This window comes from Melospiza georgiana, chromosome 8 (genome assembly GCF_028018845.1).
Source record: "Melospiza georgiana isolate bMelGeo1 chromosome 8, bMelGeo1.pri, whole genome shotgun sequence".
Lineage (NCBI taxonomy): Eukaryota > Metazoa > Chordata > Aves > Passeriformes > Passerellidae > Melospiza > Melospiza georgiana.
In genome coordinates, this window is record NC_080437.1 from 1130861 (window position 1) to 1201040 (window position 70180).

General features: G+C 45.6%; 4 protein-coding genes across 5 annotated transcripts; all 4 read right to left on the reverse strand.

The window, feature by feature from the left end:
• Positions 1–9501: 9501 nt before the first annotated feature.
• KIFBP (kinesin family binding protein) lies at positions 9502–23552 on the reverse strand. 2 transcript variants are annotated; one of them, XM_058029573.1, is made up of 7 exons: positions 23197–23552; positions 21325–21423; positions 17317–17396; positions 16621–16804; positions 13480–13564; positions 11692–11801; positions 9502–10921 (listed from the first exon to the last, which is right to left on the reverse strand). In XM_058029573.1, exons 1-7 carry the CDS (start codon positions 23542–23544, stop codon positions 10043–10045), a joined length of 1785 nt encoding a protein of 594 aa, XP_057885556.1. In that variant the 5' UTR covers positions 23545–23552; the 3' UTR covers positions 9502–10042. The 2 variants fall into 2 exon arrangements, with proteins under 2 accessions (XP_057885556.1, XP_057885555.1); XM_058029572.1 differs by having other exon boundaries at positions 11692–11804.
• A 346-nt stretch (positions 23553–23898) lies between these two features.
• Positions 23899–35964, reverse strand: LOC131086172 (nucleolar RNA helicase 2-like). The gene is made up of 15 exons (XM_058029006.1): positions 35584–35964; positions 35183–35449; positions 34061–34136; positions 32951–33129; positions 31549–31666; positions 30708–30893; positions 29911–30056; positions 29522–29671; positions 28491–28652; positions 27830–27949; positions 27282–27355; positions 26397–26556; positions 25678–25812; positions 24860–24904; positions 23899–24207 (listed from the first exon to the last, which is right to left on the reverse strand). The coding sequence occupies exons 1-15, from the start codon at positions 35962–35964 to the stop codon at positions 24040–24042; spliced, it is 2367 nt and encodes a 788-aa protein (XP_057884989.1). The 3' UTR covers positions 23899–24039.
• A 1305-nt stretch (positions 35965–37269) lies between these two features.
• Positions 37270–48513, reverse strand: LOC131086513 (nucleolar RNA helicase 2-like). The gene is made up of 15 exons (XM_058029563.1): positions 48370–48513; positions 47600–47866; positions 46840–46915; positions 45948–46126; positions 44391–44508; positions 43361–43546; positions 42730–42875; positions 41895–42044; positions 41221–41382; positions 40383–40502; positions 39573–39646; positions 39224–39383; positions 38783–38917; positions 38357–38401; positions 37270–37855 (listed from the first exon to the last, which is right to left on the reverse strand). Exons 1-15 carry the CDS (start codon positions 48472–48474, stop codon positions 37640–37642), a joined length of 2139 nt encoding a protein of 712 aa, XP_057885546.1. The 5' UTR covers positions 48475–48513; the 3' UTR covers positions 37270–37639.
• A 2648-nt stretch (positions 48514–51161) lies between these two features.
• STOX1 (storkhead box 1) lies at positions 51162–67036 on the reverse strand. The gene is made up of 3 exons (XM_058029243.1): positions 66595–67036; positions 54852–55004; positions 51162–53383 (listed from the first exon to the last, which is right to left on the reverse strand). Exons 2-3 carry the CDS (start codon positions 54982–54984, stop codon positions 51162–51164), a joined length of 2355 nt encoding a protein of 784 aa, XP_057885226.1. The 5' UTR covers positions 54985–55004; positions 66595–67036.
• Positions 67037–70180: the final 3144 nt, after the last annotated feature.

The following is a 70180-nucleotide window of genomic DNA, read 5'->3' on the forward strand; positions in this document are numbered from 1 at the left end:
CTTTTGGCTGTGATTAGAGCAGGCTGGAGCTCCCTTCAGAGGAAATGACAACAAGGAGGTTATCACAGCCCTGGAGGTTTTCTCCCTCGCACAGAGAGCTGCTGGATTAACTGGGGCACTCGCTGGCTGCAGCACAGCCTCGGCAGCCCCGGGGCTGAGGGTGCAACTTGTCTGTGGTAAATCTATTTTTGAGTGCTGGAAAGTCCACGGAGGCCCCAGCGGGGCTCAGGGCTCAGCAGTGCCTTTCCCCAGGGCACGGTGTTCCCCCACAGCCCAGAGAGCAGCACAGCAGACTCCAGCAGCTCCTGCCCTCTCCGGCTGGGATGCTGGGGTTCAGCCCCGGCTGAGGGACGGAGCTGTGCTCGGCTCTGAGCCTCTGCTCACGGGCTGTGCTCTGGCACGGCACAGACGGGAGCCTCAAGGCAGGCAGGTGCACACAGGGACTGGGGTGCGGCGGCTTTTGTTAGCACCCTCATTTCCACTTGGTATTTTTAGCGTCTGCTTCTTTTCTTTTCTTTTCTTTTCTTTTCTTTTCTTTTCTTTTCTTTTCTTTTCTTTTCTTTTCTTTTATTTTCTTTTCTTTTCTTTTCTTTTTCTTCTCTTTTCTTTTCTTTCCTTTTCTTTTCCTTTTATTTTCTTTTCTCCTTCTTTTCTTTTCTTTTCTTTTCTTTTCTTTTCTTTTCTTTTCTTTTCTTTTCTTTTCTTTTCTTTTCTTTTCTTTTCTTTTCTTTCCCCTTTTCCTTTCCTTTTATTTTCTTTTCCCTTTTCTTTTCTTTTTCCTTTCCTTTCCTTTCCTTTCCTTTCCTTTCCTTTCCTTTCCTTTCCTTTCCTTTCCTTTCCTTTCCTTTCCTTTCCTTTCCTTTCCTTTCCTTTCCTTTCCTTTCCTTTCCTTTCCTTTCCTTTCCTTTCCTTTCCTTTCCTTTCCTTTCCTTTCCTTTCCTTCCTTTCCTTTCCTTTCCTTCTCTCCTCTCCCTCTCATCTCTCTCTCCTCTCATCTCTCTCTCCTCTCCTCTCCTCTCCTCTCCTCTCCTCTCCTCTCCTCTCCTCTCCTCTCCTCTCCTCTCCTCTCCTCTCCTCTCCTCTCCTCTCCTCTCCTCTCCTCTCCTCTCCTCTCCTCTCCTCTCCTCTCCTCTCCTCTCCTCTCCTCTCCTCTCCTCTCCTCTCCTCTCCTCTCCTCTCCTCTCCTCTCCTCTCCTCTCCTCTCCTCTCCTCTCCTCTATCAACAGGGAGCTGTGCAAGCCCAGGAGGGAGGTGATGAGTGCTGAGCCCCCCTTGCTGTGCTGCAGAAACCAGCCCTGCCCAGCACCTCTCCCTTTCCACTGATCACGGGTACCCCTGACCTGTTCCTCACCCTCCCCTGTGCACGACACCCCTCGTGTGAGAACACAAAACCCCGGTGGCCTTTCTGCCCTGCCCACAGCCCTTTCCACCATGCAGGCCCCGGTGGCTGCGGTAGGGGAGCTGCAAAGCCCCGTGTCTGGAGGAGATGTGCAGTTACCTGCCTTGTGCCATCCGCTGCTGGGGGAGCTGGCAGCACTGGCACTTGTGCCACACGGCGTGGTTGGGCTTTTCTGTGTGTACAGCACGCCTCAGGAGATGAGGTTGCTGAGCAATTGCCAGCTGGGGGAAGTCCCAAGCAAATGTTTCAGCCTGGCTCACGTTCATCTGGGTAACAGGGCCTGAGGCTGTGCCCATCTCCTGCCCTGAGGCTGTGCCCATCTCCTGCCCTGAGTGCCATGCCCATCTCCTGCCCTGAGGCTGTGCCCATCTCCTGCCCTGCTGATGCCCACACCCCGCTGTGCCTGGCAAGTGAAGAGTTTTCCACCTTCCTACAAACAGGGAGGGGATTGGAGGCCTGGATCTGAGCCAGGCTGGGATGTGCAGGAGTTAAATAAAGCATTCCCTTTCTGGAGTGCCATGGGATGCCCAAGGAGCGCTGTCTGGAACCCACTCAAGGCATAGAATGAAAATACACACCTCTAATTTTAAAAAATCTCATCTTGGGCTAGAGGCCACAAACTGCTGAAAGTTAACAAACTTTCTTTTTTTAAACAGAGAGCAGCACATGAGCTAAACTATATTGGAACACTACCCTTGAAACGTGCCATGGCATGACTATCAGAGTTCAAGAGAAACAGGATTTTAAGTTAAATATTTTAAATCCACAGAGGAGAGCTCAGTCACCACACCAAGGTCAGCTACTTCAAATTTGCCTTCTATAAACTGTGAGAAAGATTCATAGGATAATGTTTTTCCTGCCTGGATCCTGTGGATGCAAACTGAAAGATTAAATATCCCAACAGAACTACAATATACCCCAACAGGCCTACAGAAAGAAGCAAATAAATGAGGAGCAGGTATTTGAGAGCACAGTTTGCTCCTGGAGCCTTGCTTACAGCCCCTGCACTGAAGTGCTGCCATTATTTTTATGCAAAGCAGATTTCTTACCCTGCAAAGCTCTTGCTTTGCATTTTTGTAAGGCAGTAATTTGGGGAGAGGGGAGAAGGCTGCCTTGACACCTGAGAAAAAAAACCTGCCTGAAAAATCTGGGAGTAGCCTTAAACTACAGCAAACTCTGCAGTGTGGAGCTGCTGCCCAGCAGTAACTTTCAGGGCTGTGGTGTCTCCCAGCTTGCTCAGGAGCAATCACTCATTTATAACATCACCAAATGGGGATCACCCTGCAGGAGGGCACAGGGCCCTCATCTCTGCTGGCCAGGGCAGGAGGAGATCCCAGAGGGGCTCCACAGGGGTGTTCCAGCCAATCCCTTGGACAAAGCCCTTCTCTGCTCAGGGAGCAGCCTGCTGCAGAGGAGCAGCGTGGCACAGCAGGGTCAGGGCACTGCTCAGCAGGCAGCACAGGTTTGCTTTGCAGCCTGTGCTCCTGACAGAGGGACAGATGGACTCCCACGGGTGCAGGGGCACCCCCAGGCCTGGTGCTTATCAGGGAGGCTCACAGGCACTATCTGTGCAGGCAGGGCCCTGATAAGGAACTGTCTGATAGACAAGTGCTCAGGAATCAGATAAAGCCCAGCTGCTGTGGGGTCGCTGTGCTCTCAGGGTCAGCTTTCCCTGCCTCGGCTCACAGGAGCTCAGCCCTGGCTCCGTGGGGATCCAAGCTGAGCCCTGCTCCCCTCAGACCTCATCCCATGGAGCAGCTGGGGGCTCCTGAAGCACCGGGCCCTGCCTGTGACGCTCAGCTCTGGATTTGCTCTGCTGAGAAAATAGAAATACATATTTTCTACAGGTCAGTGCTCTGGGAGCAGCCAGTGCAGAAAAGGCTACAATCTGTTACAAGCAGGGCTGGAAACAAGAGTGAAGAGAGAATGATGGCAACAGAAGAAACAACAGGGATAGAGCACAGGGGAGAGTGTCTGAATGGCAGCTGGGTCCAACACAAGGAGCATTTGCTTTGCCCATCTTGCATTTTGGGAAGGCAGAACAGTTTTCTTCCCCCACACTCACTGCTGAAGTGGGATGGGATTCATGAGACCTGGATATCCTGGATATCCAGCAGGCTCTGAGCACATTGGTCCCTCTCAGGGAGTAGCCATGAGCTGCCCTGTTAAATGCCCAAAATCCCCTTGATGCCCTTCAGAAGTGAGCTCCCCTCCAGGCAGGCAGCCCAGCTGAATTTAGGGATGCCTTTTGCCACCAGCTCACGTTCAACCAACCAACCTTTGGGGACTGAAACCAAAAATCTCTCCTTTTCTAAACAGCAAAGAGCTGGCAGCCCAGAGAGGGAGGTTTGGGTCCAGCTGGGGGGATTTCTAAATCCAGCCATGAGGAAAAATTGATTCTTAACCTGGGTGACATCTGAGCTCAGCACTGTGCCCAGGCCAGCAGCACCAGGCACCCCCAGCCCCTCGTGCCACCCCCTCTGCTCTGAGGGCAGCACCAGCGCCTGGGCCCTGCAGATAAGATGTGGATCCTGTAAGAAAGCACTGAGGAAATCTATCACCCAGAAATCAGGCACTCCTGCCATCGAGATCTCACAGCACAACAACCCCTCCTTTCTTCCCATGGTGAAGGTCAGCAAGTGCAGGGGGAGATCTCTGCTGGGAAGCCACAGCTGCACCAAACTGGGCACAACGAAGCTGCCCACGACCTTTCCCCACCAGCAACGTCCCCTGTGGCCCAGAAACATTAACCAAGCACCAGGCCTGGCCTTCAGGTGGGAAAAGCAGCTTTCCCTGCTGCTGGGACTGCTGATGCTTTCTGCTTCCACCTGCTGGAGCACGAGGCTTGGCTGGCAATTCCAGGACTACGGCTCAAAAGCAGCAGCTTGTTAAGGCATGGCACTGCAGCCAGGCTCTGGTTACTGACTGGGGAGGTGATTTCAGCAGCTGAGTGTCCTTTGAAGATCCATCCAGAGCAGCAGCAGCCCCACAGTGCGAGCAGGGCCTGCACAGTGGAGCAAGGGGTCGCACAGGAGCAGCTGGGGAAAAGCCCCTAAACCCAGAAGGAATTAACAAGGCAGACAAGGATGGTGGCACAAAGATGTTTCCAAAGCAAAGCCTGGTGCCCTGCTCCTGCACTGCTTCTCAGGGAATGTGTTTCACTCTGAACCAGTTGGTGTTGCTGGTTCAAGCCCAGCTACCCAGGAATTGGCCACAGCTGCTTTTCCATCAGATGGTTTCTCCAGCACAGGACAGCCTCACATGAGTGAGCTACTCACAGCTTTTAGATGCTTTTTGTCAGCCCACAGATGCACCCCAAGCAGCTCACCTTGCCTGCACTGCCTGCACAAAAGTGCAAGCTCATTTCTGTGCACAAGCACCACTGGTGACACAGACAAACTTCACACCATGGGTGGGGAGAAAGGGCCTCAGCAAACCTGGGAAGGTGAAGAGGAGCTGGAAGCAGTGATTCTCCTGTGGGGGTCTCCCCATGAAGCAGAGCTGTGTGTAAAGTGGAGCAGAGCTGGTGTTTGGGCTTACTTCATTTCAGAATCAACTTTGCTAGCAGGGGATTGTGTTGGGGTTTTCGTGCCCTCCTTGTCTGCAGACCATGTGCTGGCACAATGCAGCCTCTCAATTTCTGTCTCCTTGTCTGCACTAAAATCACTGCTAATGATTCATCCCTGCCTCTGTTATTGAAAAACTCCTGGAACCGAGGTGGGAGGAGGCTCTGGGCCCACCTGGCTGCATTCTCTGATGGGCTGCTGTGAGAATCCTCAGGTGTTACCTGAACCCACTGCCAACCCAGAGAAGGCTCAGAGCGCTTTGAGACCCTGCCTGGGAACTCCTTGCTCTTGCTCCATTCCAAGACACTTAAGTATGCAGAAAATCATCTTGCTCATTCCTTTTTGTTTGAAAAAAAAATGCATTTCACCCACAGATCTCAGAATAACTCTGACACAAGCACGTTGTACTCCTCTTACAGTATTCACAGACTAGCACCAGCTCACTCATCACATGCCTGTCCCAGTCTTTCACTGATAACTCATCCAATTCCTCTTTTTTTTCTGCAGAAAATTGCATTAAAAACTCAGATAGAGGAATCCTTGTATCCTGGTCCAATGCCAACCAGCAAATCACTTTCACAGCAGCAATGAGTGTGTAAAAACACTGTGCTGTATTTTGTGCACACCAGATGCCAAAAACTCAAGCACTAGATATTTAAAACATTGCTATAAACACCTAAATCATTAAAACTTTTGGTGTTAAGGGGCCACTTTATCAGTCACTTTTCCCAAACAAACAGTACCACAGACATTTTCTCTTTTGAATGGAAGCAACATGTTTTCCAAAGGTGCTGTGCTTCAGATCCCAACATTCTGCCTGGCCCTTCAGCTGCAGAGGCACAGCCAAACAATGGTTTGGGAAAACAGGCAGCCAGGCCAACAGCTCTCATCAGGAAACCACTGCTTTTGCACCTACCCGTGACAAGGAGGAGTTAAAACCACCAAACTGCAAAATGGAACAGCCCGAGGAGGCTCTTGGGACAGAGTTCCCAGGAAACACGTAAAAGCACTTTTCAAACTAAAAATTAATCATCTGTAGCCAGCTCTAAAATAGCCACAGATGTTGCAATAGAAGAGGAAAGAAAGTTGACAAATGCTTCCCACCACAGCTCGACGCGCTTGGCTTTCTCGTAACAGCCTCTAGTTCTGTAATTCTGGGACTGAGAAGGGTTTGCCTGACCAGCTACACTCTGCTTTGCAGGAGCACATCTGGGCATCCTGCAGCGGGCAGTTCCTCAGGAATCACCCAGGAAACACCAGCCATCTCAGTCCTTGTGGACAAACAAAGTCTCCTTTGCTCCCTCCGTGCTGAGTGAAGAGGAAACCCCAAACAAAAGTGAGCTGGGGAAAGGCACGTGTTGAGTAAAACTCAGCTGGTGTTTCTAATTGCTAGCCATGCTCACACAGCATTTCTGCAGGTGAAAGCACCATCACACTGACACATCTGATGTGCTCACAGAGCAGGAAACCATCCACACCCAGCCTGTGAAAACCTCCTGTGAAAAGTGTGTGTTTATGATTGGCTTTTTGCAAATATTCAAATGAATATTGTATGTGTTGTGTTAGAAAGTTATGCTGTACTAATTTTCTTAAGTAGTGTGTTAAATATACTTTGCTTTGCAGCCTGTGCTGCAAAGTTTTAGGTTATAACATAATGTTAAAATAGAAACTAAGCTATGTAAGATACTTGTTTTAAAGAAAGGCCTCACAGCAAGATAGCAGCCACAGGGCACCTAAATCTCTCAGAGAAAGAGAATTTATTGCTCCATTATCAGGAGGAATGAACTTCTTCCCGCCTCATTCAGCCATGAAGACTCAGTCAGGATTCAGAGGAAGGAGCTGACACTGCCCAGAAAGAATCCTGGGTTTGAATGGAATTTATGCACCATGGATGAGGTGTAGGAATATGCAACAGGCTGTTGCTTTTAAGGGTTAATCCTCTGTAAACGTGGGGCATTTTCTGGGCTTATTTTGCTCAGAAAGAGGTACCTGGACTGTCTGTAACTCTTTGTTTCTATTGTCTCATATTGTCCAAATTATTATCACTCTAATTATATTACCATTTTTATAACCATTTTATTACTATTAAACCTTTAAAATTCCAAAAACAGGTGACTGGCATTTTTCACAACAACCATGCCCTTCACTCCATTTTATGACACCTGCCACATCTCTAGCCAGCATAAGAATTTAGCACTTCAATTAAACCCAAAATGGTTTTAATCAAACCAAATCACTTCTCATGAGTGTTGCATGCCATTTGAAGAAGTACACTGAGGTTATGTCTCTGATCTCACACTTGACAGGAATTCTGCAGAAACTGGGGCTTCTTGTAAATCTCGCTGCTTTGTGCTGGCTAAGGAGAAAAAACAAGTGGAACAACAAAAAGGAGGTTTCAGTTGTGAGACGTTTCTGCTGTACAGAAAGGAATAGAAATGCAGGTTAAACAGAGTTCACAGGAACCTAATCTTCAATTAATCTTTGAAATAAATGCCTGACCTCACACATACTTTACAGTTAAAACTCAACATTCCTGAAGGGAGCTTTGCTGCCTAATCCAACAAGCTCCCCACCTCCTTTTTTTTTTAACTAAATACAGAACCTTACATAAGTTCATTCTCTCAAATCATTGAACAAACAGGAATTACTCAAAGGGCCTTTTAAAAAGGGATGCCTTAAAAGCACAGCATAGCACTTTGTGCTGAGCATCTGGCAGATGCAGTCTCCAGTAATAAAACAGAATTAACTGGCAGAGCCTTGAACATTTAGTCTAGGAGATGAACTGGCATAATTGCTTTCTGTAACTCCATATGCATTTATATGAAATATATTTTTTTTTTTAATTGGAAAGCCAAAGTGTTCTGGGTATGTCCAGAGGAGAGAGGAGAGCTCTCCAGTCACACTGATTGTGCTGGAAAAGCTCTGATCCTTCTTCCATCAGGCCTTCTTACCTCTGGAGCTACTCCAGCCTGTCTGCTGAGCTCTCTCTGTGGTTTTGGTGGATTCAGGGTGTTTCTCTGCACACCTGATGATGGTTAAAACGGATATATCAAATTAGTAAAAGGGATACATCTGATGGTTAAAAAGGATCCATCACCCTGCACTTCATTCAGCTTTGCAGCTTCCTGCAGGTCATTTTTCACACTTACTTCAGACCAGTATTTGAAGGGAAAAAAAAAAGATTTTTTATGCTAGGATAGCCCACAAACTATCCTTCTCCAAATTACAAGAAAGCTAATGATGATGCTCTACAAAATTTGCTCAAAGGCAAAAGTATAGAAGGAAAAAGCCCCAAACAATACTCCAAACATGTATTGCTGCCTTCTACTTGAATATGAAACTAAAAGTCAGTAGAAAACATTTTAATCTTTTTGTTTGTGGTAAAAGTGCACACTAGCTTTAACTGAAATCAGACAAATCAATGTGCAACAGAGCCTGCTGAGAAATGTTTCACTGAGAAACTAGGGCTGTCTTACTTCAGGCCACAGGAAAATCTGAATTAAAGATCTGACTGCGGAAATGAAACTCCTAGAGGCTGACTAGACAGCAATTTAGTAAAACAGAAAAAACACACCCAGGCACGTGCACTCACTCTCTCCCTGACTCCACAGGCACACAAGCAGCTGCTCTAGTTTTGGCTTTTGCTGCTGCTCATTTCCAGCACCCATTTTTGTTGGCCTGTTTGTTTGTGGTTAGCAGTCTAGCCTGCAGAAGGGATTTCTACCATTCAGATGTGCCTGCTTTCCCCTCACACCCTTTAAGCAAATGTGGTGTCTCCTCCCTTCCATCTCCAGAAGAATCCAGCTGTTGGACCCTTCTTCTCCTTCAGTGCCCTCTGGTGCTGTGAACACGTTCCCACCCTGCCAGCACTGCTGGTGCCCTGCTGGAGGGGGACAGAATACAAGAAAATAAAGACTGTGTAGGAAGGAATCTCACCCCTAAGGAGTTGCAGCTGGGAGAATTATCCAAGATTAGGACAGGCCTGACTTTGCCAGGCCACAGCTGTAAACAATGAGAAGAAAAGTCTATAAAAGAGTGGGGTGGTGTTGAGAAGGGAACTGGGGCCAGCTGGCTGCTTTGAGAAGAGTCAGTGCTCTGAGAGCTGCCCATGAGGAACACCAAGCTGGTGTGAAACTTTTGTGATAAGGAGACAAGAAGATGACAACCCCCTACTGCACAAAGTGCCACTGTCCCTGGAGGCTCTGCCCATCACCTCCTGCTCTGCCTGTGTTTCATCTCCAACAATTCAGAGCTCCCTGCTAAAAGAACTCCCTGAGCAGCACCAAGAGAAGCCTCCCATGGCATCAGGCTCTATCAGGCAAATGTCTGGAGCAGCAGAGCCCAGGGCCTGTGACCTGTGAATATTCCATGGTGTGTTAAGAGCAGAGCATTGTCTCCCACCACAAAGAAATCTGTCTCCTTACTCTGGCTTCTGGCACTACAATTGCTCATGTGTTTTTACTGAAGATGGTCAAAATGAAAATATATATTGTATCTTAGTAAGACACAGGAAACAGAACTCCAAGGACTCTGAAGAAACATTTAGCCAAGCTAGTCCATTTATTGAGTCTATATCAACTGGGTTTTGATTAGCAAGGGAAAAGAACAACAAGCAACATACAAAATAAATACTGAAAACAAGTTCCCTTCACATTGATAAAGTTTTCTGGGGACAAACCTTAGAAGAGATAAAATGCATTCTAGTTGGAAGAACGTGCCTCAGGTTTATAAGAAAAAAATTTCTTAGAGAAGAAGATTCTCTTAAAAGAAACTATTTTCATACAGCACTACACTTAAGAACTGAACCATACACCAAAGAAAAAGCTGTGAGGGAGAAAAGGTTCATATTTACATATAGGACACACAGTACAAAGCATGAGCTGGACTTGTACTTTACATTTAGAGCTGATACCATTAGTGTGGGTGAGCTACGGACCAGGAGAGCTGTTCACAGGGTTACACTGGTGCAGGCTCTGGGTGATGTCCCTGACCTCTATCAATCAATGGGGAGCTGTGCCACAGCACTGCCCTGGACAGGGAGCTGCTCTGACAGTGCCACTGCCTCCCAGGCAAGCACTCACACAAATGAAGACACCTTTGCTCTTAGCCTCTCCATGCTTGCTGGGAGAAGATTCACCATCTCCTTACTGAGCTCTAGTTCAGTCTCAACGGCAGGGACAGCATCTGGATACTTCTCACAATAGTCTACCAGAAATGTGTAATACTCCAGTGATGTCTGCATGTTTTCCAGTTGCTTTTTGCTATCTGAAGTAATGAGCTTACCATAGAGCCGTGCAATGTGAAATTTAGCCACCATGGCAGGGCGGAGAACATCTTCCTCCAGCTTTTCAGGAAACACCTTATCAGGGTTCCTCAAAGAATCCAAGAAGAGCTCATAGTATTTGATTGCAAACTGAGCCAGAGAATTAATTTTTTTAACTGTGTGTGAATCTAGCTTCTCTAACCTGTTGCCAATGGCCACCTTGAGATCCATCATCTCATAGTAGGTGTCAGCCAGCTCGCACTGCAGCTGCCTGCGCACCAGCAGGTAGTACTGGGGGTTCAGGTCAGTGTAGATGGGCTCCAGCATGTCTATCCTACGCTTGTGCATCTTGCAGCGCCTCTCATAGTCCTCTTCAAAGAAAGCAAGGACCTTGAACAGAGCACTGTGATCCTGCACAATTTCAATGTGGTCAGTGACATAACCATCCACCTGAAAGAACTCCTTTGCCTCCTGAACATAGTTCTGACCAACCAGGAACACTTCTCTGGCTTCTTGAAAATCTAAGGGATAAACGCTGCTCACTTTCTCCTCCATGGCCAGGACAGAGTCACAGATGTCACTAGTCCCAAAAAGGACAGCTTTCTTCCTGCCCTTCTCCTTTTCATCCTCTTCCTTTTTCCTCTGGGCCTTGAGTTCCAATTGCCTGTCTGGATCCAGCTCTCCTATGTTATCCTGAAATGACAGAGCATGCTGATTGAAACAAATCTGCCTTATGAAGAGAGACTGAATCATTTTGAGTCACCTTTGAAATGTAAACTAGTGAGCAACACAACAAAAGAGAAATCTTTGATATATGAGGCCTTATATTAACAAAAGAATCATGTAAATTGCATTATCAATTCTGAAGAGACATAAAATTAAAGTGGTTCAGTCTCCCTACCCTGTGTGACAAAACAGCAAAGGAATAAATGTTAAACACAAGGGCTCTGCTTCACAAAGCCTTTCAGCAAATGCTGGTTTAAACATCTGAAGAAATACTCAAACAAATTAAGTGAACTGAATCAAATCTGAATTCATCAAATGCTTGGATGAATGAGAACATCAGCACAGAAAACTGTTGCATATTAAGAGAACGTTCTTACTAACAGTTAAATAAGAAGAAATCTTATCCAAATCAAATCAAGCTGCAAGAAAATGCAGCAGAGAGGAGGAAATGTTGTGAAGTTGCACAAAATTAAATAATTAAATAACAATATTTAAATGAAACTACCTTAATAATAATTAAACCATAAAAGCAATGCACTGATCACTTTGCAGAGCTGCTCCCCTGTCTGTGCTTACTCTGAAGTGCTGCCTTTAAATCAAACCATACCATGAAACACTTGCTACACTGCAAGCATTTGTTGTTTTGCTTATTCCTTGTTACTGACTCCCCTTGCAAACACCAGAGCAGCCTCAGTTTGCTGTTAGACAACGACAGCTACAGAACAATTTTCTGTTACCTCGAGCAATTTTCGAGCACTTTGCAGAAGATTCAGGCAATACTTGATCCAACACCTTGCAATTTCAGCTTTCCTCTCTGGAAGGTCCTGTTGGTCTGGCTCTGTTTCATCTGCTGAATGGACATCAACACATAAAACCTTTAAGAGAAGTCCAGCACACCAGCAAGACCCTCAAATGTTCCACACAAGAATATACTTGTATTTCATTTTCCTCATGCTTAGACAGAAACATGTTCTCCATGTTAGTTTATGTAATAATTCTGTAAACTGTCATTCCTGATAGAAACCCATACAGATTAACAAGGATGCGTCATGTATGAGTTCTGAAAATAAATAGATCATAATGTATCTTTAAAAAGACCTTTCATCAAAAGGTTTCCAGGTCTCTCTGTAGTAAGAGAAAGAAATCAGGATAATTCATTTTCTGAGCTTCAGCTGCCTGCCCAGTAATTGTGTCTGAGGATGGTGAGGGCATTTGCATTGCAATGGGGCCCAGACTTGCTACCAAAAAAGGGAACAAAATAGGGGAAACTGCCTTTGGTTAAGCTACCTGGTACAAACATAACATTTATTAGCTCTACAACTTCTGTATTTTTCTCCCCAGTGTCTCCCCACTATCACAGCAGCACTGCTGATGTCTCAAGATCACATTTTCATAGACCAAAGAGATTTCAGCCAAAACTCATTTCCCAGTCTCCATGCAGAAGGCAGTGAGTTAGCTGAACAATGAGAGGACATTCCTACAGGACAGCAGCACTTCTGATCACCAAATAAATAAAGAGCCAACTTCACACCCAGACCCACTGCATTATCTTTCATTATAGCAAATGAATTTCTTATTAAGGAATTAAGAACTGCTGCTAATCTAAGAAAAGGCACATTTACTAATCATGCCTGTGTTAGTTTATATCCCAATTAATATGATAAAATGAAAGTGCTTGAGAATGGCCAAAGCTGACTGTGTACTGGTCTTTCTGTAAATCAGAACCTTCTGCAAGTGCACAGCCCAGCTCTGTGCCATGCAAAGGAAGGGAAGGCAGAAAAGCAAATATTCACCACAACAAATGGGATTCTCACTCCTCCTCTGTGGTGCAAGGTAGAACTCAGCTGGATCATACTTGCTCCCTCCCCATGAATTAGAGCCCCACCAGCTGGAAGCTCCACTTGCCCAAGACAGACACAAAAATGCTGCAGATGAGCAAAGCCAGCCCTAAAACAGAGCATGACACTACCATGGAACCACAGGGCCCTAAAATGAGGGCCACATCTCTACAACTTTCTTCTCCTGCTGTTCACACTGGACTGCCAAGCTGATTCTTTGCATCAAGGCCCAAAGAACAAGGAGAGCAGCCACTGATGAGGCTGCAGCATCCAGCACAGCACAAGCACCTGCTGGATTTGGGGTTTTAGAAGCTGCAGCTTTGCTCCCTCTTTTAAAGCTTTTCCCAGGGAACATCTGGTGTGGTTCACTGAATCCCTGCCCTCTGATCACTGAGGCAAACTGCCCTTTTAGCACGTGTACAAGGCCACATGGATGAAGTGGATATTGTTTTAAATTTCACTTTTACTAAAATATTGCTTTCTGAAACACCAGAAACAAGCACTTTTTCTCAGGGGGTCTACACACAGCCAACCCTGAGCTGTAGTAGCAGTCACTTTTCAGAAACATTCAACTCTATTGAAAAGTATTTTAGGAAATTAACACTGGGATAAGTTTTGTACATGTTGTTAAACTTCAGTGATGCTTAATTCACAAGAATTTTATTCAAAACTCTTTTATAAACTTACAGTCTTCAGCAGATGGCACCTGCCCAGCTTGGCTGAAGATGACACTGGCTGCTGCTAGGCAGTGTCGAGCCTCCATGAAGCATTCCTGGAGAAACAGAGCAGCATTTACAGGCTGTGAGCAGCTCCTGAGACACACAGAGCAGCATTTAAAGGCTGTGAGCAGCTCCTGAGACACACAGAGCAGCATCTACAGGCTGTGAGCAGCTCCTGAGACACACAGAGCAGCATCTACAGGGTGTGAGCAGCTCCTGAGACACACAGAGCAGCATCTACAGGGTGTGAGCAGCTCCTGAGACACACAGAGCAGCATCTACAGGGTGTGAGCAGCTCCTGAGACACACAGAGCAGCACTTACAGGCTGTGAGCAGCTCCTGAGACACACAGAGCAGCACTTACAGGGGGTGAGCAGCTCCTGAGACACACAGAGCAGCACTTAAAGGGTGTGAGCAGCTCCTGAGACACACAGAGCAGCATCTACAGGGGGTGAGCAGCTCCTGAGACACACAGAGCAGCACTTAAAGGCTGTGAGCAGCTCCTGAGACACACAGAGCAGCATCTACAGGGTGTGAGCAGCTCCTGAGACACACAGAGCAGCATTTACAGGGTGTGAGCAGCTCCTGAGACACACAGAGCAGCACTTAGAGGGTGTGAGCAGCTCCTGAGACACACAGGGCAGCATTTACAGGGTGTGAGCAGCTCCTGAGACACACAGAGCAGCATCTACAGGGGGTGAGCAGCTCCTGAGACACACAGAGCAGCATTTACAGGGTGTGAGCAGCTCCTGAGACACACAGAGCAGCATCTACAGGGTGTGAGCAGCTCCTGAGACACACAGAGCAGCATCTACAGGGGGTGAGCAGCTCCTGAGACACACAGAGCAGCATCTACAGGGGGTGAGCAGCTCCTGAGACACACAGAGCAGCATTTACAGAGGGTGAGCAGCTCCTGAGACACACAGGGCAGCATTTACAGGGGGTGAGCAGCTCCTGAGACACACAGAGCAGCACTTACAGGGTGTGAGGAGCTCCTGAGACACAGAGCAGCATTTACAGGGGGTGAGCAGCTCCTGAGACACACAGAGCAGCATTTAGCAGGGTTGAGCAGCTCCAGCACTGCTGTCACTTGGCCAACCCCCTCAGCTCAGAGAGTGAGCACACATGACCACAAGGGAAATGACAGAACTGAGAGGCTCTGGAGCATATTGCCCAGGCACTGGAAGAAAACACAATTTTTCCACACCTACTAGTGAATACAATATTTTCTATTGTTTTTTCCTGTACCACAGCCACAACACCAAGCCTTTCCTTTAACACTGGCAATGCACACTGAACCTCTGAGTGTTGTGGCTCCCTGAGGTGGAGGAAGTGATGCCTTGTGGCACAACACTGAGTCAGATCTAGATTCCTTTACCCATATTTGGCAGTGCACTGTTAAATAACTGCTGCTATCAATGCATCACAAAGATATGGAAATTAGGAGTTACTACTGACATTAGCAACAACTGCCTTAGGTAGGGCAGGAATCTTTTTAAGCATCAGAAAAGAGCATCTGAATAGCCTGGAATATAGAAAATCCTAAATAAAGCTGAAGCACTTCCTAACAGTAGATTGTTTAGAGTCAACACAAACAAACAAAAATTGTTTAGAGTGGCAAACAGCTGCCAACTCATATATTCATTTCATGTTCACATAGGTTCAAACAACTCTTGAGCACATGCTAAGGCACAAAGGAGAATCATTTATTGTAAACAAAAAGCCACACTTGGCCCTCATGAGATGCTTTTCGTTTTCAAACTTCATAGTAAGAGAACAATATAAGAAAGAATTTTAGATTCAATTACTATAACTCCAAAGTTTACTTATGAACATGACATGACATCACTGCTAATATTTCATTAACTGTAGAGCTTTTCTCATGTTTACAGCCCTGTTCATCACAACCACACAGGAAAGCCACCAAGTCCTCTTCAGACAAAACCTGGCAGATGCTTCGTGTCAGAACACAACTTGTGGTTTTATAGGTGCACATTTGTCACAAACATCTTTTATGGAAAATCCTTTCCTTAGGATTTTTCCTCCTGAGAAGCTGAGAGGCCTTAGGAACAAATGCAAACAATGGTTATCTGCTGCTGTGGAATGCAACAGGTGCATCTGGGATTGGTCTCATGTGGTTGTTTCTAATTAATGGCCAATCACAGTCAGCTGAGTCAGGACTCTGCTCAGTCACAAGATTTTATTATCATTCCACTCTTTTGCTTTCCTTGCTAGCCTTCTGATGAAATCCTTTCTTCTATTCTTTTAGCATAGTTTTAATATAATACTATTAATATCATAAAAGAATAAAATATTATTTTATTATATTAATATTAGATTCAAATTACACAAATTAATAAATTAATTATATTAAGATGACATAAATTAATGAGTTACTATTAATATAATAAAATAATAAATCAGCCTTCTGATACATGGAGTCAGATCTCATCTCTTCCCTCATCCTGGGGCCCCTGTGAACACGGTCACACCCATTTTCAGTTCATTTGGAGCTCTGTGTCAAGGAGCTGTTTGACAGTGACATTGGTGGTACAGGGACAGCAGGACAGTGACATTAGGGGTACAGGGACAGCAGGACAGTGACATTAGGGGTACAGGGACAGCAGGACAGTGACATTAGGGGTACAGGGACAGCAGGACAGTGACATTAGAGGTACAAGGACAGCAGGACAGTGACATCAGGGGCACAGGGACAGCAGGACAGTGACATCAGGGGCACAGGGACAGCAGGACAGTGACATTGGGGGCACAGGGGCAGCAGGACAGTGACATTGGGGGCACAGGGGCAGCAGGACAGTGACATTGGTGGTACAGTGACAGCAGGACAGTGACATCAGGGGCACAGGGACAGCAGGACAGTGACATTGGTGGTACAGTGACAGCAGGACAGTGACATCAGGGGCACAGGGACAGCAGGACAGTGACATTGGTGGTACAGTGACAGCAGGACAGTGACATTAGGGGCACAGGGACAGCAGGACAGTGACATTAGAGGTACAAGGACAGCAGGACAGTGACATCAGGGGCACAGGGGCATCAGGACAGTGACATCAGGGGCACAGGGGCAGCAGCACAGCCTGAGGGTCACCTTGGACAGGTAGTACTGGGACAGGGTGGCAGCGTTCCGGGCCCACTCCACGGGGTAGTAGCCGCAGTACTCGAGCTGCCGCTTCAGCGTGGTGTGGCAGTACTGAGCCGCCTTCTCAATCATCTCCAGGTGCTGGTACACTTGGGCCAGGTAATACAGAGTGTGTGTGTAGGCCTTCTCAAACCTGGAAAAACAACAACAGCCTCTTCAGATGGTGTGCTTCCCTCCCTAAATACTCATTGTTATAGCAGCCTCCTGGAGCTAGGTCTAATAATCTTGGAGGCATCAAAATCAGCAGGATGGCTTCTGTGGCAGTGTTGGAAACAAAAAGGCTTATTAAAAGGCAAAAAGGTATAATAAAAGGCAAAATAACAAACAGAGAAAACTGAGCCAGGTGCAGGAGGTCTTTGCTCCTGGTAAAACACCTCACAAAAGTGATTGGTTTCTTTGCTCTCTTCTTTTTCTAGTAAATTGCCTAGGTGGGACTTTTTGGCTCCTGTCCAACTGGCTCTCCTTAAGTTTGAGGTGAAGTCCTCTGGGCCTAGGAGGTGGCTTTTCACTTAATTGAGGAGAGAAACTTCTGCGCTCATTTCCTTTTTAAGTTTTGTCACTCTGTCAACAGAGGGCACATTCCTATAACTCATCATTAAAAAAAAAAATAATAATAATAATATAAGCATGCTGCTTAACACCCACCTTTTGGATCTTTCTTGGTCTGTGAGTTTCTCTTCTTCTGCCATGAAATGTTCACTGGGATCCAGGGGAGGATTTCCATCCTGCAAGGGTACATGGCACATTCAGCAAACTGCATTTCTCACTCTGGCACAGTGCTCCCTCTCCTGGCTACACACCACTGACCATTTGCCAATCCCAAATTCAACAAAGCTTTACATAACCCAGCTCAGTGCCACTTCTCCAGAGCAATTCCACAACACTCAGGAGATTTAGAGGATGAAAGGCACAATTCCACATGGAATGGCAAAGCTCACAGCTTGCAGGAGGCTTCTGCTTATGTACTTTAAAGCAATGCACACTGCCTGCACCAGAGATCCTCAGCCTGGAGTCTGCAGGACATCTTTGGTTTGTGCAGTAACATTCTGGGCTTTGAGGCATCCATTCAACACCAAGCCTTCAAGTGTGAAATATCTGTGTGCCCAGCTGCAGTGCTGAGCAGCAAGAAAACATCCTGAGGAAGTCCTGCAGAGAACACAAGTGCTGAGAGCTCAGCAGAGCTGCTGGGAAGGTTCTTCTGAAGGGACTCCCAGAGTCCACGAGCTGGCAAGAACATTTGCCCAGGTAAACAAACCAGACAAGCCACACTGCCTTTGGAGGATGAAGCTGCTGAATGTTCCTGTCAGGCACAACCTACATGCAAGTATTAATTAATTGTGGCAGCTCCCATCTTTAGAAGCACTTTTTTGTTCTTCAAGCCATGAGTTCTGTCAGACCTTTACACACACAACTACACACCTTTGGGCATTGCTGTGTGCACACCTGCCCTAAGACAACTGTCACTAATGTCACCAGCCATGTTCACAGTTCACCACAACACATGAACAGTGCTTATGGCAGAGCTTTGTTAGCCTGGGCTTATCCCACTTCCTCTGCAACTGTGAATAACTCCAGGTGCCAGCTCTGGAACACTTCAAATGGAACACCATTTCTAAAGAGAGCTTTTGTCCCATCACACAGAGCATCCTGGAGGGTGTCCAACCTGTCTACCAGCAACAGTCCTGGTTAGTCTGCAGCTTGTCCAGCCTCTCCTAACCCCCTTTCTTTCTTAGCCAAGAGAAAGTAAGGCAACAAATAACAATCAGCTTCAATAAATACTTTTCATGAGTTAATGCAGACTGAGGTAGGAGCAGGAACAAGGGCAGAGAACACACTCACTTCACAGGAAAGAACACCTACTATGTTTGTACTGCTTCTCATTAAAGATCCCTGAACAGACTCATTTACCTGCTTTTAAAAGAAGAGTTTTATTCACCTTAAAAAATGAGTAAATGTACCTGAAACACACAGTAACAAATGAACTAAAGCATGTTTAACCTACCAGAGGCACGTAGATTTTTGTATCTGATCTTTTAATCTGTAGGTCTTTGTTTACACCTCATTAGTTTTTATGAGGTGAATTTATAACTCTTCCTCTTGTTTTCTTCAGATACAAACATTCTAACAAGATTTGGACTCTATTCTGGCAAGACTAGAGCTATTCCTGCAAAGAAAAGAACTGAAATGACACAGTAAGCAAAATTCTTGCCTCTTTCCTGTATATCTGCAGATCTATCTCTGATATCAAGCCTTATGCCTTTACTTATCCTCAGAGAGAGCTCTGCAACTCTCCTTTCTAAGTGGATTTCATCAGCCCAAGCTCTTTGCCTAGGTGTTGCTTTAGGGGGAGACACCACCCAATTTGTGAGTTAACTGGACCCAGTCAGTAAAGAACTAAATCCACCAGCTCAGGAAAATGCCTCCATCACCAGCACTTACCAAAGACTCCCTGGCAGCCTGGAAATGTGGAATGTCACAAACACTACATTCACATATTTATTATTTGGGAAAGACAACTCCTGACATCGTTGTATAAATCTGTGGCTCCTTTTAAAAGGAAGCAGACTTAAAGCACAGCTATGTTTGACTGCATAATGCCTTGGACTGTGAGTGGTAAACAATGCTGGGGGAAAGTGTGGCAAGTGATCAGCAGGTCTGAATAACCCCAGTGCTTTGGTTTGTATGGAAATACTTTCAAAACTGATGTAAGGGTTTTAGTTATCAGAGAGAGTTGTATATGTTTTTGTGAAAAAAACAGATGTTAAAAACTAAAGAATATGGGTTGTTTATTTTTTTTAGTTCATAGTAAACTAACTAAAATTTTAGCTTTTGTTTCTTTGCATTGTCAGTAAGAATAAAAAGTTCTAAGGAGAAGAGTGTGGCCACAGAGAGCAAGGCACAATTTCCCAGGCACTGTCCTGGGGAAGGCTGTGAGAAGATCAGAGGAAAGAAAGAGAAACAATTCTTATCTCCACTGTTGTGCACATGTGGAATGTGGCATGGAGATTGGCTTTCCTAAGGGAGGTTTCTTGGCTGGCCACTGGTGATGGTGTTTGGATTCAAGGACCAACTGGGCCCACCTGTGTCATGAGTAAGGGTGATGGGTTTTTTTAAATAAGTATAATAAGTATTTCTTAATAAGTATAGAAAGTGACTGATTTGCCTTCTGTGAGTCATGGAGCCAATGCTAATTATTACCCCTTGGGGACACCTGGCAGCAACAGAAGAGAAGTATTCTAAAAGTTTTACTCTATTCTTATCACCCTTTAATTACTGTTAATAAATTCTTCTTTCCCTTTTAAACCTACTTTACCTTTCTCCTAATCCTACCTCACAACAAGAAAAAAATACACTAACAATCAACCAACACAGTCACTAATACATTAACCAAAAAATCTCAAATTAACAAACCAAAACCACTACACCTTGTCAGGCAGCAAAGCCCCAGAAGAAACATTCAGTAACCACTACTAACAAAAACTTCAAATTTCAGAAAAGTCTACAGTGCAAACGTGAAGTAGCAGCACTTTAATCCACTATACCATAGCACCAGTTTGATTTCATAATAGCTGGAGCAAGTGCCAGATGCTTTTGGAAGCCAGGTGATAGCTGGGGCTGGGTGTAAATATCAAAGCTGAACATCAGGAATTAATTAGAGAGCATCTCTAGTTAGCCCAACTGATCCTGAGGACAGGAAATAAGCTGACAAGTGGGGCTCCCTTCTAGATCCATTACCTCTCCCATCACTGGGGCTGCAAAGGTGGAAAGAGGGCAGTAACCAATCAATAAAATGAAAAACCTGAAAATCTCCACAAGTACTCTAAACCAGTTTCATGGTAAAAGCTGAACTGAACCTGTAATTTCATGAAGTTTAGGTCTGCCCAACCCGTTCAGCTGTGCTGAGACACAGCTACTGCTTCTTGAAGGCCACAAATGTTTTCAGCTCACTCCACAACTGTCCCTGGGGCAACTCAGTGTAGGAACAGCTTTGCAAAGAGCTTAAAAATAGCACAAGGGAGTCTTTGTAGGATCCTCAGCAGAATCCAGAGCCCCAAAGGTTGTTTAATATGCATGAGAGGGTTGGCTGTCTGTGAGATTGTCCTCTTGGATATGGAACTGAACTGCTTGCCCCTGCACAACACTGCACAGTCACAGCAAACCATGCAAATATTAGTTTTGCTTCCTTTTCCCACTGAAAGCAATGGATATTATTAAATATATATTAAATATATTTAAATATATTTATATATATTAATATAAATAATATAAATATATATATTAATATTAATATATTTAATATATTAATATATTAAAATATATTAAATAGATATTTCTACTGCATTTCCAAGATAACATTTAATGATAGTCCTCATTAAAATCCAAATTCTACCAGGCGTCAACTTTGGATTATTAAAGGGCTTTCTAAAGGGACCATTATTTTTGAGCAAATTTTTTTCTATTCTGAAATTAGCAAGCAATGCTCTAATTTGCCTTGTTCTACACTGCAGTACAACTTGTATCACTTGCCAAAAGTACCACAGCAGCCAGCATAAAGCACAGGAACTCAAAATTCCACTGCATGTTTATTTCAAAGGTTACTTAACCTGCAGGTGGCAGGTGAAAGGAAGATCTGCCACGACATTGACACTGTACCTCTTTCATGTATTGATTATACAAGGCTTCTGCAGACTCCAAGTAGGTTTGTGCAGTTTCAATTTCATCCCTCTGAGACCACAGGATCCCCAGGTTGTTCTAAAGGTAAAAGGAAAAAAAAATAGTTACATTCCATTTGAATTACACATTTTTTTTCCAAACAACTGATCAGTCTTCATCCTTATATATGTGTGTGTTCTAACACAATGGATTTCAGAAATTGTGCCCACACATACCACTGTGAGTGGCTCAAAAAGGGGTTTTCACACAGCAAATTTCACATTAAAAAGGCACCTTACAGTCCTTCTGTTTATCTGCTACATATGGGACTAGTGTGTCAAATAATGTCCGTGTTCTGCATCCAATTCATGCAGCCTTTATCACATACAGATATCATAAAAAGAAACAAGAAATCAGAAATTTGTTAACATGGCTCCACAGAAAAAAAATCAACAAGAAAAAAATATGCTAGGAATGAATGCTTGTATATTTTCAACAATGGAAAGAGATTAAAGGAACCTCTGAGGTCCAAAAGTTACAGACTACTGCCTTCAAATTTAAATTAAAGCAACTTCATCTGTGAACCCAACTTTGACCAAAAGTACCTCTAATTTTATTAATAAGATGGTGTTAATAATGATCTATGTCTGACGTGCTAATTTAAATCCTAGAGGGTGCTGTTACAAAACTCAAGAGAGCTAAAAAAAAAAAACCCAAAACTTTCAAAATAATGAGAATGTGCAGCTGCATGCCAGCCCTGTGCCCCTTTCAGCTCCGTTCCTGTTTTCATAAGGCAGCACATCACATGTTGTTGATGAGCTGAACACTCTGCCCAAGGCCATGCAGAGGAACACACCAGACTCCAGCAGACACAGCCTGGCAAACACAGTCCTGAGCAACAGCTCAGAAAGCACAAGTGGGGCTAAAGAAAGAGGCCCAGCAAGGAAAAAGGAATGGCTCTTCCTACAAAACAGCAGCCAGGACAGGGTAACACACTGCAGGTGTCCCAAAAAGTGAAGTACTGCCACTGATGGCAATCACTGCTTTTAAATCAAAGATGCCATCGTTTCACCTCCACCTTTCCATGTCAGCCCACAACTCCCTACAGTTTGGTGAGGAAGCACTATGGAGCCTTCTCTAATTAGGGCAACCATTTTTGACACAGATATCCAAATAACTGCTCTATTTCATGTACTAGAAAACTATTTCATTGTCTAGAGTCGGACGCTGAGCAGCAGCTACCATGACAGAGTGATCAGTAGAGGCCCTCCTGTGAACCTTCATGTAGCAAGAACTAATTTTGATTATTCCTTTCTTCAGAATAAAGAGAAAATATTATTACTTCAAACACCAACAAAACTGTATTTATGCATCTGGGACAAAATGTAACGGGCAATGCTGAAAAAGAAACAATTTATCGTTTCAGGATAATGCATCAACAAAAGCATCTCCCAGCATCACTAGGACAACCAAGGAGTTAATGTATCACAAATAAATTCTGGACGTAGTGGGGCCATTTTCTAATTTATACTCGCACAGCTCTTACAAGTTTTGCCTCGGTCCGTCCACAAGAGCACGCTGATCTATCAGCAATGAGAACACATTTTAGATGCGCCGCATGCCCAGAGGCATCAGCAGGAGGCTCAAATCAGACAAGCATCCCTCCAACAACCACCACCGGCGAATGATTCCTTCCATCAAGAACTGCAGGCCGGGGCCGCTGAGTTAATTAAGGTTAAAGAGCAGCATCTTTCAGGACGCGAGAGGCCCTGGATCTCCTGGCAGCGATCTCCGGCCCAGCCCGCGCAGCCCAGGCCCCGCTGGGCCGGACCCCCCAGGCCCCGCTCGGCCCCTGCGGCCTCCGCAGCGCACCTGGGCCTGGATGTAGAGGGACACGCAGTCCGGGGAGAGGCGGTGCGGCTCCAGGAGCTGCGTGCAGCGCTGCAGGTGCTCGTCGCCGGCCGACAGCTCCTCGGTGTCCGTGTGGTTGACGCCCAGCTCGTACTCCAGCACGGCCCGCCGCACGGCCAGCACCGCCTCGCCGCCCTCCTCGGCGGCGCTCAGCAGCTGCTTCACCTCCTGCAGCAGCGCCCGGGCGCTGTACTTGGAGCGGTACGGCTCCGTCTCGGGGTCCTTGAGGGACTCCACGGCCGAGAGCGTGCGGGCGGCGCGGAACTTCTCGCACACCGCGGGCCACCCTCCGCCCGCCGTCGCCGCCATCTTCCCGCTGCCCGCCCCGCCCCGCCTGACGCGCCTGGCCCCGCCCCCGCCGTGGCCCCGCCCCTCAGGGCCGCCGTGAGGGAGCGCCGCAAGGACACCGAGCCCCGGCAGTCCCGAGAAACCGCGCTCAGGGCGCGATGTACAGTTTTTCTGAAAATATTTATTTCAGAACCCGATTTTTAGTGCTGCTGAAGAGGCAAAGTTTCCTTTGCCTCACGGTCACTGTCCGTGCTTGGATGAATTTTGTTCCCTCGCAGGGCTGAGTTTCCAGGCACACCCACTGCTGGGTCGCAGATGCCCTCACAGGCAGCAGCTACCTTTCTGGGCAGAAAAAAAATATCCCAAAACACCCAGTCACTTCAGCAAACGTGATTTTTTCGCCATCCTCAAAACCAGGCTGCTTTATCAAGGAATAAAGACAAAGAGGAGTGTCTAACAGGCTTTTACTGCCTCATAAAATTCAGCTCAGTCCCGTTATCTGTAGCGAGTGCTCTGTTAAAGTCCCCGATTTCCACTCTTGAACCAGCTGTTTCTCTTGAAGTCTCCTTGCCTGCTGTTCCCGAACCTGGAGAAGCCTCGTGCTGCCTCCTGGGGATATTCCTCCAGCTCGGGCAGCTCGCTGGCCACCGAGAGCTGCCAGCGCCGCGTGTCCCTCCACTGCTCCTGAAAGCACAGCAATGGAACCACACTTCACGTGCTGCAGGGGTGTGCAAGGCACCAGAAGCAATGCTGAATGCAAAAGCATTCCAGACAAACCCCACCCCTGCCAAAACAGGTCACTAGATCCCCGCTGGGAGACACAGGCCTGTGACAAATGATAAACAATCACAAGAGGCAAGAGGGAACGAAGTCAACAGAAAACTGGAGAGGCCCAAGCACAGACTAGCCAAAACAAAACCCATAAAATTTTTTTTTAATGAAATCGGGTAATATCACTGGAAGGGACATGAGAAGAGGCACAGCAGGGTATTTTCTAATGATTATGCTGCGTTCTTTCTAATCACTCTGTTGCCTATGCAAAAATCCTTATTAAACCACAAACCTCCCTAACTGCCCCACACTCAATCTCATACAGCAGTTGCCAATTGCCAAATCACCAGGTTTTACAGCCAGCTCTGAGCTACTGCCCATAGTGCCCCAGTCAGGGCACATTTGGAATTAGAAGCCCAGCCTGACCATAGGATGGAGTACACTGCCAAGCTCGACATGGCTAATAGGAAGAGTAGGCCCAGGTTAAGGTCTGCTAAGGAGAATGGAAGGGGCACTGGGGTTCAGACTGACATTGCCAGAAGTAAGCTGGTACATACAAACATACCTGTATATTACTCAGCTCATCCACAGGGATATCAAAGCACACGCCCTAAAAAAACAAACAAACAAACAAACAAAGGCACAAATTTACAATGAAAGAATAAAGGCCTCAATAACCAATCCCACTACATAATTGTGACGGTGTTCACAGGGGTCTTAGGAAGAGGGAAGAGATGAGAATGTTGGCTCCATGTTTCAGAAGGCTGATTTATTATTTTATCATATATATTGTACTAAAACTATACTAAAAGAAGAGAAGAAAGGATTTCATCAGAAGGCTGGCTAAGAACAGAAAAAGAATGGTAACAAAGGCTTGTGGCTGACCGAGACAGTCTGGACAGCTGGGCTGTGATTGGCCATTAATTAGAAACAGCCACATAAGACCAATCACAAATCCACCTGTTGCATTCCACAGCAGCAGATAATCAGTGTTTACATTCTGTTCCTGAGGCCTCTCAGCTTCTCAGGAGGAAAAATCCTAAGGAAAGCATTTTTCAGAAAACATGTCTGTGACATATATTTATTATTAGGAGGCAATTCCTGCATTATGATTTAAGAGTAATATCTCTAGTAAGTGTTTTAAAGCACTCAACTACTACCAAAACCTTTTATTTCCAACAGCATATGCATAAACAACATATTCAAGATAGGTTATAATTTCCAGAGAAATGAGTTTGAGTAGGGATAGTGCAGTACCAACATTCTGTGCCAGCAGTTCAGCACTCCAGCCTCAATCCCTGCACAAACTGGTGACATGTGAACACACACACAGCCCCACATGCCCCCTGACACAGCCCCACTGCCAGGGCTGGCCCCTCTCACCATCTTCCCCTTGAGGAAACGCATGGCTGACACTTTGTTATCAACCTCCTCGCCGAGCTGCTCCTTCAGCCCCCGCCAGGCATAGCCCATGCTGTGCATCTCTATGGAGCACTTCAGCACCATGGTCACAAAGCCCTGCAGAAAACAGAGAAACACCTTAAACAAGGCTAAACCCGCTGCTAGAGAACAGGTGAAAAACCCCAAACTGATACAAGAACCACGGTTCTTGCAAAACTGGGTTAACACACCGTGCCCTGGGCCACGTTCTCCCTAAATGCATTAGAAAACAGAAGTGCTGTACTTTCCTTCAGCCAAGATCTCTCTGAGATCAGGCAATCGCATGCCATGCTTGCAATATGACAAATGCAGAAGATTCTTATCAAGATTCTTGATAAAGAGGAAACTACAACAGCACGAACTAATCTAATTTGCTTGTAAAACGTCATTAACTGTAAAATGTCATTAGTTAAACTCTCTTAGAGCATTGAAGTCTTCTGTCACTTCAGTCTCTGGAGAAAATCTTTCAATTTTCATCACAAGAAAAATGACTGATTTTAAGTTTCTCCTGGAAAGAGCTGATTCCAGCTAAGGAACAAGCAACACAGCAGGAGCCTGGGGTAGCAGCTATTCAGAAACCCAGCTGAAAAAGCCTGGGAAGGAGATGTCACACAAGCAATTCATGCATCCATCCCTGTCACCAGGGGTGCACCATCACTTACAGCTGTGGAGTTGAGCAGGGAGCGCTGCTGGATGTGAGCTGCCCCAGAAATGTGTGCCAGGGCTGCAGCCAGGGCAGCCACTGCCCCCTTCTCATCTATCAGCTCTTGAGCTGATTTTCTGAAGTAGTCCACTGCAGAGGGAGGAACAGCCTCCAGCAACCTACACAGTTACAAGAAGGGTTTGAAGAGATAAAAAAAGGCCATTGTGAAGTGCAGCCGTGTTCAAGACATACCCTAAATCAGTTGTTTCTGAAAAGGGCAGTGGGGAAAAGAAGACAGGGAACTAAGAACAGCTCCTTCTGTAATGCCATTTCTGGTACAACAGCTCCCCCCATCATTTTTCAGGATACAGTGAACCCAACACCATCATTGCTTTATACTGGTCAAATCCTCACTAATTATAATAACCTGCTTCAAGGCAATTTCCACCACAGGGGCAGCAAATGTAAACAGAGCTGCATGGAATAAAAGCCACAGCCCTCAGAAACAACACAAGCCAGGGCTACTACACCCTCACTGCTGCAGAGTAACTCCTCATTATACCAAGAATTGCTTTTTGCACGCTGCTTCCACCATGTCATGTGAGCAGACAAAATCAGTTTCCCCTCACGCCAGTATTTCCCTCTTCTGTCACTCATTTCTGATTTTATAAACAAGGGTTAATTTTTTGCAAAAACTTAGAGAACATAATGTTCTATGAGAAGGTCTGTGTTGAGCACACAGAGATGTACTGATAACATCTTATGTTGTCTATACACAAAGCAGCTGACTCCTACAACACAGGCAAAGCCATGCTCACATAGAGGCCTGACTGTGCATTAAGCTCTAAGCATCTAGAGCAACAACATCTCTAAACCTTCTTCAAGAACAGGCAAATAAACTTACTTTTTGGCATCACTACTTGAAGCTTTAATTACATCTGTAGCAGAGGGAACACCTACACGCTTGAAGGTAATACCCTGAAATCAAGAAAACAAATTAAAGGTATTTTCAGCAGTGTCCAATTCAATCCTGCCTAAATCACACTCCTGAGATCTCTACTTACTGTTTGCAAGATCAACATACTCTTAGCTAAGTCATTTCTAAAGCTAAAATAAAGCTTTTAAGTTTCCAGCTTTGTTAATCTGGAGCTACTTTACTCCAATGTACATGCAGGCTGTGATGCAAGGCACATTCTGCCTTGGGCACTCCTGTCCCAGCCTGCCTGCTGACATCCACGGGGGACTGCCAGCATGGGAAAACTCAGGGAATGCAAGAACAGCCCACACAGAAGCATTTCCAAACACCAAATACCAGCACTTCAGGCCTGCTCCTTTATGGGACTGTAGACTCCCGTTCTGGGCTCAGCAACCCCTGATTAGCAAGCCTAAGGGTGGCAGGGTCCTTCCAGGAGCTGATTCACTTCCTTAAGCAAGCTCTGAGGCACAACTCACCGCTTTGTGCTCCACCTGTTTCAGCAGATCTTCTTCTCTCCTCTGAAACAAGCAAATGCAGATGCCGGTGCGGCCCGCCCGGCCCGTGCGCCCAGAGCGATGGATGTACGAATCCACGTCCTTCAAAATTCAGGGCAGTGTCTTATTTAAACTGCTGACATTTCACATCAAACACAAGCTAAACCCAAATTCAGAAGCCTAAGAAGTGATACACTATGTGTTTATACCTAAACTTACAATAAATCACTCAGGTTTGCTTGTGCTCCCCCACCCAAAGTAGGCTGCTCAGCTTTAACCAACACTGCTGACAGACATTGCAAGTTTTCTAAATAAAAAGCTCCACTGGAGTTTCAAAAGATGAAAAAAGCAGCAGAAATACTTTAGGATTTTTATGAAACACAGCAACTTTCAGAAAGATTTCAGGAAAGCTTCACAATGTCAAAACATATCTTACCAGTTTCCAGAGTAAACAAAACCCAAGACTTTAATCAAAGCTCAAACTGTAAAACTGTAACTACAAAATTTTAGGCCAGGCATTTACAAAAAATTCATTAATTCAAAAATTAATAGGAACAGAACATACTTCTGATGAAACAGAGAAATAACCCACCATTCTGGCCCCAAAAAAAAATTCCAATTTTAGTTTCCTTTAATGACTTACTTTTGGTGGTGAGCACTGTATAACAAGGTCAACCTCAGGAATATCCAAACCACGGGCAGCTACATTTGTTGCAATCAGCACCTCAAACACACCGTTCCTGAAGCCTTTTAATGTGATTTCCCTCTGTTTCTGTGGAATGTCACCATGCAGGGACTGGGCATCCTGTCAGTAAAACAAGCCATTAACATGACATTTCATGGGAGTCCAGGGTGCAGCATCTAAAGAGTAACTGCAAACCCCAAAACACTGTGCAGAGCAACAGAAAATAATTACAGAGCTGACAGCAAAGGAATATAAAGCATCCTACTTTGCTGGATCCTTCTCTGGGATTTACTGTGAAAGCAGCACGGCCAACAGGCAGAAGTTATTGCTGCAAGTTTTTAATGGGGATGGTAATGAGATATCTCTAATACCAGGCAAACCATGTATTCCCACCACTGTTTGCTCTCCATAAATCAGCACTTAGCATCAAACAGGATTTTCTCTGAAAAACATGCAGCACTTTTCCTCACATTCAGAAAAAGGGCAGTAATTCAAGCAAGCACAGGAGACCTGCTCAACAGATCACCTGTGTTCCAAACAAACTCTTGGCAAACCTTCCAAGGCAACAAGGCATTTCATTCTACCATATTACTTGGATTTTCCTGAATGACTGTTCAAAGATCAAATGCCACTAAGAGATGGGAATCCAAAAAGCACACTAATATAAGATGGAACATGCCCACTACACTAGTTCCTGTTTCTTACAATTATTACTTTACAATTATTACTATCTCCTGGTTATTCAGCATAGACTGTGTATTCCCTATTGACCCGTGACCTGCACTATTTTAAAGCCAAAGGAATAAATTAATAATCTCTGTCAAGAGGATGTTTTAAGTTCAAAGCTGAATTTTTAGAAACAGCTTTTTTCACAATTCTTAAAACCACGCACAGAAACAATTTTCTCCACACCACTGCAACCCCCTATTTATTTCAGGGCATTCCACCCCTGGCAACCCCAACCACTGCTCTCCTCTCAGCCCCAGTACCTGTTTGAGAGAAGCATTCATGGCCAGCTCATTTGCTTCCTTTTTGGTCTCACAGAAGACAATGGTCCTCCCATGGGTGCCACTGTAGACCTGGATGATGTCCCCCAGAACTCCTGCCCTCTGAGAGGAGCGGCACTGTATGGCCAAGTGCTGTTTGGGAAAGAAACAAGACACCTCTGTTAATCTAAGCCATGCACAGGACAGACAAAATGAACAAAAAAGCATTTTAATTTTTTAAGCTCGCACATGGCAGGTCCCACATGAAAGCTTTGCTTACAAAATCTGTGTGCCAACCATGTGCAAAGCCATTCCACACACCCATTTATGAAGCCAAAGCATAACCCATTTTCTCAAGGCCACTTGCTCTCAGGCCCTGCAGCAGAACTCACTTCCACAGTTGTGGCTGTCCTCTGAGTCCTCTTTCCCACCAGGTCGATCTGTTCATACTCAGCTCTCATGTATTTTTTCGCTACATCATACACCCACCGTGGGCAGGTTGCAGAGAACAGCAGCGTCTGCGGGTTGTTCTCGGAGCCTGCAAGGAAAGGGCACCGACCTCAGGCACCTCAGCACACCCTGACTCTTGGCAACTGGTAAAAGAGCAAGAGCTGCTCTCACACTGACACGTTCCTGTGGGCACCAAGTCTGTACAACAAGTGAAGGAACACTGCCAGCAATCAGCTTTGCACGGCTTTCAAAGCCACGGTGATTTCTATTTCTAATATTTCAAGCGTTTTCAGAAATTCTGGCACCAGTGAAATGTGGCAAGGAGTTCCACACATTAAAATAACCTCCTCCTGCACCATACCTGACAGCTTTGCTGAACACCCACTACATCAGAAAAGAGCAAATATTCCTTTGTTGTCAGCTGTGTGTGGTGACAAGTGTACAGGCAGACCAAACCCCAACCCTCTGCTCAAGTCACCTCACTCAGGACAAGGAACATTAGGGATTAAGGAGTTGGGTTTGCTGCTTTTTCCCTTTTTTTTTTACTTTACTCCTTCCAGAGATGCCACTCCAGCCCTTCAGCCTTGTGTCACCTCTCTTTGAACCTTTTCTAACTCTACCTTCCCCTTTTCTAGCATCACACAGAGAATTTAAGTTCGAGGTGCACCAGAAGTTTCTAAAGCAGCATAACTGTGTTTTCTGCATTGCCCCCTATTCCTCCCCTGATGTCTCAGTTCACCTTTCTTATAGGATGATCCCAAGATCTCTTCCACTTGTTCAGCAAAGCCCATGTCCAACATATGATCCACCTCATCCAAAACAACGTGCTTCACACTGGAGAGTTCCAGCTTGCTGTTCTGAACGTGGTCTTTGATCCTGCCAGGAGTTCCCACCAGAATATCAATGCCACTTCTAAGGACATCAACTGGAAGGCAGAAACAAGGGCAGTGTCAGACTGCTAAGAGACAGCATGATGAAAAGTTAGCAACAGCAACACTTCTGATTCCAGCAGCAAGAAGCTGCTGCCTTTAACCCCAGAATAAAGCACAACCTCCACAGTAACAGACACAGAAGTTAAGGGCAGTCCTTCCTGCTCTGTCAGGAGTAGCAGCCAAACCTCACTGAAGTTACAGGAAACACACCAATCTCCAAGCAACAATCATTTGGCATTAGAAACCTGCAGAGCTCTACTACATGGAAACACTTGTGTTTTCCAGCTAAACTTTGTCACAGCTACCTCTGGAGAGACACAGAGCCACAGGCACACACACAGCTCTCCCCTTTCTGTGCGCTGTCACCTAGTCCTGGTCTGTGTCCACACAAAAACACAATAAAGAAGAAATTAACAGGACTAGACACTTCACAGAACTACAACCATTCTTTTCCCTAAAGATTTATTGGAACTAAAATAATTCAACCCAGGCTGTGTGCTTCCTTTGAAAGTCACACCAATTGAGTTCCTGACTGAACTCAAAGTCTGAGGGGGCAAAAAGCTCCCCCCCCCCCCCCATTTTTACTTATGGGGTGCATTTGGAGAAAGTCAGCTCCAACCCATGAGTAACTCCTTGGCAGTTACTTACGCTGCTCTTTGTATGGAGCTCCTCCATAAAAACAAGCAATCGACAGCTTCTTTGTGAAATTCTTGAAGTCTTTGGCTACCTGAATGGCCAGTTCCCTGGTTGGAACAAGAACCAGCACCTGAAGGGAGAGAAAAGCAGACAAAAATGCAGCTGTGTTGGGGGAAGGTGTAGGAGAAAAGAGCTCACTTCATGTCAAACAGCCTGCACTCCCATCCTCATTCTACACTTGTTGCAGAGGTGCCCACAGCTTCCCAGCATCCCAGCAACATTAATATTCCCTGCCACAAGGAGCCTCAGAGCCAGCAAGAGGCAACCAGGGAAAGTGCTACAAGATAACCAAGACAACAGTAATTTTCTTTTTATGTTAGTTATTAACATTCCCTGCCACAAGGAGCCTCAGAGCCAGCAGGAGAGAACGAGGGGAAGCGCTACAAGATAACTAAGACAACAGTAATTTTCTTTCTTATGCTAAAGTCAGGTAAAAGACACTTCTGCAACATTACCAAGGGCAAGGAAGGGGCAGCTCAGCCCTAAAGGGTAGGAACGGTCAGTAAATCTGGTGCAGTTAGATTTTAAAGATACACACATAGCATGATGCATTCCAGGCACACATCCCTCCTTTTCTCCACCAAGCTGCATTCCTCCAGTATCTACCCTTCCCCTCTCCCTCTTTGCGTTTAAGCAAAAAAAAAGGGAGAGGCACTTAAGTCTAAAAAAACTTAAACACTCCCAACATTTAAAAATGAACCAATAGCACAAAGAGCTGAATTAATCTCTTAAAATCTTTCAGGCAGTAGAATTTTTAATTTTACATTGCCTTTATGGTTAATAAAATAAACACGTAAAGCAACAAATCTGCAGAGTGTATACAGTTCTGCAGCCTAATGATAAACACAGGCACTGCAATGCATGGGAACAGGGATCTGATCACTGCCACCAGGCTGCCAATTCCATCCCTGGTAAACTCCACTTGCATCTCCTGAGGATCCCGACATGAGAGGGGTGGAAAAAACCCCAAAAGCCTTCAGGTTCTCACCGTGGAATTTACAGTGAGAAACAACCTCAGCAAGCAGGGACAATCCAGGTGGCACACTCAGAAGAGGCAGGGGGCTGAAGCCCAAAGGTGCATGCTCTGTGTGCCCAAGGACAGCAGCCTGGGAGCTCCCCAGGCACTGCTGCAGTGCCCTGACTGTTTGGGCACCCCAAACACAGAGTGTGTCATTACCGTGATGCTGCTAAACTCTGTCACACTCTGTCTCCTGATCTGAGCAAAGCACTCACTATTACAAAAAACAGAAAAGGACAAAGAAGTCCCCAACACAAAACCCCAGAGCAACAGTAAAATCACTCTCAAAACCTGCCATGCTCTAAGGTTTTGGTGCAAACCTGAAGTGTGAGTTACCTTTGGGGCACGGCCTCTCCTCCCATCCTGTGAGACACTCTGGAGTTTCTCAATCAGGGGAAGGGCAAAGGAAAGGGTTTTCCCAGTTCCTGTCCGAGCCTGAGCAATCACATCTTTGCCATCATAGATGGGCTGGAAAGTCTTCACTTGCACAGGGAACAGGTATTTTATACCTCGGGCTGTAAGATAATTGAGACAGGTTTCATAAAGGTGAACTAACAGTTACAAGTCCTCATATGTAAATTCCCCAAATATGAAGGGCACACCACCTCAAACCCTGCACACCACAGAAATTGCAGTTTAGAAGAAAACCATGTATTTTTGTGTTTTATTCCTCCTCTAGCTCAAAAGATATTCCACCCACACAGTGAGTGTTGAGTAGCCACGATTAAATACAGTCTTTTTTGTTATGTACAGCTTAAGGCAACAGGAGAGGAAGGAAAAATCCAACATACTTTTTCTGATACAGCTCAAGATTTTGTGGTAGCTGGGCTTTGAAGGCAAGAAGGTGATGCAGCTTGTTTCAACACAAACTTCAAAGAGATTTTGCCATCCAAAAGAAACTTCAGAGCAGGAAAACAGAAACAATAAGGAGAATTTTTTCTGACAGACAAGAATTGCTCATCTACCCAACACAGGGGACAAGAAGCCTACAGCAATTGCTTCCTCAACAAAACTAATCACAAAGAGAGATGAAAATGCCCCAAACTATCTGTGAGAATAAACAATCCATTTAAAGACCTGAAAATCTGTTCACACAAGGCAAATACTCTTCACACACAAAACTCCATTAGGCTTCTGTAAGAAGCAATATTGGAGGCAGCAGACACAGGAGCAGAAGTGAAGATACACAGAATGATGCTGATGAGAAATGTGTCTCTAGAATGTCTATCTAAGAACAACCACTCCATGAAGAATAATCTCTTATTAAGGCACCTGAAATTGAACAAACCAGAAAACTTTTTTACTAACAGCAGATTCTCTGAATCAACAGTGACTGTTCATGCCATCCTTACCACACAAATGTAACACAATTTAGGAGTATTTACCCTTGGTTTATGCAAGTAACAGAGCACAATTCTGACCAAACACTTACAGAAATGAACTAACCTGTGAGAAGGCTGATAGTGTTTTGTGAGAGAGGGAAATTAGAGAAGGCGCCTTCTTTTGCTTCTTCTGTCAGCTCCTAATATGATTTAAAAAAAATAACAGAAAAAATACTTAGTATCCCTCCAAAATGAGCACAGAACATACCATACACAGCCACTCAATAAAAGCTGTGCTGTTGCTTTACAAGCACAATTTAACCAGATACCTACTTTTTATTCAGTGAAAAAGAAAACCTTTTTGATGTAGGCACTTGTACATATATGCTTGGCAAGTCAGGAAACAGAAAGTATTTGTTAAAAATCTTAATTAAAGTCCACTGAAACCACGAGAAAACTGCTTTTCACAATAAAACACATCTGGTGCCACAATTCATTGTGCAAAGCAGGATTTTCCCTCTATGTGTTACACCATGCAAAGAGCTTTGAACTTTACACGAATAAATACTCAAAACACAAAATTTGGCTTTTACTTCAGAGACACAATAGATCACATCGTTACAGCTGAGGTACAAAAAGCTCTCTTGATTCATGTTCCCACTTTAGACACAAAACTACCCACAGAGAGACCCTTGCACGTTTATGTGAGAAGTGTGGATTAATGAGCCTAACTGTGGCTCTCCATTACAGAACACTCGGCCAATTCCTCTTCTAAGGTGCTGCCACCAGAGAGAGAAAAACCACCACAGCACAAAGCACAGCACCTTTCTGGTCCGTGGCTGCCTGTGCAGAAACCTTTGTGCTGAGGGACACCAACAAGCCGTGACACGAAGAGCAGCACACACGGAAACTGCTCCCTGGCCAGCCGCCTTCCCTGCAGGACATTTATCCGCCTTCCCTGCAGGACATTTGCCTGCTCGGGATTTACCGGGAAGGGGAAGCACGTGGAGAGAGCAGCTGCCACGTGTTGGTGCAAGCGCTGCCGAGCCGGATGCTCGGCGTTCCCCATGCCCACGAACAAGCGCACGGCCGCGGCACAACACGCTTACAACAGATGCCTCGTGCTCCCACACTGTCCCACAACTCAAGTTTCCACACAGCACGCAGCACGCGTTATTAAACCCACTAATTGCTAGCAGAACGTTAATTATCCAAGACAAAGGCTTTGCCGGCAAAGCATCCGTACCTCGGCGTCGCTGTCCTGCTCTTGGTCAGCCGGGGATGTCACGCCGCCGCTCACAGCGGGGGCAGATTTCACCGCCTGCTGGGACGCGTCGCTCTCTCCTACCAAGCCGTTCTTCTTCTCCTTGACTTTTTTCGTCTTCTTGGGCACGGGAGGCTCGAAGTCGTCATCCCCCAGCCCGCTCTCCTCGGGCTGCGCCTGCTCGGCCTCGGCCTTACCGCGCCGCTTCGCCTTCACCTGCTGCTTCACCTTCTTCCCCGGCGTCTCCTCCTGCAGCGGGAAAGCCGCGGTCACACGGAGGGAGGGACGGAGCCCCTTCCTTCCCCCCTGCCCGCCCCAGCCCCTTCAAGGCCCCCAAGCCCGTACAAAATGGCCGCACCCGCGGCCGCACGTGGCGCTCCCACCTTGACCTTCCTCCGGCGGCCGCGCCGCACCGACTCCGCGGCGGCGGGCGCCTGGGGCTCGGCGGGGCTGTGCTCGGGCTCGGCGGCGGGCATGGCTGCCGGCTGCTCCCCGGGCAGCTGCGCGGCGGCAGCGCTGCTACCACTGCCAGCGGCGGGGCCGGTCTCGGCGCGGCGGCCCCAGGACGCGCGCCCCGCCCCGGCGCGCAGGAAGTGAGGCGGGCGGGCCGGCCCGCGGGGCAGCGCCGCCAGCAGCGGCAGCAGCGGGCCCGCCCCGGCGCCGCACAGCCAGCCCAGCCGCCGCCCGCCGCCGCTGGCCGGGACCGCCGCCGCCCGCGCCGCGGGGAGCCCGAGCCGCGCCGCCCGACCCAACACGGCCCCCATGCGGCCGCCGCGCCCGTACCGCCCCGCACCGCCCCTTCCGCCGTGCCGCCCCCGCGCCTTCCGTCAGCGCCTCCGCCGCCGTGAGTTCCCTCACGGACCTCTCCTCACGGACCGCTCCTCACAGTCTGGTCCACGGGGCTCCCCTCACGGTGCTCTCCACACAGCTCCCCTCCCGGGGTCCCCTCACGGTGCGCTCCACACAGCTCCCCTCACGATCCGCTCCACAGAGCTCCCTCACGGACCGCTCCTCACGGTGCGCTCCACACAGCTCCCCTCACGGGGCTCCCCTCACGGTGCGCTCCACACAGCTCCCCTCACGGACCGCTCCTCACGGTGCTCTCCACACAGCTCCCGTCACGATCCGCTCCACAGAGCTCCCTCACGGACCGCTCCTCACGGTGCTCTCCACACAGCTCCCCTCCCGGGGCTCCCCTCACGGTGCGCTCCACACAGCTCCCCTCACGGGGCTCCCCTGGTTGCCCACCAAACCGGGCTCGTTCCGCGGTGTGCAACAAGCCGATAATGACACACTCTTGAGAGACCCCAATGATTTCGGAGCTGCGCAAGGCCGGGTGCTCGGTGGCGTTGCACAAGTGTGGCACCACCATTCATTCATACACAGAAATTCAGGGTTAGCAACGTGCCCAGCACAGCCTCGCCATAGGGATTAGTTAATGCTTTCCACACAACTTAAGTGATCCCAGACAACATCTCCACATGCACCAGAAAAGGGACTTGACCCCTAGGTAGGCGTCTTTCTGACCCACAGCCCTGATTTTTAGTTACAATACTAAAACATAGTTCACCCATAGGATATGCGGACCTTGAGTATTTTGCCAACTACGCAGTGTATACATCAACATACTGATTCACTTTGTCCTTACAGCTTGTTAGCTCCAGATTGTCCTTGAGTAAGGGCCGCTGCTATTCATTCCACTGATCAGGCTTGAAAACATACAAAGATCTTACACTGAAGAACATCCTTACCAACGTGAAAACCTTGACATACTCACTTTTTGCAACACTCACAGGGTTATGGGTCTCCCTCACAGGTCCTGCTCCTCAGGGGGCTTCCCCTCATGCTTTTGAAACTGATTTTCCTACCCCCATTTTATAAGGAGTGATAACTTGGGACAGAAACTAAAAACTACTATGTTTTAGGGAAAGAAGAGCTTCATTACAGCACAAAACAAAAACCAAATGGATTAATTTTTCTTTCAAGGGCTCCTGCTGCCAGTCCCCAGTCTGGCACTTTCCCACATCTCCACCTATAAAATACTGCTTCAAATATGTCACAACAAAATATGAAGTTGTAAAATAATATTTAATTTCATCAGAAAATGTACAGGTTTGAGCAGCAATTCAGATCTATGTATTATACAGTGAACCAGGCTACAGTTTTGAACGCAACAGACATATTATGGAAAGATTCAAAGAGCAATATGAGAAACAAAAGAAACAATTATTTTTTTCTTGCAGGTTTTTTGGGTTTTTTTCCTTTGTACTTTTTTTTTTTAAATGAACAGAACCTTGTTTATGAGCAAAGTAGTACTGACAAAAAAAAATATCTTAATGAAGTATTTTCTCCAATGGTACGAACACACAGAAACAGCCTAGTGTAATGTAATATAAAATACTTCAGTCCCATTTTTTTCTCACTTCTGAATTGTTGAAGTTAATGTTCAAAGGCTCTGCTGAAACTTCGTTTCTGGCCTCTGCTCCTGAACCTGTTTCTACCAGAGCCACCACGCCGACCGTTCCTGGAGCTGGAGAAGCTTCGGCCATTCCCCCCACCACTGCCTCCTCCTCCTCCTCCTCGTGCAGACTCCACCAGCTCCGGTAATTCGGTGGCCACACACAAACGCCAGTGTTTTGAATCTTCCCACCTTGCCTGTGGGAATGGAGTCAGACACAGCAGGTTAAATTCTAGGAATGCAAATACAGGGTATGTAATAATCATTAAATCTGCCCAACTGAAAAGGTAAAATTGTGAGCTGATGTATGGGGTTCAAGCTTCTAACTGAAGGGATCAATAATTTTGGTTATACTAATGGCTACCAAGCAAAAATCTGAATTCCTTTTACTGTGGAGAGAATTCTGGGTGAAAACCAGCGGCAGGGAATACAGAAAAGGGGAGTAAAGCTTGCTGCCTACAAAGATGAATCCAGCACCACTTTTGTCAGTGCTAATGTTTCAAGTTACAGACTTTTGGTCACAGGGGAATGCCTTAGAAAAGAAACACTGTGAGCTTGTTGTGTTCTTCGATTCCTCCACAGCAATCCCTATTGCCACTAGGAAAGGCAGGATAAAGGCTACATAATGTTTGCAGCCTAACCCAGCCCAGCCAGTTTCACCTTCAGCCTGCTGCACCCAGAATTTGCAATGAACGTACCTCTATGTCCTTTTGGTCTGCCACAGGAACGTCAAAGCACACACCCTAAAAAGAAAGAATAACTTTAATGCATACAAGGTAAGTGTTTTAAGTGACTGCAACTAAAAACAAGAGAGCCCACAATTCTACACCTGACAGGCAGGCACTTTTAGAACTGACTGTCCTAAGAAACACTTTTCTGTTTTGTCATTAAGGCAGAGTTAACACACTTCATACCTTGCACCCTCTTTCTGCTATCCCCATAGCCATGCATTATCCTACCTCCTGAGCATGCCAGCAGAGCCCTAAGCACTAAAAAAACAGATTGAGGCCCAGCATCAACAGTGCCTAGAATAGAGAAAAAGACCAAACAGCTCCCCTGACAACTGCTAAGCAAAGGCTGCATTCAGAAGAGCCCAGTATCAAAGAAACAAACCAGAAATTTACCATTTTTCCCTTGAGGAAACACATCCTGTTCACCTTCCGATCAACATCATCGCCCAGCACTTCCCGCAGCCTCCGCCATGCATAGCTCATGTTGCTTATTTCTTCAGAGCAACGCAGTATCATTGTAACAAACCCCTAAAAAGAAACGGGGCATGTTCCACTCAGGCAGAGGAATAAGCTTCAGCACATGTATCAGACAGGAGAAACCTGCCAATTTACAGTGTAGTAATTAAATCTTCAAGTAGGTAGTGTTACAGGGCACCAGGTATCCTTACAGCCACTACATTATTGCTTTTAACAAAACCAGTAGTTCCTAGTGGCTAAAGTGCAGTCCTTAAACAAAATGGTCAGGAGATAAATAATTCTCTATTCACACAACACAGAGGTGTGTTGCTTCTTTCCAGTTTCAAGACAAGCTTTAGGCCACAGCCCCTTCCTTACCACATCCGAGTTCAGCAGTGAGCGCTGCTCAATGGAAGTAGCACCCGAAATATGGGCCAGGGCTGCAGCCAGGGCATTAACTGGTCCCTTCTCTTTTATTAGCAACTGAGCAGATTCTCTGAAATACTCAATAGCAGTCTGAGGAACAGAATCCAGGCACCTAAGTAGTTAAAGCAAAAAAATATGAACAATTTATACACCAGTAGGCTCTGGAACAGAAAAAAATCACAGTAGCCCAAGATTTCAACAGTGCTCAAACAGAAAGTTCAAAGAGACAGTAAAGAGTAATTCAAACAGCCCTTCTGAAGAAGGCAGGAAGATACAACAGGGCTCGAGTCCCCAGACACACCTCATGGCATCTTTGCTGGAAGCCTTTATTATGTCTGTTGCGGTAGGAACACCAACGCGCTTGAATGTAATGCCCTGAAATTCAAAAGGCAAAAGACAAATAAAAATTGCAGACCAAAAATAATTCAGCTCTAAAGAAGCAGTGCTGAACTCGAATACAACAAGCATTTAACTGTCATTTTTCTTCTTATTTTCACCTTTAAATTTCCAATTTTTCCTAGTGAAAATTGTAAGGTTAAGCTTACAGGAAAACAGTAACACTTAGAAGGCTTTTATGTACCAGATCATTTTAAATGACTCAGTGATCTTAAACTGAAAACAGAAACCAATCTGGTACATTTCTAGGGGAAATAGAGTCCTACAAATTCTAAATTACTACTTTTACTCTAATAGATTTGGATTTAAGTACAAATTACAGAGCCTTAGTCTAAATGTAACACTGCTTTATGTGCCAGGAATAAACCATCTCATCACAACCACATAATTGCTGAGGAAACTAGCATATGGAACACTGCACAAAATGCAAAAATGCAAGTAACAGTTCTCAGGAGAGCTGCACACGTGCACATCACTGATAGATGATAACCAGGGTGAACACCACACAGAAACACTGTGAGTGTTTTCTCATTTCCACAAGGACAACCTTAGTGGCATTTGCTGAAAAGGAGTGGGTGTTAGAATCTGCAGTGCTCTCCCTGCTGCACGGTGACACCGCAGCCACTCCTCAAGGTACCCAAACCTCCTCTGGGTGCCCTACATAGTGCAGTTGAACAAACAGGAGTGTGGCAGTGAGACGCCAGCTGTGCCGTACCGCTTTCTGCTCCACGTGTCGCAGCTGGTACTCCTCCTTGCGCTGATAGAAGCAGATGCAGATCCCAGTGCGCCCGGCGCGGCCCGTGCGCCCCGAGCGATGGATGTAGGACTCCACATCCTTCAGAAACAGAGGGAGGGCCTGTGAGTCACCTAATGCACTGCCACTGCATCAATCCACTGCATCACAGCACTCACAGCAGCCATTACAGTTAAGCCTGAACAATGCACAGTAAGCGCATCACAGAGTTAAATCAGAAAACATTGTTCCACTAATATCAACCAAACAGGCTTTTCCATAATCATCTAGAAATCATGGCTGGAAAACCAGAGCCATGAGCATGGATCAACTTTTCTTTATGCATCACCCCGCATTTGGAGTGTGTGTACCTCTGCAACAATCCCATTCCCCTCCTGCACATCCACAGGAGCATTTTTGCAAGTATTAGTATCTTATTCACTGAAACATTACATTGTTTCTTTTAAACCCTCAGAATTTCAGCACTAATGTTCTCATGGTTGCGGTCCACACCTCACATTGACCCCCAGTCAAGAGAATCATTCCTCCCACTGCCTTGCAATCACCACACCCAGCTTTCAAGGGAGGCTTTGAACAGCCTCATAAGAAGACATTTTAAGGAGACAATTTTTAAACATACTAGGGACTGACACACTGCCAAAAAATCCTCAAAGAAACTACTTCTACATATCTGGATGTTTCTCTCCCTTAAGCACAAAGGTGATGAACTCTGCGTGATCAATACCATCAGCTGGTAGCATTACTAGTTGAAAACAAGAGTACAGATTATTACAAAACATCCAACATAACAGTCTCCTACCTTTGGTGGTGAGCTCTGCACAACCAGGTCAACTTCTGGGATATCTAAACCACGGGCAGCTACATTGGTTGCAACCAGAACTTTAAATGAACCATTTCTAAAACCCTTGAGTGTGATCTCTCTCTGCTTCTGAGGAATGTCACCATGCAACGACTGGCAATCCTGAAAAAGAGTATTATTTACAATCATACCACAATCCAAGACAGTGCTCCATTCTATGGTCAGTTTTGGGCACAAAATCTTGGTATTTGATAGGTACTGAGTGGCAAGGTAAAGAAGAAGAACTGAATCACCTGAGTTCATATTTTAGGTGTCTCACAATATGTACTTAGTAATTCTTATTCATATACCTCAAAGGCCTTTAACAATGGCAGGAACACAGAACTGAAACAATGTGTGTCTCAGCTCATGTCTAATTACTGAGACATATGAAAACCCTGCCCTAACTTGCCATCCACATCATCTATGCAATGCTTGGCTGTGTCTAAATAATAATCTACAATTTTTGTTTTATATTCACGAGAAAGAGTGAAATCCTATCTAGCCACACACAAAAGCCTGCCCTATGCACTTTGAAACTCTCTCTTTAAAACTTACTCAGCATAGGTCTGGTATCAACAAGGGGTTGATGCATCTCTGACAGGTTTTGTTACTTAATACACCTGATAAAATACCTGTTTGATTGAAGCATTCAGAGCCAGCTCATTTGCCTCCTTTTTGGTCTCACAGAAGACAATGGTCCTCCCATGGCTGCCACTGTAGACCTGAATGACATCTCCAATAACTGCAGCTCTCTGAGACCAGTGACACTCTATTGCCAGATGCTACAGAAAAAAATTCCAGTGATTAGCTTCTGTAAAGTTAAAATTCTTTTAAAATACATTTGGAACTGTTAAATACAGAAATAGTAAAGAGTTATACAGTTCCCTGATGGAGAAAATGTGCTAACTCATGATCCTGGAACATCCAAAATCCATAAGGCTCTTATTTATGCCCACCACAATTAGTCTAACATTCAGAAACAAAATAATTACAGTAAGAGAAAATCAGGCTTCTAGCATGTATGTATTACATATATTATACTCCATATATGTATTACATTCCTTGCTATGGTATTTACTGCACAGGGCTGCTGAGGTGAGATACTACAGGAAGTTTGAAAAAAAGTATCTTGTATACAGAATACCAGAAGCCAGCTGGGATATCCATGGAGAAATAAAAGCAGCAGGCTGATGTTAATGCGTGCCTTTTGCTTACAGCCTGGATAAATTCAGGTTTTCTCTGAAAACCCACACAACTGACAAGAAAATCTTCTCTCTACCTGTGATGTGAGAAGACAGATCCTAAACCCAAAACCAACTTGACCAGCTGTAAGATGCCTTATGCTTGGAAAAAATTCTGAAAACAACTTCCAACATCACTGTGATAATGCACCTTAGGAAGAGGTGACTTTTGTAGCAGAAAAGAAAAGGGAAAAAGCCTGAAAATGTTTCACATGAGCTTACTCACTTCTACTGTTGTAGCAGCCTTCTGAGTTCTTTTCCCAATAAGGTCAATCTGTTCATATCTGGACTTCATGTATTTCTTGGCCACATCATACACCCAGTGTGGGCAAGTGGCAGAGAACAGCAGTGTCTGGGGATTGTCTTCAGAATCTTACAAAAAAAAACCAAAACAATGTTTCACAAACCTCATACATTTCACCTAACACATGTATACAAGTTGATTATATGGGTGATTAAAAATGAAGATAAATATCAGTACCTAATGTAAGGAAGCCAATTGAGCTTTTTAGATTTATGCATTACCAACACCTGGAGTAAAAAATATTCTAGAAAGTCTAAATCATTTCAAGATTATGAAAAAGTTACTGCAGTCTGTTTTCAAGCAGTGAAAAGGGTAAAAAGCTATTTCCTTTTAACTTGAAGAAGTCCAAGCACAACTTAAAGATAGGTGCCAAAGACATTTATTTACAGACCCCTAGGTACTGCACTCCAAGCTCTGCACAGCTTCTGTGAATGACTCTCACATATTCACAATAACATTCAGTCATTTCTAAACAAAATCACCTTATACCTGAATTTCTGCCAACTAAATTATTACCAATATTTCTCACTATTTGCTTCAATATTGAGATTACCCTTTTTGTATGCAACTCGTAAAATGTCTTCCACTTGCTCAGCAAACCCCATGTCCAGCATCTGGTCAACCTCATCCAGCACAACGTGTTTGACCTTGGTGAGGTCCAGCTTGCCATTCTGCAGGTGGTCCTTGATCCGGCCAGGGGTGCCCACCAAAATGTCAATGCCACTTCTCATCAGGTCAACTGGCAAACAGGGAACACACGGTTAGCAGTGAGCCAGGGAGCACTCTCTGCAGCAGTTAAACATGGTCACAACTCAGCAGCTTCTTAAACCATTCACAAGTACTCTCCTTACAAAAGTGAGAATAAATTATGAACTGGAAGAGAAAATCTGGAAAAAATGTAAGGTAGAAAACCTACTGCTCTTCCAGAAGGAAAAAAAAAAGAACTTACCATTACCACCCTTCCCTCTCCCTGAGCTTTAAAGGAGCAAGGGTGGGCTTCTTTTAATGTTCTTTAGAAATAGTCAGCTCTTCCCAAATTATCTACTTTAACTGGAGACTTTTGAAAAAAAATATTTATTTAACCATCCAAATTACTGAAATCAACTCCTTCCTGAGGTTCTGAAAAAAAATCATCCCTAATGTCTCAAGATGTATCACAATGAAAGAGCTCACTCTCATTCCTTGTTACAATCACCAAGGCAGTAAATCATGCTATCACAACAATTTACAAATCCTCTACATATCCCTTATCACATGCAAAAACACCTACCCAGTCACAGCTAACTAAACTAGACTAAACTTCTTTAATGAAAATGGGTTTCCAAGAATCTAAACCCAGATACAGGTTACACACACAGCACACTGTTTAATTTAAGGCACATGAGGAGATAAGGAACACCAAGAATATAAACTGAGAACCACAGCTATTTATCTCCACAAGAAGATACACTTTGAACTGCTGAATTTCCCATTAATAGTCTCCAGCTTTTGAGCTATAACTGTGTGTCTGGAAAGACCCAACAGCACTTCTTAAATATGGCAGTCAATCAATATTTAAATTATTAGTCCTAAGAGTCACTTACTTTGTCCATTATAGGGAGTTCCTCCATAAAAACAACCGACTGTCAGCTTCCTTGTGATATCCTTGAAATCTTTGGCAACCTGGTTTGCCAGCTCTCTTGTTGGACAAAGAACTAGAACCTGCAGAGAAAAAAAGACAAAACAGGTGTTTTCTCAGCATGGCTTCTGCCAAGAAACCTCTACACTTCTGATCATTAATTTAGATCTGACCTTTTGTAAAATTTAAAAAAAATCTTTTTAAAATTTGAGAGAAACACATTGGAGAAACACACTGCTCAAGTTTCTTGTAACATCATTAAACTCTTTAACATATACTCATTTAGGACAGGCTAACTTCTTTTTGAACAGGATAGGAGAGACTTAACTCTTATTTAACTTTAGTTCCTGAACAGACCAGCTACAAGTGTTCTTCTACATGTGCATATGCTGTTTGAGCACAAGACTGAAGGACATGGGTAACAAAAGGGTTTTGCTTCACAGTCCTGTGAGAGGTGCAAGGGAGAGCTGTCAGCTGTCTCTCAGCTTCCCCGTGGCTCAGGGAAACATATGTTAGTCTGCAGAGCTGCTGTGCTAACCCACACCCTGCAGAGGCACCCAGGGAGCCATCCCCTCGTGCAGCATGCAGGTGAAATAATTGTGTTAAAATGTGATTGAAGCACTGCTCTCCTACCTGGGACCAGTCACCTCACAAAGGAACCTTAACATCCTTATCCCAGCACCTCCTCCAACATCAAAATCCACTACCTAAAGCAGGCAGCAGTGTATTATGGCAGAGTGAGGTCTGTATTCTTTTGCAAGGCTTATGTCTCCCTTCCTTCTCCAAAAGATTGTGCCAAATGCAGAGACAGCACTCTCAGTCAGCCCAGAACTGTGATGGGCAGATGCACACAAACCTGCTAGTGCCACTTTTGGAAGGCCCTTCAGGTTATCTGTGTTTCATCTTGTCAGTCATCTCAAACTGACAGAAATTATTAATGAGCATGTGCTCAGCTTTGGCCTCTCTAGGTGTTCTGGAGGCACCATAGGAATTCAGTGAAAAACCACACATGGTATTCTTAGCAGAATGAACACAGCTCATAACAAATCTGCATTCTCTGGAGCAGAAGCCTCAACATTTGGTGGTGTTCCTAGTGAAAACCAAGTCTATTTTTAAAACCTCCCACTGTTTACGTGTTTTAGAAAGAAACATGTTTGAGTAGACAGCTTTTAACAAGCTGTCAAGTTACAATTAGTAACTAATCTGTTAGCAATTCAGGAGAAAAATAAGCATCCAGGAGCCACTAGCCCTGAACTGGTAATGTGACTGAGCAGAATTATACAGGAACACGTTGTCCACCTGTAGTTTTGGTCTCCCTGTGGCAGAAAAAGGAACTGACAAGTGGATAGAGCTGTTGTGCTGCTCACTCCCCATCAGAGGCTGGGAGGCAGCACAGGATGCAGTGGACACAGCTTTCAAATCACCTTTAATGTGGGTTAGCTTAGCCCTGCACAGACCTGAAATACCTGAATCACTCAGATGTCAGACAAAGCAAATCACCATCCTAGGCAGGCACTGTTACCTTTGGTGGACGGCCTCTTCTTCTTTCCTGTGAGTCTCCCTGAAGCTTCTCAATTAGGGGAATGGCAAAAGAGAATGTTTTCCCTGTCCCAGTTCGTGCCTGAGCAATGACATCCTTGCCAGAATACACGGGGTTGAAGGTCTTCACTTGCACAGGGAACAGGTACGTCACTCCTCGAGCTGGGGCAATTGCAAGAGAGTTCCTTAGTATGGTCATTTTACAACTGTTCTTTCATACTCTTCACTGGAAATCCTTGCAAAATTATTGCAAGAAGAACTTCCATCTACTCTAGAGCATGTCAGGAGTGTATCATCACCTCCACTGATTTATTTGATCAGGTGAGTCATCTGCAGAGAGTGCCCTGGGACTGTCAGTTTTATTCTGCCACTTCACCCCACCAGACACAGTGCTAGCTAGGACAGAGGAAGTTATCAGCCTTTATGAGAGACTGTCAGCACTGTGCCTTTATTTATGCAACACAGCTGTCTGTGAAAACCTCTTCCTTTCAAATAATTCACACCTCAAAACCCCTTCTGTTCTTATTTCTTACTAATTCCTGTATAAACAAACAGCAAAGATGCTAAATATAATTGGTTTTCCTTTATTCACACCAAAATAACCTTTAACTGAAAAGTTCTCACATATATTTTTTTCCTTGGCTCATGCAGTTTAGAATTTTATTGCAAAGGCTGAACTGGACAAGACTGCAAACAGGAAATTGTGTGTTCGAAGGTGTATTTAGAGCAGGCAATCAATGGCTGCTGCACAGCATCCCTGCTTGTATGGGCACGAGCAGAGCACACCTCAAAGCTTATTGATCATGGGGGTTTGAGCATAAAAACACAACAGAGATCACTGACATTCTATGGTCACACCTTGCCAAGAAACTTACCTTGAAGAAGCTGGACAGTTTCTTTGGAAATAGCAAAATTGGAGAAAGCACCCTCCTTCTGTTCTCCAGTCAACTCCTGTTAGGTAAACAATAACTCAGGTAAGATTCCACATGAATATCTCATGACTTTCAGTAAATTCAAGGTAATTCAAGCAAATTCAGCACCGGCACTGGTGTCATACTCTTCAGGGACAGTGTCACAGCTGTGGCTAAGGAGCCTTGTTTTAACATCTTATTTCAAACCTGGACAAAGTTAGCAAAAGAGATCTGTAGGTTAAGGCTGTTTCATATCTAACAGCACAGAGAAGCAAAACACTCAAACCAAAACTGCAAACAATGAATTAGAACTATAAAATATCACGAGTCGGAAGGGACCCACAAGGATCACCAAGTCCAACTTCAGGCTCTGTGCAGGACTGCCCCAAAAATCACATACACCTCGTGATGCTGGATCACATTTTAACTCTATCTCAGTGCAATCTGTCTGTCCTGCAACAGCCTCACAGCACCAGGCTGCTGAAGTGAGGAAACCACGATGCACTGATCCAACACCTCAGCACTTTCATAATTAAAAACTCTTGCAAATTCTTGGCCGACTGAGCAGTTCAAGGACTTTAAATCTTGACATTTTACAGCACTTTGGACTGACTAGGAAAAGGGGGGGAAATGGAATATAACCTTTCTAAATTTCAGTGTGTTACACTGCAGGAGTTAAAAGCCCTAACACACCTCTATAACTTAAACCAGCCATGAGCTTTACCTGATCCTGCTCGCTCTCACTTTCGCTCTCGCTTGACGTTTCACTGGAACTGCTCTGCCGGCTCCTGCGGGAGGATTTGCTGCTAAAGGACAATCTCGATTTCTCCACGCTCTCCTCTTTCGTGTGACCGTTCTGTTTACTGACACTCTTTGATTTCTTGGCTTTCGGGGCATAACGCTCCTCGTCCGATTCCTCGCTGTCATCTGTCTGAGTCTTTCCCCTCTGAAACTTGTCCCGGCGTTTAGATTTCTTCTCCTTTTTCTCCTTCTGACAAGGCACAGAGCAAATGAAAACACACGCTCGTGGATCCAAGCGACACGGAACAGAGAAGAGGGCGCAGAACAGTTAAAGCTTCAAGCGCACGTTCTAGTTACTGACGGGGGCGGTGGCTGACACAAGGCAACAGCTCCCTGCCGGCCGCCGCCGCTCAGGAGACACGTTACCGACCACGAGACCACCGGGCCTCGGCTGGGGGGCGCTGCCCCGCTCCGGGTGCCGGGGAGGGCGCGTCCCGGGCTCCCGGCCGGCTCCGGCAGGCCCAGCGCGTCCGGCGGGGCCGCCCCGACACGCGGCGAGGAGGCCTCGGCCCGGCCCGCCCGCGCACGTGGCCGCCCGGCCGGGGCCGCCCCGCGGCCGCGCCGCGCACGCCCGGCCCGGCCCGGCCCGCGCCACCGGCGCTGCGGGCGGCCGCCACCCGAGGCCGGGCTCGCCGGGCGCCGGCCTCAGCGGGCGGGCGCGGCCAGGCCGTACCCGGAGCCCTTCCCTGGTACCTTGTGCCGCCGGCGGCCGCTCTCCGGGACCCCCTCGGTGTCCATGGAGCAGTCGGAGCCCGACTCGGCCCCGCTGCTGCTGCTGCACCGGGTGGCCTCGGGCATCTCCGCTCGCCGCCGCCGCTCCGCCACGCCGCGCTCCGCACCAGCCGCGCGCCCGCCGCGCGTCACGCTCCGAGCGGCCCCGGCGCCCGCCAGCCAATGGACGGCGGATCCGGCAGCGCGGGGGCGGGGCCACGTCGTCCGGCGGCCAATCGCCTGCGGCCGTCGGCGCGGGACCACAACTCCCGGCGTGCCCCGGGGGACAACGCGAGGACTGCAAGTCCCGGCGCACCCCGCGCGCGCCGCACGCTGGGAGGGGGCGGCCGCCATGACAGGTCTGCCATGAGGGCTCGGCTCGTCCCGCCGGCCCCGCCAGGCCCTGCCGTCCCCAGAGCAAACCTCCGGCAGCTTTACAAACCGACGGCTTCAGCCTCCGAAACTACCGCAGAGAGGCGATCAGTAGCAGTGAAAAGTCTGAAGCAGCAAAGGGCAGTGTGACCAAATGACTGAGATTTAAAATCCACAAGCCTGTGGTGATGCGCAGCATGAGCCGTGCACAACCTGCTCGTAGATAAATCGAGAGGAAGAAGTCCAAATTAGCCTTGGGAAGTAAAATGTGTGAAGAAAAATGCGTGAAGCAATCCTGGCAGCTGCGGGATGTGGATTCCTGAGGGAATGGGAGGGCAGGAGCAGAGCAGGGCCTGGCCCACAGCAGTGGCACCGGCCTGAGCTGCTCCTCCTGCCAAAGCTTCATTTACAGAGCCCAAACCCGCAGCAGTGGCACCGGCCTGAGCTGCTGGCTCTGCCAACGCTGCATTTACAGAGCCCAAACCCGCAGCAGTGGCACCGGCCTGAGCTGCTGGCTCTGCCAACGCTGCATTTACAGAACCCGAACCCACAGCAGTGGCACCGGCCTGAGCTGCTGCTCCTGCCAAAGCTTCATTTACAGAGCCCAAACCCGCAGCAGTGGCACCGGCCTGAGCTGCTCCTCCTGCCAAAGCTTCATTTACAGAGCCCAAACCCACAGCAGTGGCACCGGCCTGAGCTGTTGGCTCTGCCAAAGCTTCATTTACAGAGCCCAAACCCACAGCAGTGGCACCAGCCTGAACTGCTGGCTCACTGCTTCATTTACAGAACCCAAACCCACAGCAGTGGCACCAGCCTCAGCTGCTGGCTCTGCCAAAGCTTCATTTACAGATCCTGAACCCACAGCAGTGGCACCAGCCTCAGCTGCTGCTCCTGCTTCATTTACAGAGCCCAAACCCACAGCAGTGGCACCGGCCTCAGCTGCTGGCTCTGCCAAGGCTTCATTTACAGAGCCCAAACCATGCCTGACAGACACAAACACACACTGAGCATGGATAGCTGAGGGTGCTGCAGGACACGGGCAGAGAACCTTGGCAGTGAAGGAAATTTTGTAGCACCAGGTGCGTGTGCAGTTCCTTTGTTCCGTCGTTTAGCAGGGAAAGTGAAGCACGTGCTGATTTCACACTTTGCAGAGTTGCAGTGTGAAACAGCCAGCAGCAGTTCCTATTGCAGAAACAAACCCCCCTGCAGGTCAGTGCTGTGGTCTCAGTGAAGAATGCCAGTTCTCACTTTTATTATCACAGGGGGGACACACAAAAAATAATTAAAGATTAAAATAATCAAATATTCACAACCAGAGTTAGATGAAGGAAGGAATTTTGTTGCAATTGTCCTTTCACTTGTCCTCCTTTTTGCATTGTTATTTTTACTTTTAGAATTTGGCAGGAAGCTTCATCTTCTTTTCAGTCCACCTAAAACAATATAATTATTACAAATCAGACTCCACATTCCAAAGATGAACTGAGTTGGCTTAGCTTTTAGTGCCACAGATGGGCATATGTACACACAGTCAAAATGATCCTCTGAAAAACACATTTTGCTGAAGATTTCAGGTCTTCATGTCCAAGTAATGCACAGGAAATGTGCTTGGAAGGGTGCACAGCCAAGGGAAAGATGAACAATTAGCAGGATTCCCTTAGAAACTGGAGCTTGTGGTTTGTGCCTTCTCAAGGGACAGTACAAATCTAATGGGGACTGCAATGGTTTAATTACAGTTAAATACCACTCATTTAAGCTATTAAGAATGTGTGTTGCTGTTGAAAAAAAAAAAGGATGTGGCTTTTAACATAGATTCTTGCAAATTTAGTTAAATTTTGGACGTCTCTGTATAAAAGTTTGTTTCATAGCAATTTATTTTCCATTAAGGGATTTTCAGGCGTAGTTACAGGCAAAATGTACACTGTGAAAGCCCAGGTGATGTACACATTGTGAGCAAGTCAAATGGTATTTTCTGCTTTAAATTTCTGCTGGATCCCTGCTCTTTATGTACAGCTGTGACAATATCCAGTGCCACATGGGGAGATCCGTGTGAGCTGAGCCTGCAAACAACACTGTGTCTAACACTGAATTTATCAAACCTCATTTCTGTTAGCATTTCTGTCCTAGGTCCTCTCTGCCTGCAGGACAGAACTTGTGCTGCTTTCTTGCCTCGTGAAAACAAAAGCAAGATGCAAACAGCAGCAACGCAGGGAGAATGTTCCTGTTAAAGGAGTTAGCAGAGCTATGCTGTTTGGGTATTTCTGCATCAGAACACTGAAGTCTAAAAAAATAGAATGCTTTTTTACAAATGTAATTTTTATTTTTACAAATGTTGTCGGGGAAGGGGTTTGTGATTGCTGCAGCATTTCTGCCTAAGCCTGCTGGTCACTTTGGAGATAAAGCATTTAGTGCCCCGTGTTTGCTTGCCTCGGGGAGTCAATGCCACTGTCCCCTGTGGTGCTGTGGTTTTCTGTGCCCTCTGGGTGTTTCTGTTCTGGCCTCCCAGGACATGCACCCCTCACAAGCTGCTCTGCTTGTCCTGCAGGGTGTCTCACTCTGATCCGTGGGCCCAGAGCACAGCGTGCTGCTCCCTCTCCCACCCCACAGGTGAGGTTCTGCAGAGAGCCACAGCCAGCCTGGCAGGAGCCCTTCCCACTCTGAGGGAGTTCAGTCCCTGCCTCCTTGCTGGGGCTGCACAGCCAGCTCTCCTCTGTGCTCTGGGGGCTAGGGTGCTCCCCGGAGCCCTCTGCAGTGCCAGCGCTCCCCTCACACCCCATACCACATTTATTTATGGCTGTGTCCTGCTGGGCAGGGCAGGTACCAGCCTCAGAGGCTTTTAGGGACACAGCTGTGCTCCAGCCTCCCGTGCCTGAGCAGGCATGGCCAGGGGGCAGCTGCTCAGAATTGCCATCCAGGTGTGACAAGGGACACGTGTCACCATCGTGCCCCTTTTGGTACAGAAGGTGGGAGTTAGCAGTGAACCCCTCCCTTTCCAGCTCCCTTGATCCAGAGTGGTTAAACAGAAGTTCACTCTTTTTATCAGTCTTTGCTCTGTATTTCCCACTGTTTTTGGGGGCCAGGTTAACACTGGCTGTGCAATTTGAAAGATGGACATTTTGAAAGTCACTGGCTGTTTGATCTAAGAGCTCACATACAGTGTCTGCTTTGCATCTGCAATGCTCACCCTTCAGGTGGGATGGACATCTTGCATCCTCTTCACACACACCATTATCTTCAGTGTAGGAGCAAGGGGATTTCATTTTTATTGTTCTTTTATAGACATTTTCTTCACAAATATTACTGTCCAGGAAGTATCTCCTTCGGTTCTCTATGTGCACATTACTGCCTTGTGCATAACCACCACTTTCACTGAAACTGTCTGTTTTTATTTGAAGGTCAGACCTGTGGGCATGGGGGGGGTTGTTCTGCTTTGCTTTGCCAGCCTCACTTTCTGCACCCAGCCTTTCAGTTTGACAGCCAGAGGGTCCTGAGGAGGCCAGGGGCTGTGGCCTGTGGGAAGCCCTTCCTCCCTTGTGAGCCTGGCACTGGAGCTGGCTGCTGGCACCGCCCTGGTGCCCCCTGGCAGGAAAGCTGCGAGCTCTCCATGGCAGACCCTGGAAAGGGTTCCTAATCTGCCTCTTGTAGAGCCCCTGGGATGGCACTGCTGCAGCAGGTGGCTCCTGGGGTTTGTTGGGCAGGGAAAAGCTCTCTGCCAGTTCCACATTTTGGGGTGTTACCTTCTGTCTGGGAGATTTCCTGCTCATCTGCTTTTCCCTCTTGGATCTGCTTTTCCTGGTGTGTTTTGCTGTTTTACTTGGTGCCCTTTGAAAACGATCCTTTGAGAGGTGGTTTTGCCCGAGTGCTGGCACTTCAGCCAAGGTACCATTACTGATGTATCTTTTCTCTTCACTGCTACATTTTTTCTGCTCCTCAAACTTCTGCATTAATATTGTGTGTTTAATCAAATTATCCACAGTAAGAGTGGGGTTAATTCGCTTGATGATTTCATGTTCAATATCACGTGGAATGTTGTCCAGGTCACCTTCATCCCTGACTGGCCACTCCTGGGGAGGAAACTGGCCTGAGAAAGTGGAGTACTCCTTCTTGTGCTTGTCTTGCTTAGAACCACTTCTCCAGAAGAGGCCAAGGCCAAACAGTTTGCTTTTCAGTTTTGCTTTCACAGACGTCAGGGATCTGATGGTGCCCCAGGAATGGTTCTCAGCAGATGTGGAGATGCATTGAGTTTGAGCTGAAGACTTCAATTCACTGCAGCCTCTCTGTCCCTGTGCATTAGATCCAGGGCTCCTCACCTGCCCTTGCCTTTGCTCACAGAGCTGATTTTGGTCAGGGAAGCAATGGCAGGATCTGGAACAGGGTACCCTAGGAATGCTTTCTTTCACTAGGTCTGTGCAGGGCTTAATGTTTACCAGGTCAGTGATGGAAGGGGATGAACAGCAACAGCTGTCCTCCAGTAGGATCCTTCTGTTGTCTTCTGTGGCACCATTTGTGATGAAGTAAGTGCTGGGAGTCACAATGAAATATCCTTCTCCTGTGTGATAGATTTTTCTTTCCTTAATTAGAGTGCCAAGGATATTATATAATGCATTGTGGGAGGGCACTGCAATGCCTAGAACAAAGAGACAGATACTTCAAATCAGTAACAAGCTTTCAAATAAAATGGATGCTGGCCAAAAGATCTCTCTCGTACAACAGCCCTAAAATGATCTGAAAATAAAATAGTAAAGCATTTAGCTGTGTTGCCACTGCAGCACCTCTGTGAGGGAGCAAGGATGTTGTCTTTGTGTCTGTCAGAACATGATATTCATGAGAGAGACTTTCTGCCAGGTACAAAGCAAACAACCTCTTGTTCAAAGCATTTCCCTCCTGGCATGTTGTTTAACAGGGGCTTTCATCACTCTCTGAAGTTTCTGTAGTTTGGTCAGATGTCAGTTTATTACCTCACTGAGGCTGGGCTCAGCTGCAGTTTTCCATCAGGTGTCTCAGAGTCCTTAGTCTGGTCACAGCTGACCTCCTGCCCAGCAAATTAAGAACTTCCAGCAAGGTGAAAACACAGCAAAAATACCTCCAGGCTCTAGAAACTTTGAGAATGCTGCTTCTGGCTGACCTACAGATTCTGCCTTGTGGTTATCTCAGTGTGCTTACTGAGTGCAACACATTCCTGGCACGGTTCTGTGCCACTCTGTGGGGCTGCATTAATATTTTTCCACTGGTTAAAATGCCCACCAGATCAGCCTGTAACATTCATAGAGGTGTAATGTTAAGAGGACTCAAAAGAAGCAGCTCAGTATCAAACAAAGCAGCCTCCTGAGAGGGCCAGAATGAGCCTGTTCAAAGTCTCCATCACAATAACACTTTGATATTGCACATCTAAGGGAAATGGGATATTTCTCAGATATTAAGAGAGGTGGCTGCCACCCCCTCAGAATCACAGGATATTCTGAGTTGGAAGGGACCACAAGGATCATCAAGCCCAACTCTTAAGTGAGTGGTCCATATGGGAATCAAATGCACAACCTTGGCATTATTTGCACCATGCTCCAACCAATTGGGCTAGAAGTGGAGAACTAAAGATCCCTTAGTGTAAGTAATTTCCTTTCAGGAAGGAAAGGGTTAGAATACAACCAACAAACCTGAATTTGAGGCTGGTTATAGTTTTTGATAGCTAACACCAGATGTAGACTCCTACCCAGTCCCTTGGCAAAGTCAGCTGTGTTCCTGTCTCTTAAAGGCAGTCTCTGTGATCCAAGAGTCTATTTTATGCTGTTCCATGTCTAGCACCTAAATACCACATCTGTGCTTCCCCACCCCCTGGAAGGGCACACTTAACTGCAGCCAGCTCCCTCAGATTCTCAGAGATTCATTAAATTTGTGGAAAGGACTGCATTCAAGTCAGTGCAGTGACACTCACAGATGGATGAGAAGTTTGCACATTTATTCACCAGTTCCCTGTTAACTGCACTCCCTCACCTTGCCAGCTTTGCCTGTAAGCATTCCCTGGTCCCTTGTCCAACATCAGAAACTCAAGCTTGATGGTACAGCCACTTTTAAAGCAGAGAGAGAAACAAACAAGTTACCTGGGTAATTTTTCACTAACTGCTCCATTAGAGTTTCCTGAGTGACCACCACGTGCTCTGCATTCATGCCTGATATGGTCCAGCATATTCCTTGTGCCAAAGGAACAGAGCCTGGCTGTGAGAGAGGATTCATCAGAGCAGGGCTCACATCACCTAAAAGAAAAGAAAATCATTTGATTGGAATAGTGCATACTTTTCTATTAGCTCTGAAAGATTTCCACTGAAAATTTCCCTTATCCCCAGCTAATTTTCTTTGGCAAATTACTCAGAAATATTTCTGAGAGGAGGGAGGTGGTGCTAGCACTTGTCAAGAGCCTTTGTAATGAAGGAAACACAAGGTTGCCTTAAGCACATTAGTTTGTTTGGTATAGAATTCCAGCCAAAGCCATAATTTGGGTTAATAAGCAGGGAGCTGAGAGAGAGAATTATTTCTGATGACTGCTGATTTTTTAGAAGACTGCTTACACGTTAAACCATGCAGAACCTGTGCTTCTCCAAGTAGCTAATGGGGGAAAAGGTCAACATCCAATGATCTAAGTACAAAATGCTTTCACCAAGTCAGAGCACAAGGAAAAAAATACAAGTAATAGGCTTTGTGCCTTGTCTTGCACATAAAATTGAATACAAATGGTAAAATGCCACTTTTAGACTGGGTTCTAGAACTAGAGATTATTTAGTAAACTGGGTAGAGAGCAAAAACTCTTATTACAACTGCATGCATTTTTTGGGCTACCTCACTATCTGTCCTGGTCAGAAACAAAAGCACTGTTCTTATTCTGCATGACAAAAGCAGAAGGTTGGAGGGGCCAAGACTGTGGCCCATCTTCCCCAGTAACTCTGCAGCCCCAGCCCAGAGGGCTGGAAAGGCTCTCAGTGCTTCCCCTGAACTCCCCATCCATAACAAAACCCAGATAAACCCTGAGCTCTCCCCAAGGTGGCAGGGGACAAGCCCAGCAGCTACTCCTGACCTGGCGCCTGTGTGTGCTGCAGCTGAGATAAGGATTGCCCTGCAGGGACTCACCTGAGCTCCGTGCACACAGAGGGACAGTGACTGCAGACACCTCCTCAGACAAAACAAAAACCAAACCCTCCCTTTCTTCTTTTGTCAGTCAGACTGATGGTCTGCTCCTGCCCAGGTGATGCTCTGTGCTGCCCTGCTCCCCGGCTGTGCCCTCTGCCAGGCAGGCAGCAGGGACTCTGCTGCCTTCACAGGATAGCCCTCTGTTAAACACTGACAGGAATCTGCCCAGGTAAAAAGTGACATTTTAGATTAAGCTGTGTTCACGTTTAACTGAACCACCCTTGTCCATTGGATGCCACTGTAACCCAATATTTATCCTCCAGGCAGAGAACTGCAACACAAACACTCCTCTGAGTAAATGTAATGCACAACATTGCTTTGAAGAGCTGAAGTTGCTCTTGACCTTTGTTTTACAACTACTGCTATATTCAACAAAAAGAACTCTGAAAAGAAAATCCTGGCACGCAGTTTGCTCGGTGGTGTTGCTAGGAAACTCCTTGCAGGTGCAGAAACCATTGCAAGCTTTCTTTTGCTATGGGAAAGGCCATCAGCATTCAGAAATTACTCCTGTGAATAGTTTGCTGTGGGCACACTGTGTGCTGCCAACTTGACCATTTGCTCCTGCAGAGCACCAGGCTGCTAAGGGGTAAAATACCAAGTGTAATTAAAATTTGTTCATTATCTTTATATTATTATCTTGCTGTTGTTGTCTGTATCTGTTCTGCAGCATCAAATCCCGTGCCTCCACTCAGGGAAGGCTGTTTCAGAATAATATTCAAAGCATTAAACAAAAGCTAGCTTGATACTGAAGGAATTTTAAAAAATCTAAAACCATGTTTGAACACAAGTTCAAACAAGTAAAATGTTGCAGAGTCAATAGTGCACATGTGCTAACAACATAAATATTAGATATCATTCTCTCCTGACTTTGAAATACAATCTGAAATTGTGAAAGCAAGAGTCAGATCATTGGTGATATTGATAAGGCCCAGGCAGCACCCCTACAAGTATCTATCCAGTTCTTATGAAAAACTTTTTAGATTTACTTTGCATAGCTAAATAACTGCTGTTGTGCTTCAAACAGTCTCCCAAGTTCATTGGAAATACTGAAAAGCTGCATCCCTTAGATTTGCACATGGAGAAGATTTATCAGTTTGTGCAAGCTGTGTCTCATAGGCCTGATGCAAAATCACCAGAACACCATTCTCATTAAAGCTCCTTAGAGTCTGTCCTTTTACAGCTCAAAGCCCCCTGCAGAATGCCCTGCCCACTTCCCTACTCTGCATAAATGTGATGACAATCCCCTTCCTGCTGCCTTCATAGTCTCAGGAGGGCCTTGCTCACACCTCTGTGAGGGCACAGCAGTGTAGAACCCAAATTCTGCCCTGCTGCTGTGAATACAGCAACCCCTGAACCTGCCACCCTCCATCTCTGCAGCTTTTGCAGAGCCACATGAACTAAAGCAGCTGCCCAGGGCTCTGCTATTCTTATCTTTCAGCCTGCTTTACAGGTCTGCTCAAGCTCTGCTCGTTACCTGGACACCTAAAACCCAAGAATGCCCTTTTTGGAGCACTTACTGGTCACAGTGTGGGAAATCATCTGTAATGTGAGCATTGGGTAACAGAACTCAGCACACAGAAAAGCCTCTGGGTACTCTTGACTAGCACAAAGTGATTTTTGTCCCATCTCTGTAATGTGAGCATTATCATTTTTCACTGAGTTGTTTAACAGTTGCATCTTCAGGCTATTCAGAAAAATTACACACAAGACAAGTTGATCTGGGTGAAACCCAGGCTGATTCTGGGGAATTGAACAGAGGGGCATTTGTTACAACAGCACTCAATTTACTTCTCAGGTAAACTGTTTGCAGAACAATGAAGGACTAGGAGTAAATCCATTCCAGAAAAAAACCCAAAACATCTGATGGGCAGAGAAGACACAGCATGTGGAAATAGAAGAGTGGTATTTCTGTAGTTGGGAGAACCTATCATGGAATGGATTATACAAAAGATGCCACAGATCCTCTGCATGAGAGCCTTGGCTTGTTTGATGTAATTCACTTCTTGCAGAAGATCATAAGCAAGAGCTGTACTGCTACCAACTGCAAGGCTTCTGCTTTTCTGTAGACTAGAGTGCATCATAATCACATAGCAAAAATCACATATCATAGCTAAAGAATTTTCTGTAGACTAGAGTGCATCATAATCACATAGCAAAAATCACATATCATAGTTAAGGAATTTTCTGTAGACTAGAGTGCATCATAATCACATGGCAAAAATCACATATAGTTAAAGAATTTTCTGTAGATTAGAGTGCATCATAATCACATTTTACAGCAAAAATCACATATTATAGTTAAAGATTTTTAAGGAACAAAATGTTAATAAGGAACAAAATGTTAATAAGAACATCATAGCAAGTTGGGAACTCTAGCAAAACCCTTTTTGAACATTGATGAGTTTACAAGATGTGTTCTTATTAATGAATAAAAATTCTATGTAGATTGTAAGGGCAGTTAAGAGTAACATTTTCAATTGTAAGTACATAACAGAGAAACTCTATTTTGGCACAAGTACTCTGTACTAGGTCCTGTTTTCAGAAACATCCTTTTATTGAAGCGAAGAGTAAATAGCTCAATGAAACTGTCAAACCTTGTAATGTGTGTGATCTATTACTGAAACAAGCAAAAGCTCTCAGCAACAGCAAATATCTGTTCTTTGATTATTTTGTACAATGCCCAGAGAAACAAGTGTCACTTTAAGGCCACCAGCACTTCTTCAGCTGACATCAAAGAAGCTACAAACACATGAAAATGTCAGATTTCTGTACTTACTGATTCCAGCCAGGACAGACACTCCCAAATCAGGACATTTAGACAGAGTGCCCTCCACTTGGTCACAGTTTCTGGTTTTTACAGTCCCAAACTTTCTGTGATTAACTTATCCTTACTAAGTTCTTCTCGACTTTTTATTCCTTGCAACTTTCAAAGCATGATGCCGTGCAACTTAATAAGAAGTAAACAAAACCAACAAAAGCCAACCACTTTTTCTGCCTTCCCAACAACACATGAAAGCCTATTCCCAAGTGCAAGTGTTATGAATTTTTGGAAATACGACTTCTAAGTGCTCTCTGAGGTTGCTACCCAAGAGCCATCAAGAAATCCTTACTCTAATGTCAGTGCTAATGGCAACCTAGAGCCATAATTTCTTTCACCAGCTAATAAAAATCCCCACAGGCAGATATGGTGAGAACAAAGCAAGATTCAGGAAGAACAGGAAGAGCTCTGTCCTGCAACCTCTGCCCAAGTGCCCAGACAGGAACAAATCACATAGCAGACACCAACACACTCAGTGTGGTACAGTTTTCCTAAACTCAGCACTGACACAGAGGTTTTTATGGAAAATCCTTTCCTTAGGGTTTTTCCCCTGAGAAGCTGGGAGGCCTCAGGAACAAAATGGAAACATTGATTATCTGCTGCTGTGGAATGCAACAGGTGCATCTGGGAATGGTGTCATGTGGTTGCTTCTAATTAATGGCCAATCACAGTCAGCTGGCTCAGACTCTGTCAGTCACAAGCCTTTGTTATCATTCTTCTGCTTGCTTGCTAGCCTTCTGATGAAATCCTTTCTTCTATTCTTTCAGTATAGTTTTAATATTATATATATATATCATAAAATAATAAATCAGCCTTCTGAACCATGGAGTCAGAGCCTCATCTCTTCCCTCTTCCTGGCACCCCTGTGAGCACCACCACAGAGCACAGGGGGTAGGCTTTTGCCATGGGAATGTCTCTCTGACTTCCAAAGACATTAACCCCTTCAGCCCTTAGCAAGGCCACTGATGTGTCCAGGTGGATGCTGAGAGCATCCTGGGAGCAGGTTCCAAACTGCACAGGCCCTGCCTGAGCACACAGGCAGGAACGCAGCTCCAAATGCACTGGCCAGGAGAGCACAGCCCAGGGTGTCCAGGGATCTGCATTTCACCCACAGCTGGCACAAAAGCCAACAAGCAGAACTGCATGAGCACAGCCCAGGGTGTCCAGGGATCTGCATTTCACCCACAGCTGGCACAAAAGCCAACAAGCAGAACTGCATGAGCACAGCCCAGGGTGTCCAGGGATCTGCATTTCATCCCAGCTGGCACAAAAGCCAACAAGCAGAACTGCATGAGCACAGCCCAGGGTGTCCAGGGATTTGCATTTCACCCCAGCTGGCACAAAAGCCAACAAGCAGAACTGCATGAGCACAGCCACCTTTGGGGCATGCACTGCAGAACTGGCAGAACAATTCCACTATGAGCAACAGCACTGCAGTCATTATTTTTCATATCATGTACCATGCTGATGGCTTTCAAGTCAATTCATGTATGCATTGAGCACACAGAGCACAGCTGGTAGCAAGGAAGGTCATCTTTAACTGTTTCAGCATTTTGTGTCAGGCTTGGTGGAAAGGACAGATTGATCCAAAACGTTTATTGCAAGGAGATAACAAATAACACAAAACTAAACAGGCCCAAGATCTTGTTTTGGGACAAATCCCATGGCAGGGAGGTTTTCCTTTCAGCTGAGAACAGGACTTTAATGCTGTAGGGGCAACTTCACACCTGCCTGGGATGTTGGTGGATGTGCACAGCCACTTTTCCTTCCACTCTCCCTAAGTGGATATCCAACTTTAGGGATGTCCCCTTTGCTAGAAAATAACTTTCTGCACCCTTTCATTAGGCTGCAATTTATGGTTCACAGGGAAAAACAAAACAAACCTGTTCAGAAATGAAAAGCAGCATCTTTACCACCATAAGAAGTCTCAGAGGAATTGTCTGGACACTGCAGATTAAACAACACTAGTTTGAACTCGAGGACTTTAGTCTGCAGTTCCCAATACTTTCTCCATGGCTTTAGTGCCATAAAACACCCTTTCCATGATTCAGTTAATCCCAATTTCAGCCAAAAGGATGTCACAGAAGACCAACAGTGCAACCAAGCAACTCCACTGTGTTACAGAGGACTCAGTAAATAGTAAATGCTTTTTCAAAAGCCACTTTGGCAGAACACTTACAGTGAAGATACTGGCTTGTTGAATCCCACAGACCAAGGTGAAGCCTCCAAAGGAAATTATAGAGATGTGCATGTGTCTGTGGAATGCTGAAAATGTAGAACAATTTCAGGGGCAAAAATAAGTTATAGAGTCTGTGAAGCAGGCAAGGAATAGGGGCAAATTCAGCAGAGGGACACCAAGATGGGCAGGCCTGGAGGCACAGCAGAGGGAATGGCTCTTGTAGAACCTGGAGGAGAAAAAAGAGTGTGGTGGGACAGTGAAACCCTGTGGGACCCAGCACAGGGGCGCTGCTGCCCTCCAGGAGCTGCCAGGCTTTCTGGGCTAACCCCGAGTCAGAGAAACAAGGTCACACTCTGCTCACACTGGTAATGAGACCATCCAGGCAGTGGCCGTGTGACACAACTGCTGGCTTTCTCTTCAGCTCTCAAACAAACAGCTCCTGTGTTATTCCCTTTTCCTGCACAGCTGAACTCCAGGTGTAGCTGGGGACCCCAATGTGGCTCACTGTCAGTGCTGGGGCTCTGCACAGGATGTGTGCTAAAGCAAGATGGCAGTAGAGAAAAGGCTAAAAGCAGCCTTGAAATGAAGCCTCTGATCCTGAAGCCGTATCAAAGACCACGGCAGAAGCACTACAAACTAATGCAATTTATTTCATTAACTCCATGATATTAACACAAACTATTGTCTTGTCTGAGACAGAAAAAAGTAGGCCTGTTTAAATGACCCTGATTCTAAAAGAGCATTAAGGCAGTTAAGATATTCACCTTTCATCAAGGTGCAAGAATTCAAAAGACTGAGGATATAGCACAGCTCAGCCTATTTTCTTAAAATTCTTTTCTCACCAAAAGACAGAAGCAATAGCTTTTGCTGCTGAAAGTCTTTAGCACCAAGAAATACACAATACATACCAAGTTCATTCCAACTAATCTGCTTAGAGATTATTAAAAAAAAATCAGAGTAAATTAAATTGAATGGAGCTTATTGTAAAAAATATATGCTTCTGTTCAGTGGTACTTGCTAAACAGTATGATTAGAAACTAATGCTGGGGTAGTGTGAAAAAAACTGCATGCATAAGTGCTTTTACAGATTACACCTTTCAAGAAATTCAGTCTGAGCAGATCTGGTGAATGCATGAGGATTCTGAAGAGCATCACAGGGCCTGGTACCTTGCTGCTGTGAGTTCAATCAGTAGTAGAGTACAGTATTTAAGGTCAGTGCAATGCATGCTCTCCTGAGAAAGGGCTTTTGTAATACAGCATTAACACCTTGGTAAGAATTTTACATGGAAATGCACTAAACATGCAGGGGTATTATCTGATGTCAGTGGTAAGGGCTAAATGCCAGCTAGAGTCAGGTATTAAACATTATGAAACAATCTAAGTTTTACACAATCATTACACAGAATTAGATCAAAAGCAAACAATAGTAAGGTAGATTAAAAAAGCTCCTTTAAAGAGCACAAATGTTTTGTTCCTTTTTTCCTCCTTAAAGTATATCAGCAGAGTTATCACTGGAACAACTGTGATAACAGGTAAAACCCAGTTACAACAGAATATGCAAGTAAGTTCTGAATCACATACCTTACTGAAAATAACTTTTTAAGCAGTGTTTGACAACAAAACTGTTAGAAACTCGAACTGTTCTTCATGTTTGGCAGCCTGTCCACAGCAGTGCAAAATAAAGCACCCACTTTAGGTCACCCACTCTTTTCAGGCCTGATAAAAATAAAAAGACACAGAATTCTAAATAATCCTAACCAGCTCAATGCAAAGCACGACCCCATGCTGTGAGTTACACTTCACAGAAGCAGCGCCATTGAAATACAAAATTATTCTCCTTTGACTTGCAAACCTACAAACAAATCCCTGTTTGTGGGGCAGGACGAAAGACTCTGGAAGAAAGGGGCTCCAAAAGAAAGGAATCCCATGAGGCACATCCCAGCCTCTTGCTGAGCTGCCATCCTCACTAGAGTTGTGTGTTCCTGTGTGCAACTGCAGTGCCTGACAGACAATATCCACTCCAGAGACCTTTTGTAGGCCAGACAGAAACCAGCTGCTCACAGGGCCACAGTTTCATCTGTGGATTCAGTAAATGTGCAGCAGAACCGAGCTGACACTGACAGTCATTGCTGTGCACAAATTTAAATTACTCAATAGAAAACAAATCTGTCCTGAAAGCCTGCCACGTAGCTTGGGGACAGGAATCTGCCTCTCATGTTAAACAGCTCTGAGAATTGCTAATAAGCAGGAAATGCCCACATACCCAGCTGTAGATGGAGCCCAGGTGTACCAGGGGCACTTCAAAATTCCCAAAAGCTGGTGCAGAGAAGCGTGAGGGGCTGCACAGGCAGGCAGTGCCTGCTGAGCACACTGAATCAGTGACACCTGGGAACCGACACAGTTCCCCAAAGCTGTGCCAGCTCTTTGAAAGGTCTTTGCAGGCCACAGTCCTGCAGAAGTTTTGCTCCCTACTCCTTAAGCTGTTGCTGAACATTTCCAGGATATTCAATAGCATCCCTGTCCATCCCAGGGGTTCTGTTGGAGTATCAGAGCAGTTTCAGGGACTATCTGCCCATTTTTTAGCTGCTTCTCTTCTCCTCATGTTCTGTGGGAGTCACACAAGGAACAGTGAGGAGTTAGACCTATCAGATAACTCTACAAATGCACAAAACAATTCCTTGTCTGATCTCATTCCAGTTCGTTCAATACCTCCAGCAAAAACGTATAAAACTTGACATTTCACAGAAAAGTGCGCTGTCCTTCCAATGTCACTCTCCAACAGGACATTTCCCAAGAGATAGAAATGTCCAGCCTGCAGCAGAGCCCTCACTGGAAAAGGTGACCAGCACAGAAAAGTCCCAGTCTGCATGCCCAGTTTCCCTCTCGGAAGGCTCAGGAGGTCAGTGCGCTCAAATCGAGTGTTTGTGATTGTATCTGTCTCAGCTGGGAGTCCCCTGCTCAAATTCCCTGCGTGCATTCCCCCGGGCCGGACAGGAAGGGTGGCAGGGAGCAGTTTGCCCCTCGTTTGGTGAACAATTGGCTGAACACCTCAGCTAAGCACGGGAGATGCTCCACCGAGAGATGTCAGCATTCCTACAGAGTTTGCTCAGTTATCAGATCAAGAGGTTTTAAAATTCGCTTCACCTTTTGAGGAAAATTTTAATTGCTGTGATTTTCCCCTTCCCCTCCACACCCCAAGCACAATATAAAAGCTCCTACCCAGTTCTGTGTGTACCATTGACCCCATGAGATCCCCATCAGAGAGAGAGAGATTTCTGGATTTTATCTGGGAAAAAGCAGGGCAGCTTGTGTTAGTTACAAGTGGCTTCTTGAATTTCTCATTATTGCAAACAGTTACATGAGAGCAGATAGATTAAAAACGCAGTCAAATCTCTCTATGTTAAATAGAGACAGCAAATCTGATACTAGTAGCTTCATTTTTTAAATATGGCAATTTCTTTTAAAAACCCAAGCCCCAATAAAACATTCTCCTTTGCATTTCAGTTGTGTAACTTGCTACTTGCTTTTCTAGAGCAAAATATAGATAAGAAATGTGAGAAAAGTAATCCAGAGCAGAAAAATGGCCATTATGATGACTTTTGAAAGAATATAAATTATATATAAAATATATAATTTAAAATCAGAAAATTACCTAAATAAAGAAACTCAAATAGATTTTTTTTTCAGTTAAGCTTCCAGATATTTAAGTGAAATCAGGAAAACATCACTTCAACATTAATTATCAGAAAAAGTGAAATTCACAAAGACAAGTAAGAGAATTCTAACTTGTAAGAAACCCCTTGGCTGTTACTGCAGCAAGAGGCAGGATAATAGGGGAAATAATGTAATTCATTTACTGACCTTACATTTGTATTCAGCTAGCCATCCTGTGCATCAGAAAAGAGCTTACTAGGAACAAGGAGGTAAAAACCAACAGAGCCAAGTTCTCTAAATCATGCCCAGGAGACCAGCAAAAACATATTATTTTTCACCAGTGATATAAAACTTAACTAGAGTAACAGAGAACCATTCCCAACATACCCATAGATGTTACTGCATTTTAGGTGGAGACCAACAAAGCACTCTGGCTCCTTATAACTCCTCTCCTCACCTGGATTGAGTTAAGAGGGCAGCCGGTGAATTTGTGATCAGGGAAGATGAACTCCAGCTGGCATTAACAGATGTCACCAGGTCGGTGAAGTTACCAGAGTGCCCAAGAAATGGCTGAGGAAGAGAGAAATTGTGTAGCCAGAAAATGGGGCTGCAACAGGGAGTGGCTGTTCTAGACAAATTATTGGGAAAGAAGGGTAAATACCAGAAACAGGAAAAAGAGAATGATGTGATTGAAGTTAAACAGTGATAAGAAATAATAATGAGGTTGAGCTAGCCAAGGATAACACAAACTAGACATCAGATATTTTCCTGTTAAACGTTAATAAATGTGTCATTAAGAATTCCTCAGTCTTCCAAAAGTTGGCAATTTCTCTTGCTTTGACAAAAAGTGCAGTTTTGAATTCTTTCTTGAAGAATTGCTAGTTAGCTTCAACAAAAAGCTTTTGTGATCTAAGATCCAGTCCTGCTTGAAATGAAGTAAAATGCACTTCTAGATAGAATTGAATGAAGATATATGAATGGATATGAATTATGATATAATTCATCCCTAGACAGAGAGGACTGCAGAGCTGCAGTCAGGGAAAAGTACAAATAAATATAACAGCTATGAAAATCCCTACTAACCCTTGGAAATCCAAGTGAAAAGAGATTTGTTTGCACCTCACCGAGTACCCAGCAGTTACTGCTGAGCTGGATGTCTCCACTGCAGCATTCCCGGTTGGGTTGTTGGTGCTTCCTATCCCCTATCCTGGCAAAGTTAAAGCACAAAGCCCTTCACAGGCAAACTTTGGTATGTGAGCTGCCACAAAGCGGTCCTGGGGCGGTGTCTGCCTCTGCTGGAGGCCGGTCAGAGAGCAGCATTCTGCAGGACAGACCGACACAAACCCCACAGACAAACACACTCCAGCCTAATGACCCTGCGTACCGAACTGCAGAGGGATTCACTGACCAACACCAATGCCCCGAGTGAAACTGAAGGGCTGTCAGGCAGCAGTCAGTACCAGGAGCAGTAATTTAATCTGTTCCACAGCTGTGATGCTGGTGTATTCTGCAATCACGTTTCACAGGACTTTTCTTGACAAACTTTCATTAAGAACACTCAGCTGTACTTCCTGTGTACACCGAGCCCTTCATTGCAGCCTGGTCTCTTTGTATTGCAGAGGTCACTAGAACAGTCAATTGCACGTGTACTAATTGCAGGTAGAAATGAAAACGATGGATAAACATTCACCAGCATGATGTAGTAAATACTAATGTGAATACTTGAATGCATCTGAGCTTGATTTTCTTCTTAGCTATTTCATCACGACCACTTTTATAAACTTTTAGAAAAGGTTTAAAGGATCATAAGGATCATTTTGTAGGGCTGTGGTTTTTTTTTTGGTTTGATTTTTTTTTTTTTTTTTTTTTTGGTTTTTTTTTATTTCTGTGTGTGTGTGAGCATTTCCAGAGGATGCAAGACTAAAAGAAGCTGCTGATTTCAGAGTAGCAGTGCCCGCCCCAGAGGGCAGCTGTCACCCCTCCCTTGGTGCCCTGCACCCTCCCCCTTTACCTTTTCACCTTCTCCAGCAGCAGCAGCACGTTGTGGAGCTCTGTCTCAGGAATCTTCGTGCTGACTCAATCCATCCCATCCAGCCCCAGCGTTCTTTCCCATGCTTTGCTTAAAACATCCACAAAGAATGAACCTAATTCAGTCTTCCACTGGTTATGAAAGCACCTTGCAGTTCATCTCACCCTGGGGCTCCAGACACGTTAAATCCAGCCACTTCTTCCAGGAAACAGAACACCAGAACGCTGGCAGGCACACCTGCTTCTACCACATTTCTCCTGAATACCCAGGGCCCAGTCTCCCCTGCAGGGCACTCAGCACTCACCAGGCTATCACCAACCCAGTTTGCCCAGGGTGTGACTGATGGGAAGGCTGTGCCTTCTCAGAAAGCTGTGTCCTTCTCAGAAAGCTGTCCCTTTGTAGAAAGTTGTGCCTCTGTAGAAAGCTGTGCCTTCTCAGAAAGCTGTGCCTCTGCAGAAAGTTGTGTCTGCAGAAAGCTGTGTCTTTGCAGAAAGCTCTCCCTTTGTAGAAAGCTGTGCCTTTGCAGAAAGTTGTCTTTGCAGAAAGCTGTGCCTTTGCAGAAAGCTGTGCCTTCTCAGAAAGCTGTGCCTTCTCAGAAAGCTGTGCCTTTGCAGAAAGTTGTCTTTACAGAAAGCTCTCCCTTTGTAGAAAGCTGTGCCTTCTCAGAAAGCTGTGCCTTTGCAGAAAGTTGTGCCTTTGCAGAAAGCTGTGCCTTCTCAGAAAGCTGTGCCTTCTCAGAAAGTTGTGTCTTTGTAGAAAGCTGTGCCTTCTCAGAAGGCTGTCCCTTTGCACAAAGCTGTCCTGCTGGTGCTCTGCTTGCTCACCCCTTTCCCAGCAGCCTGGCCACAGGATGTTTGCCTGCCAGGATTTCCAAGTGACAGAACGCCGGAGGAGGAGTTACCCTGCCCTCGGAGTGCTCTGGTGCTCCAGCTGGGGAGGCCTCTGGCGGCAGCTCCACGGGAGAGGGTGTCACCATCGGGAGAGGATGTCACCATCGGGAGAGGATGTCACCATCGGGAGAGGGTGTCACCATCGGGAGAGGGTGTCACCATCGGGAGAGGGTGTCACCATCGGGAGAGGATGTCACCATCGGGAGAGGGTGTCACCATCGGGAGAGGGTGTCACCATCGGGGTCACGCAGGCACACTGCAGGCAGAAGAGTGAGGAAGAGTGAAATGCAGCGAAGCCGTGGCACCGGGGCTCCAGCAGTGCCTCTGTGCCTCTGCCCTGCAGCCAAGCCTTGGCCCAGCTCTGCCCCTGTCGCTGCTGCTCCCCACGCTGGGCTCGAGGAACCTGCCTCTGTTTGCACTGAGATTCCACAGAGACCAAAGGCTCCCTCCTGCCTCCAGGACATCTCCTGCCCTGTCTCGATTACCCTGGGGAAGGGCTGGCAGAGCACGGGCCAGGCTCCAGCCCTGCCCTGCCGGCCGGTTCCAGCACTGGCACAGGTTGTTGCTGCTCTGCAGAGCTCGGCACCCTCTCATTCCCCCTGCAAAATCCCTGCCGGACAGGCTAAGGGCACAGCTTGCCTTCACAGAGGGATCTGGTGTCCAACTCACTGTGCTATTAAGGGATTTTTATAGTTCCTAAATTCCATGTTGTGTTAGAATGATCTTTTCTTCAACTGTCTTCATTGAAAATAAGACCTTAAGTGGATTAATTTTCCTTTTCTTTAAAGGGTGAAGTAGATAACAAAATTATTCACTGCTCAGAACAGCATCTGCACAGCCACCTTTTATCAATACTATATATTGAGCCACTGCTACCCAAAAGTCACATCATCATCATTAATATAATATAATAAATATAATATAATAAATATAATATAATAAATATAATATAATATAATATAATATAATATAATATAATATAATATAATATAATATAATATAATATAATATAATATAATATAATATAATATAATATAATATAATATAATATAATATAATATAATATATTTTGTCCATGAAATCCATGGACAAAAGCAGAGTTGGTACAGTGTGACTCTATTATAATATATATAAAATATAATAATAACAGTATTATACATTGTAGTGCCCATCAGTACATGCTCAAATCACCAGTCTGGAAATGCTGACTGCACGTTTTTTACAAGCATATCATTGATGCCATGGACGGTCTGAAAATTTATAGATGTGCTGCCATCCACAAGTGTCCCACTACAACAGTCACTCATTTTTCCTCTCCTTGTTATAATGAAAACATCAACCCTCCACTCAAAAAAGAAAAAAAAAAGGAAAAAAAGAAAAAAGAAAGGAAAAAAAAGTTCTTAGCTTGATTTCAGGAGGAACACGAAGAGAAAAATCAGGTTCAATGGTGGTAAGCAGCTAATCTGTATTTTCATCTGTTTAGTCACATTATATATGGCTTTTTTATACCAGAGGCAGCATTTTCTCTATTTATGAACACCCTGAAGTTGCTTTTGCAAACTCTTTCCCAAGACTTCACAACTTGTAACATGAATGTTCTAATAGTTACACTTAATGTTAGTGAAGTGTTTAACTCACCTGAATGGCACTCCAATAAAACAAGGCACGAGGAGAGAAGCTGAAAAGGAAAATCTTTTATGGGAGATATAAATTACCCTCGTGGAACAGACAGGAGCCCTGCCAGCTCCTATCAGAGTGTCCAAGCTGGAAGTGTAACAAGGCATCTGCCCAGCATGTACCTGATACCTGAAGGGAAATTTCCCTTTTCTCCTTCACCTGGTGCTCTGTGTTTTACAGCACAGCAGCTTGGTCTGTGAGACAAGTGTGTCCTTGGGAGCAGCACTGCCAGGTACCTCTGTCTCCAGCTGCTCACAAATGTGGCAGCAATGGCAGCAATTCCTGCTTTTTACATCTGATCTGCTGGCTACCACACAGCCTTGCGAAAAAGGGACCAAAAATAAAGGCTGCACTTCTCCAGCTGTCCCTGCCCCTTTCATGATAAAATAGGAATGTAACTGGATGACCCTGTGTCAGGAAAACTAAAAAGATTTAAGCAATATAGAGAAGAAAATCCACTGAAACTCAAACAAATCCGGTACACCACCAAAAATGTTGCAACAAAATAATAAAGCAAATTAGTACTTGAAAGATATCTGCTGAAAAGCAGGGTGGGGAGATTTCAGACTGGAATTCCTTGCAGTTTTTCCTCCTCCCCACTCTTCCCCCTACCCAGCTGTGCGTGATGAAATGGGAACAGACACTCAGCCAATCATCCCTGCAATGTGTCCCTCAGAAAACAACCTGGGAACCCATTTCCTATCAGAACACCTGGCACTGGGAATCTGTCAGTTTGGCTGGAATCCAGCTCAGGATTCCCATCAGAACACCTGGCACAGGGAATCTGTCAGTTTGGCTGGAATCCAGCTCAGGATTCCCATCAGAACACCTGGCACTGGGAATCTGTCAGTTTGGCTGGAATCCAGCTCAGGATTCCCATCAGAACACCTGGCACTGGGAATCTGTGACCTGGGCTGGAATCCAGCTCAGGATTCCCATCAGAACACATGGCACAGGGAATCTGTCAGTTTGGCTGGAATCCAGCTCAGGATTCCCATTGG

Coding starts and splice junctions, on each gene's coding strand:
- KIFBP (XM_058029572.1), bottom strand. CDS start 23,544: ATGGCGGCGACGGCGGGCGGAGGGTGGCCCGCGGTGTGCGAGAAGTTC. Junction 17,397..21,324: donor ATAATCAATACATGAAAGAG/GTACAGTGTCAA, acceptor GTACCCTTGCAG/GATGGAAATCCTCCCCTGGA. Junction 11,805..13,479: donor GGTGCCATCTGCTGAAGACT/GTAAGTTTATAA, acceptor ATGTCCATTCAG/CAGATGAAACAGAGCCAGAC.
- STOX1 (XM_058029243.1), bottom strand. CDS start 54,984: ATGAATCCTCTCTCACAGCCAGGCTCTGTTCCTTTGGCACAAGGAATA. Junction 53,384..54,851: donor GTTAGTGAAAAATTACCCAG/GTAACTTGTTTG, acceptor TCTTTGTTCTAG/GCATTGCAGTGCCCTCCCAC.
- LOC131086513 (XM_058029563.1), bottom strand. CDS start 48,474: ATGCCCGAGGCCACCCGGTGCAGCAGCAGCAGCGGGGCCGAGTCGGGC. Junction 46,127..46,839: donor AACTGTCCAGCTTCTTCAAG/GTAAGTTTCTTG, acceptor CAATTGCCCCAG/CTCGAGGAGTGACGTACCTG. Junction 37,856..38,356: donor CAGACCAAAAGGACATAGAG/GTACGTTCATTG, acceptor CCATTCCCACAG/GCAAGGTGGGAAGATTCAAA.
- LOC131086172 (XM_058029006.1), bottom strand. CDS start 35,964: ATGGGGGCCGTGTTGGGTCGGGCGGCGCGGCTCGGGCTCCCCGCGGCG. Junction 30,894..31,548: donor AGCTCCATACAAAGAGCAGC/GTAAGTAACTGC, acceptor TCTGCCTTCCAG/TTGATGTCCTTAGAAGTGGC. Junction 27,356..27,829: donor AACAGGTGGAGCACAAAGCG/GTGAGTTGTGCC, acceptor TCTTGATTTCAG/GGTATTACCTTCAAGCGTGT.